We start from the raw sequence: 72,089 nt of genomic DNA, 5'->3' as shown, positions 1-72,089 counted from the left end.
ACGGCAAAGTATCGCCGCCGTTCCTGAAGGACCGAAAAGGCACGTGCAAAGCTACAATCGGTCTTGGACAAGAACAAGGGACGTTCTGTGCTTAAAGTCCTTGCTGGTGAGCACTCTAGGATCCCAGTGTCGGTTAAGCCATCAAATGTTCCCAAATACAACTACGCTCCAATAACATCTGTCGATGTCGAGCGTTCCTTCTCAGCCTACAAGCTCATTCTCAGTGACAAGAGGCACAATTTTGAATCGAAAAATCTGGAGATGGTGGTAGTTTGCTATTGTTTCCACAATTTTCACAGTGATTCTTGGACTACGTTCCGCGTGCTCTCCAAACAGATTTCTTTAAACATGTGCACTTCAAAATGGGCGGAGCTGTTTTTGGTAGTGTTCGGACGTCTTGCCTGTACAATTCGGAGGGTGTCATTGTATATGAGAAAATTACCAGAGTTGTACCTAAACAGTCCTCATGTAAGAGCATCTTAATTGCTTAATAAATCATCGTCTCTCTTGCATTTATTATTTGTCCATTTTGTTGTGTCTTAATTTAATTGTCAGGCAGACATGACGTAGCGCTTTTCTTGATCAGTATTTCCAGCTTTCAATTATTCTTTTTCATGCCTGTTTCACTATATGCAACGCTCGAGTAAGCGACAGTAGCCATTGATCATGAATATGAACAGTGTGCTTGTTAAATTAAGGCAATTGATCGTCATTATACCAGCAATTTTATGGGACAATTGTGCAGCTATGTTCAACTGTTGGTGCCTTTGTGACATCATAAACAATAACAGTTCTTGTTTTCCTGTCGTAGATACAGGCCATGCACGTCTTCATTTGAAATTATTTGCATTTACGTAAAAATTTATTGTGCATAAATTTACGACGTTGAAGGCCTAAAACGTTGTTTTGCCTGCCTATTTCTGACGTCTAAAACGCGCTTTTTTGATGCCTAAAAATCTGGCCTGTACTTATTACGCTTGGAAAAATAGCATCGTCAACATGGCAGCGGCCACATCACTCGCTTCGGAGGGAATTCATCAATGTTAATGGGTTTTAGGCATATTCATAGCCTTTAAATGGTACACGTGATATTTGCTTTGCCTCCTCTCACCGACAGCAGAACCAATGAGGCATAAACTTGCTCTATTTTCGATTCTGTGTAACGATTCTGCCGTTCTTAACCCTAACAAGACACCACCAACTGTGGATTGCCTTGATTAGAATTTTTACGCCAAGGTTAAGTCATAGCCTTGCCAAATGTAGTAATTTCGGCAGTAGGCAGAAAGGTCCAAAAGAAATGAATATAACGTTATTAAAAACTTTGTTCGGTTTAGTTACCTAGAAGAAATTAGGTAAAAAGGCTATCTACGCAATATGACTTGGATAACCTTGGCTAAGTGTGAAAAATGTGTGACAAATTATTTTCACATTTTAACACCAAATGCGCTACTGCGGCCTGCGCTAACGTTGCGTTCAGGTTGGCATACGATAAACTAAATGTTCTCATGCAACTTCCGCTATAACCTCCCACTAAATGCTTGTGCATAACGTACGAAGTGCTCATATGCTATACTAAATGTCTCTGTTAATGTAAGTTAAACTGTACCATCAAAAAGGTAACAAACAAAAAGTCATCAGAAAAGCATGGGGGTGGCTGGATTACAATACACAGACTTTTCATGCAAACTTTCTCTCTAGCTTTTTTCTAATTTTTACCATTCATTAGAAAATGAAAAAAAAATCAACAATAAAAACACAAAACCCTGAGTTTGAAACCACATATAATTGTTACTTCCTCTGTTGCCCATATGAAACAAACACCACTACTTGCACACTAATCCTCAGCAATTTAGCCAATGCACCATCTTCTTTGAAACTTTCAGGCATCATGTGCAGGACTGTGTACATTTCAAATTTGCAGGCTTTTCTGGAAGTGTGCTACACCTATAAGTGATTTATTTTTCTTTTAGCAAATTTAGCACTTTTCATGCTGCAATTGCGGTGCTCATGTTCACTAACAGTTATATTGGCAGCACATTCATTGACATTTACAAGCCCATTTCACTGTCACTAATAATAATATATTTTTCTCCACATCATCAAAAAAAATTTGATCCTGCAATCCCTTCAGCACTCATCTCACAAATACTGGTGTTTCAAACTTACGACTTCCAACCGGTGAGATCAATGCGGAAAGCTGGGCTAGTTGGTATGTCATCATTAATTAAAGCCTGTCACATGCTATGCGTTGGCGTTATATACTGCAAACATGACTAATTTGCTTTCTTGAGGCCCTGCATGGACTATTCGAAAAAAAATAAAATTAAGAGAAATTGGGAGTACAGCAGCTGAAAGAGCTAATGAGCATTGCTTCGCTGAAGAGTGATACTCCAAGGATATTTTACATACACAGTGCGATCCCATAGCTGACAAAATGTAATAACTTTATGAGAGCACGGGCAGAATTTCTAAGTTGAGTTTGCCACCCCCGATCATAACAGAAATGCCAATATAATAACAGCCATGAAATCTAACCTCTGCTTTTGATCTTTAAATTGGCAGCCAAGCATTGTTTTACCACCATATCGCTCTGAGAAAAGAGTTCACCACTCAAGCATACTACCATGTGGAACAGCACACTGACCACTGATATCGATGAATCATGTAATATGAAATTTTTTTTCCTCATTCGTTCATATTAAACTATTCAAGCGAAAAAACCTCGCTGCAATTTGAAAAGTACATTTTTATTACAGATGATCTGCTGCTGCATACCTAACAGCAGTAAAAGTTTCTTTCTCTTGCTCTAATTTGTTCATTGCTACTTGATAGCACATGCACTCTATACTCTGAAGCTGGGGTTACAGTGTGCAAGCTAGAAAAAAAATAAATCATGGATGTTTACATGCATACATCACCATGATCTGGTGTAGCGCATAAGAAGCAGGATTAGCAGGCCGCATGACTCCTTTGATGGACACTAGGGCGTTTTGTCATATTATCAGGATGGTGTCAAATATATCCTACTATATTAGAGATGACGATAATGGCTATTTTAATCCGCATTTATGCACAGACATGTAGATGACATAAATAGATTCAGTAAGGTCAGAGTGCTGCTTAACAGGCCAGTCACAACCAAGAGAAATAAAAAAAAACAACTGTGAACCACATAAGAGAGAAACAATATGCTTTCACTTTTCTGAAGCGAACCGTCATTGGTTGCAGCTGCCATAGCATGAAGAACTTCAATAAACAGCAGAGTTGTTAGAAATACCACAGAGGTGGCTTGCATCAACTGTGACAGCCTTTGAATGCACACCACATATTATGGGCAGTTCAGCACAGCCCCTTGCTCTCATGCCCAACACTTGCATGAAATGTGAATTCCAAAAGAGTATTGCCCAGCCAGAATGTGCAAAAATTCTTTTCAAGACACTAAAGTTCAACGCAATTGCCAATAAAATACCGCCACATAAGCTATGGGGTAACAACAAAATACCGTGTGCCAAGTCATGAGCTGGACCTGAAGTACTTTTCATACTCAAAAGATCTCTCATAGGTTTCCATGTGCTATATAGCCCTCAATGCTAACAACAAACATCTAATAAAAGGCAACCATCACTGCATACACATTGCAAACACTATCCCCACAAGAAAACACTTCTTTTCTGCTATTATATGCTGAATAAAGTGCACCAGTCAGTGGTACTAATTGCAGAGACACAATGTGAAGAGACACAATACCCAACTATTTACCTATTGAAGATACTTTTTTCATACAGGAACTGTCCGACATACTCCCAAATATCTTTGTCATTTATTCACTACATTTAGCCTCTTTCTGTTGATTCCCTCTTGTGGTTAGATGGCAGCACCTTGTTGCTACCATTTTTCTGGCAGCAACAAGGTGCAGCAGCAGCTGCAACAGTTTGCAACTACTCTGTTCAGCTTTCCCTTGTACACACAGTACACAAAATGAAGAGTAGAAAAATTTTGGAAACATACATTTCCCAACATAACATGTTACATTTGTATTCTGATGTTACATCAGCAGCAGCAAGGTTACTGCAGGCAGCTAGTGGAACCAGCTGTGCAATTACTGCCAGCAATTGATCTGCATAGAGAATCTCATTGTTCTCACTATTGTTCCGAGTATTTATCGCAACTGTACCTATGCTGTGCTCTGCTATTTGTTCAACCCTTCCGCCTTTTCACTTGCAGTTTTATTAATATGTAATGTGCCACACTTAAGGGGCAAAGTTGTTAGTGCTTGTCCACACCAATAAGCAAATACAAAAAACTGTCAATACCAACTCAATGCAAAAGTAAATTTCATTCTAAACATGTTTCTAAACATATGAGAACACGTTTACGTAATTCTTCCATAAACAAATGAGACCCAAAAATAATGAGATCTGAAAATAACGAAATGTGAATACTCTTCTGTACTGCTGCTATGTACACATACAATTCTGTGACACCCAAGAGGGCAATCGCCAGACAATAGCCAGTAGGCGTGGCAGCACTACGACCTTAACAGACAGTTTTCATTATGTATCAGCAGTGGTGCGAACATATCAAACTTCAGCAAAACTCCAAAGAGTGTCAGCTGGGTTTCCATTCACATGGCTTCAATGTGCCCAGTTCAGTGGCACTCATGTGCGCAAAGAGCAGCACTCACCGTTCTTTGGCTAATATGACTGAAATGTGCACGAGCGGAGAGAACTGCTCAGCTGATAGGGAACCATGCTCATCAATCTGCAAAAAAAGAAAGTCCCCAAGAGACAGAAACGCCATTTTCCTGCCTCTGACCCAAATAAGAAAACATTCTGCACGGAAGAAAAAAAAGGCGCTAACAGCTGCTAAGGCATTTCCACAAACTGTAAGGAGCAGCGCTGCATTCTTTAACCTGGGGGGAGGGCAAATGTTAAGTATAAAATCAGGTACGGTGATAAGCTCCAAAATGCAGAGGAACCTAGACTACCTTGGAACACTCACTCTTAGTTGCATTAAAGTGAGCAACCACACAGTTCAGTTTTCTCTTGTACACAAGGTACACAAGATGAAGGGTACAAAAATTTTGAAAACATACATTTCCCAACAAAACATGTTACATCTGCACTCCAACACTATATCTAGGTTTCTGGAATCTGACATTATGCTAATCTGCACGTTTGCATTTCTTCTGTTCTTAAAGCCATTATGCCATTTACTGTGCAGTTCTGCCACTTTTTGTAGTTCATTTGTTTGACTTTTTCCCCCAAGTGTCTCTACACTGATATGATCCTTGAGAACATCTAAAATAAATAAATAAATAAAGAAGAGATAAATTGGCATACCAAAGTGTTAAATAGTGAGATTCTTATCATGGCTAAACATTCGCAAACAAAGCATGTCAAATTTATCTGATCAACTACCCAGTAGTACATACAAAAACTATATTTCACATATGGACAACAAAAGGGGCAGCAGAAATTTGTCATTATTATGTCATCTAACACTGCAAATATGGCAACTATTCTGGAGAGGTGCAGTGTCATCTCACTAGAATACCAGATGAGCCTTACTGATTCAAAATGCATCGCCATTAAGAATTACAGGGATTCAGAGGACTTTCAAATAATCACGAAAGTAAGAAAAATGGAAAAAGCAAGAAAGCAAGCACAAAATTTCACTGCACTAGCAACCCGCTTTCATTTACACATAACACAATTAATGAACGCTGTCATCAGTGTGAAATTTGCTAATGTTGTCTTTCTTGGCACTCAAAGAAGTGTCTTCCTTTGCCGAGGTACTGTTTTCCTTTGCGATTAGGCTACAAATTAATAGTTAATTATGTTGTTATTATTACTGCCAAGCAACAATTATAAGGGCAACAAAGATTTATATTCAGTAATACAAAAGACGAGCTCAGGAAATGTTCTCGGCAGAGTTTTAGGCACACAGCGCTGCATGCATATAAAACCCCCAGCTGCCATTACAGCTACAGGTAGCCACACGGTGAAGCAGGTGCTCCACATGTGCTATTTTGGACAACAAGAAGCCTGGCGCCCAACACCGGCTGCTAGTGCAATGTGCTGTGCACACGATCCAAAGTGACCGACCACGACACGCACGTGGCTTGTGCATACAATGCATACATTGCTTTACTATTAGTACAGTGGCCACTCACATGAAATGCTCAGCTGAACTGAGATTGGGCTCCCATTCACAAGCAGCATTACCTTTTTCTTATTGTGTGCATATTTGTATGTGTGTTGTAAAAAGTGTATATAGCTTTCCCTTTGTCCTTTCTCACCGTCGCTTCTCATATTTGCCGTCGCTAATTTCTCCCTGTCCCTTTTAATTCTGCCAGCAGCAGCTTGGGTGCTTAAGACAGTAGATTGCAATTGGCCAACAAGCACCCAACTTTTCTTCCCGTTTTTATTTTTATTTTATTTTGTTATTTCAATAAACCATGACTACTAATACTACTACTGCTGCTGCTTTCAACCATTTTATGTAACAAAGAAAAAAGTGTGCTTCCTGGCAGATGCCAATATGCATCATCTAAGTCCTGCAAAATTGGCCGCATACCAAGAACTAAAAACTTATTTGTGTTCAAATGGATGGGTTTCATCTAGTTTCTTCAAAGCAACAGGGCAAATCTCTGAGGCAGGTTTGAAATGAGCACTTGCCATCTGCCGTGTCTCTGCACTTGTCTTCTCATCATTTTCTGTGGCCAGTTTCAGGACTGTGACTCCACTTGCAAACACATGCAACCTATGGACAGGTAATGACATTTACCACATTGCAAAAAGACAAATGATGAAATAAATAAATGCAGTGACCATTTGTGAGACAGAGCATTCTCAAGTTCCCAAACACAATAAGTTGTACATGTTGCAAACAACAAGTTCAAGCTCTCTTATAGTGGAAAAAGATACTAATAAGAAAGGAGCCAAATTTTTCAACCTGAGAGCCACGCTTACACGTCACTTCGCTTTGCCTACCAAGTGGCAGCACAAGCGGGCTTAGCATGTTCACAACAGGTTGGCTGCCTTGGCTGCCAAAGGCATCACGTGGCTCAAATCAAAGAGCTCACTAAAATATGTAGAGCTGTTAGCCTTAACCCATTCTGAATGAAGAAGACCCAACGCACACGAACACAACAAAGTGACGCAGACAGGAGCTTGTGTTCTTCTGTGCTGGCGCTTCTTTGTTCTGTATCATGCACCAACTAGCCCCACAAAAATTTGTTTAACCCATTCGGTTCCGCCGTTCCGTTAAGAGAAGATAGCGACTCGCAGTCTTCGGAAGCGAATGGGTTAATGGTATGTGCAGCACATAATTTTGTTGAGGATGTGTTACTTACTTCAATGGTAGCTGCAGTGATTCCATAAGCTTGCACGCATTTAAAAGGTCCTCTGGTGATAAAAGCTGAAAGCACATTAAAGGACAGCACACCACAGCATGGTATCTTAAAATCGAACAAAAAAGTGTCTAAAGTGCACAATATGCTATGTTTATTCACCTCCGAAATTCTAGACCTAAAAAATTCACAGGGACACCTAGTTACACTATGTGTCGGCCATGCGATAGCATTAGACGGTCTGGTGACATAATTTCTGGAGTGGTGATGCCACTTCCCTCCAGCCAATCAGTGAATATTATGACCGACAACACATTTTTTCCCCCAATGAGGGTTTTAATGCTATTGCACTGATACATTACACCGCAAACATACAGAGTAACAGTATCATTTAAATTATATGTTGGCAAAGAACACTCAAAAGGAGTAGAGGCTCCAGTAGGCTGCTAGGCTACGCTAGGTTAGGCTAGGCTAGGCTAGGCTATGCTATGCTATGCTAGGCTAGGCAAGATAAGTACACTCTGTTATGAGTATTGTAGCAGGAGTAACAAGTCTCCATTTGGCAAAGTGGTCGGTGTATGTTCAATAGGAGTGTATTTATTAGTTCGAATGCAAGCATAAGTAATCAAAACCATGAATTCCCTGCCACCTGTACTGTAGTAAGGACGATACATTCTTGTTAAAATCGACTGCTCTGAGTGCTGTAGTAAGGACGATACATTCTTGTGAAAATCGACTGCTCTGAGTGAGGACTTTGAGAAGCAATGTCCTCGCCAACCTCACTAAATGTTCCCGCCGGCTTTTCCAGCATGGGGGTCCTTACATGACACATTCCACTTGACAACCGCACACAACTATGGCTTACTTCAGAATGCACAAAAATGGAGCAGCTTCTGTTTGATCAGCAAATAACAAGAGCACGAAAACTCACCTCTAGGCCTCGCGCTCTGTTTATCCTGCAGTAGACGTCTGTCAGGGCAAGTATTCCTCCACTGTCCTTTTTTTTTCCAAAAACGAAAAACAAAAACTAAAATTAATTAGAGGCCAAGTTAATCAGTCACTGAAAATTCTGCAGACTTTTTATTCATGTTTATTTCAGAACGCATTTTTCGTATCATGCGGCAAAAATTATTTCCTATGGATGAATTAGTTGTTTTTTTATGCTTAATCAGATATTTATCCAAAGTCACTTTAAGTTTTATCTTGGCTTTTCTGTCAGCCTGAAGGTTTAGTTTATCAGTAATTAGGGCACACCACCACCACCAGTAAAAAAAAAATAATGAAAGGTAAATGTTGGAACAGTTTGTAAAAAAGGTAAGTGGAATTTGATTTATAAAAGGTGGGTTGCCATGTTATTGCTGGTTTGCTGCACTAGGTTGAGTGACAGTGCTTGGTATCGCATGGCTTGCGTGTTGACGACTGCAATGAAATTGACGCTTGACTGTTGCAGTAGCCAGAAAATGACACTTATTCATGACGCTTATGCATGATTTTGAATGCCCTTAGAAACAATGTAGAAACCTTCTTAACCAAGTAACTGCCATGTGGCGACAAGTTGGAGCCTCCCAGTCTGTAGGGGCATGCAAGGTAGCACAGCAATGTTTAAAAATGCACAACTGCACTATTCATTCCAATGGTACACCCTCTCGGCACGTCCCTGGCTTTAACGCTTTTTTAATTTTCTCCTCTGACCAAGAATAACTCCTGCCCGATAGCCAGCTAGCTGCGGTATTCATATACAGGATACTCACTTTTTAGTTAAAACAGAATTGCGCAAATTGAGTTTGGCGTACTTTTGGCTTTTTTTTTTTCGATTTAAACCGAAAAGTCCAGCCTCTACTTACATCAGAACACACATGTAAAAAGCTTGAGAGCGGACATTAGAGGAAATGCATACCTGAACTGTTTTTTCAAGAACTTCAACTAGCTGCTTGGCAAGCTCTCGGTGGTAGGTGGCCCCTGAGCCATAGGCACTTTTGGTGACAGGGTCGCTGATTCCCAGAGATAACAAATGTGACTTGAACATAATAGTCTGCAAATGCACCAGTAGTTAACAAGAATAAGTGGAAGTACGACAAATTGAAAAAAAAAAAAGTGCTTAGGAGTTTGCGGACATTGTAACAGAGATTAGCAAAGCGTAATTTATAACAATGAGCGACACTACTAAAACAAAATAGTGGCCGAAATAATAAGTTCAAACACATGCAGCCAGCATTTCTATATTTCCTCCCTAGTCATGCTTCTCATTATGCTATTGACCATGGTTAGGTTCATTATAAAACAGTCCATTCTTGTCCTGCCACCATATTTATACATAAGAGGTCATTTACTTGTTTGAATAAAAGCTTTCATTAGAGAAAAGCACCAGAGTAATGATCGAGAGTAAATGCAACTGCTATTACAGCTTTTTCGCATCAGGATTCATCATCGTCCTGTCAATTATTTTCGTAGAAAAAATGGGGTTCAGCATGGCTTTCCTGTGTGAAATTTCTCACCTGGGTGGGGAAGACTACCTCCCCCCACCCCCAAATCCAGCCGTTTATTGGTATATACGTAGATGTGTGCCTCTGTCTTGCAGTAAACTCAACTCGACTGGTGATGACAGTAATAATGAATGAAATGAGTGCAAAGCAACCATGAACATCAGCTGCCTGTACCTACCACCTAATACAAACAAGTCACAAGTAAATTACAAATTTTAAATTGCGGGGTTTAAAACCTCGATGCGAGATATGGGCTATTATAGACGCTTCAGGGGTAGACTTCACATTAATTTAGACCATCTGAGTTTCTTGAAGTGTGCCGACACTGCACAACACATGGCCATTTTTGCATCTTTGCTTCCATCATAATGTGGCCGCAACAGCCTGGGTTCCATCCCTCGACCTTCGGATCAGCAGCTGAACGCCAAAGCCACTGAGCCACCACCACACGTGAGCCAGAAGAGAAGAATGTGGCATGCAAGGGTGAAAAAGTGTGACTGGGCATAAAAGAAGGCCTCTTGCTTGCCTCATCATCAGTCAAGCTGCTGCCTTTCTCCTTCAGCTTTTGTGAGATACTTTTGGACAATGACACCATGTCCTTGGCCTGAAACAAAGTGCAAGTCACACACACTGAACAGTTTCTACTCCAAGAAAGAAAGAACAGTAGGCCATTACCAACAGGTGATGTTAGTTAGCCTTGCAAACAGCACCGCAGATTGCTCTGCCCAAGCATCAGCTGTTTCAAGGAACACATCAAAGCAAGCCAAAAATAATGGTTACTAATAACGAGGTGGAACACTGTTCATAAAATTTATTTATGTACCATGAATAAACTTTTTATTAAATTTGGACGCCTTATATATTCTCTGAAAAAAAAAAAAAGTTGTCATCCATTGAAGCACAGCTTTAATTTTCACATTTACTCGTATCTAAACAAAATTATCGTAACACTTACCACAGTTTTGGCAAGTAACATGCTGCTTTGCAGAATGTACTATGAAAACAACTCAGACTTAACAGTTATTATTTTTCAATTTTCAAGCAAGTGAGGTCACTTCTGAATGCCTAAGCGAATTATATTTGCGCTTGTAATAGGGCAGTAAAGACACGTATCAAATACAAGATTTTGCCACACATAATATATTGTAGAGATGATGATATCCTACGAATACTCAATGTAAACTCGCCATGTTCAGTTAAAACATCAAAAAGCAGAGCACTGAAATAAACAGTCAGATCAGCTCCTACTTCCATACACCAAAGATGCACCCTGTTTATTGATTACTTGCTTTGTATCCAACTGAATTCCGTAATGCACAAGATATGAGCACTTTCTTGCTTCTAGCAGCTTCATGTATTAATTACACCCTATGGCTGCTATTAGTGCGTTTATTATTTGTTATCTGTGAAGTCCACATTACACAACGAGCTACAGCTGTTCTTATGAATACAAGTAACAAGTAATGCACTTGCCATTTCCATCAACTTGCTGAGATCCTCGAATGCCGCAGATATATTCTTGTCCGCTTCGTCATGTCTGGCCTGGATCTGACGTTCAATCCCAACTATTCCGGAGCGAATCTTTTTGCCCTGTCAATTGAGGTGCGTACTCGAACCACACGCTTCCAGTCAAGAAAATTTCGATGTCGTTACCCACGGGGAAGCATGCATGCTGACTCACCCGCGAATCCACTGTCGGCATTTTTAGCCAGTCTTTTCTCTGCAGTGCCGTTTGCATCTCCTGGAAGAACTGACGCCACAGACATACGCGTCATTTGCACCTCGCTTGATCAAGGTCTGGAAATTCACGCCTCACCTCCGATGCGCCTCCACTTCGGAAGGAAAGGCGCACATAGTCGAAGGGGCTACTCTGCACGACGCCGACGTGCTTCTCGTCACTCGGTGGGCTGACATGGGCCACTATCTTGGCGCTGTGGTGCGCCAGGACACTTGTTAGGCCACAAACAGGGGCCACACAGCAATCGTACCTTTTGCTCCAGCTCCCACTCTGCTCTTCGATGAGTACCACCAGGCTCAGATGCAAGCTTATTCGTTGTTTCTGTAGAGCAAATCAACAACCGAATGAATGAACGAATAAATGAATCATCGTGGATGGAGCGACACTGCAAAGATGCCTGAGGGAACATTACCTCAGGACCTGTCCAGTAGACTTGATGCGAAGTCAGCACCAATTCGCCGCCGACAAAAGGAGTCTGGAACGATGGCACGTCAAGCTTTTCTTTAGCAGTGTGATGACAGAAACTGACAACAAGAAATATTCACGCTGTGTTCACGTCACGGCTTGCATGCAATGAGCAGCTCGCCGGCAGCACATCACCTTCCTTTCGCCGTCGTACAGCGCTACACCCGCTTGTCGCCGAATGACCACTTCGCCGTTCGGTAGATTTTCGCTCGACCATACGAACCTATTCATTGTGATCTACCAAAATATGCTGTCCGTATCATCTGAAGTTCGGCACGCAGAATAAATTACAAACTAACATGCACGATCCGCACTCGGCACACCCACTCCACCATAAACCGCGGTGCAAGGCTACCTTGCGCGGTGTCCAAAAAGTAAACAAAGCGATGTTACCGCCCCCTTCAACAAAGCCCGGATATCAGTCATAAACAAAAAACATTAACTAAACAGCAATTAACTCTTCATTAGCGTGTTTTTTCAGTTTTTTTCTATAATCAGTTTCTTGCAAATTATGAGTACAAAATAGCAAGAAAACAAACTAGTTGCGTCACCCGCCCCCAAAAAAAGTAATGCAAACGCATATAAATTTATGGCCTCCGAGATTACCGACATGAGCTCTGTTTTGTGCTACAACTCCTCTTCCTTGTTATATCTAGTTTTTCCCTGAAACATAGCATATTTTATCCCAATGAAGCGTCGCGCGCGCAAAGCGGCGGGTTTTCTCGACGCGAAACACCCTCCGTACAACAATCTCCATAACAGATCTCAGAGGCAATGTCTCCATTAGCTCATTCGCGCCACACTCTACCTTCACCCTCCTTTTTAATGCATTAGCATTAGAATCCCAATGCCAGAAAAATCTGTCCACCCGTCAGAAGCCTTGGTTGTCAGGTGGCGAAGTGGAGAGAGAAAAACTGAGAGGGTGGGGCTTCGGGTAGGGGAGTGGAGAGGAGGTACGTACCAACGTTTATAGATCTATAAACGTTGGTACGTACGACGTGTCACACAGAATGGACCACGATATCAGTGAGAGGCCGTCAGGGGCAGCGGCTGCTCCGTCCGGAGGGAGCACTAATGCGGACGCACACCGCCGCATCAATCGCATCAATCGGTCTTGTATACTTATTTCCCTAGTGTCCCACCACTATGGCGCCCCTTTCTCTTCCTTCTTCCTCTCCATTCATCATTTCCATTACAGATGGGTTGAGTGGCGATGGGTTGAGGCGACCACTGAAGGCGAGAAAGTTGCACCTTTCCTTTTCGCAAAAACCTGTCCCCAAAGGCGCCCACCGAAAAAGTGACACAGTTGCCGCGAATATCCTTTACCCAAAACCGTCTTTCCCTCACAGTGAAGCAGCAGGCCCACCAACCTCTGCATCCTTGTATAATTAAGTTTGTCTCACTCACCTTCCAAGAACTGAGGGTGCTCTTAGAAGCCCTCAGCATTAACCTCAACTACCCGGGTTCGATTCCGACCGCAGAGGCATAGTTTCAAAACGTAAAATGCACCTGTGTGCTGTGCGATGTCAGTGCACGTTAAGATCTGCAGGTGGTCGAAATTTCATTTTTACAGCTGTTCACTTCAACTGAACTGGTTCCTTCTGGTGATACTTTCAGACAGTGACAGAACAGCATAGTTTGATGAGCGGATGATGTATGACATGTTTATTCCTATGTACAAGAACACAAGACGGTCAGAACCACAGGCCCTCTTCGTCTTTTTCTGGTGCATCTTGGAGGTTGAGGAGGTCCCCCCTGTCGTCCTGCTCTTCTTCAGATTCTGAGACAGCCAAGTCAGTGCTGATGACATTGTCCTGGGCAACGGACGAATCAGCACCTTCCATGCGTTCAGCAGTCCCACCATCCATTGGATCATCCTCTTCTTCAGCTGCCATAGCAGGAGGCGCATCATCTTCCATCTGCTGGAAATGGTACTTGCCCTGAAGAAGGAACTCTGATGGGTCATAGTTTTCGTCTATCATCTCCGTGTCTTCCATCACCTGGGGACAAAGGCAGGAAGCACTTATAAAATATATAAAAGAATACAAAAGCAACCTGGCACTGCACAAGACCTTAATATTCAAAATCAACATAAGTCTGCAGTGCTACAAAAGAAAGGCAAATGTTAAGACACGTTAGCACATAAATAATTTATGTCAAACACATAATGCAGCTCTAGCTGCTGAATTATCAACAGTGTGGGAACTGCAAAACACAAAACAGACACACAAAAAGGAACAGCAGCCTTCGGATCTTGGCTCTTGGCAATAAATCCTTGATTTCAATAGCTTGTAGGAAAATACAATGTAAATCCATTACAGTGAAACCTCGTTATAATAGCGAACAAGTAAAAAATCGTAAAATAGTTCACTATAGCCAAAATTCGTAATAAAAATTTCATCCAAAACGCGCACAACAGCTGTGTAATTTAGTAATTTATGAGACAACAAATCTGACGATCCTTACTAGACAAACAAAGATACGTTTTCACAGGTTTTGGCGGCGTTTCGAAGGCGCTCGCGGATATTCCGAACTACGCAAAAAACCGAGCGCCAGTTAGCTTGGCTTCCCCGCACAGCATCGAAAGCGCAGGTTGTGTCGGCGACGATGGCTTCCCCGCATTACAGCCATGTCGCGTGGAAAGCGGCACGTCAGAGTGAAAGCTATCGCCGCTTTCACCACCTCCGCGACAGCAGACATGAGTGCAGGATTGTTACTGCAAGCTTACAGCTACCTGCGCTGCTGATTGCAGGGCACTATCGGCGGATGCCGGAGGCGTGAACGCGTGCTGACTGACGGACTGCAACCCACAGGCTGCCGTTGGCGAGTTAAGAGATAAAGTGCAAACCTTTGGTGCGAACGCTTGCCTCAGTACTACCAGTCAGTCACTTGTGCAGTGCGGCGATGCGTGCCGCCTGCATCCGAACGAGAACAGTTTGGCGCTGGGGAGTTCGATATATTAGTTTTATGGCCAACTGCATTCGATGTATAAAGTAGAAATTTCATGTGTTTGTCAAAAACGTTCGCAAAGAGTTCGATATAGCCAATAATTCGTAATATCAGTGTTCGTTACATCGAGGTTTGACTTATTTTTGCATGGCAAGGTTGCAATAGCAGGTATTCGCGTGACGTCACGGACGCCATTTTGTTGTCCAGCGCGTAGCTTAAGCAGCGCAGGCCGGAGCAGGAGGGGATAATCCCTTTATATACGCCTGCAGCCTTTAGCACTCCACAGACAACAAAACAGCAGCCGATGTGACGTCAGTGAACACTCCTTGTACTGAGTTCATGATGGCTTATGGTTGAATAAATTTTAGGAAACTACTAAATGTTGCAAAGCAAGCACGTCCTGTGTTCATGCCAGATTTTCTACCCTCTTTTCGACCTTGCAATTAATTCGCAGCACTACAGTGAATGTTTCTGGCCCCTGCGCAGTGTTTAGGGTGGGAGTTATGCCAAACAGCCATGTCCTACCTCCGGCTCCTGCACCATGGATGCCCGAGTCATGAGCACATGGGGGTGGTCCTCATCTGAGTCTCCCGTCATGTCCTCCTCCTCGGGCTCGCTGTTTTCGGGCGTGATCTGCAGGTCCTGGTCCAGCACGCTCTTGTCAGGACCAGCTGCCGATGATGGGCACCGCTCCTCAAGCAGGGAGGCCTCACCCTCTTCATCCCCTTCCACATCCACAAACTCGCAATCCTCAGGGGCTCCACTGTCACTGCGCTTCCGTGAGGACGGCTGCAGTGCACACAGAAAACAGAGCATCCAATGAAAAGGGGAATAGTACAAGAGTGAAGGGTACAGTGCTAGGAGAGTTGGCTACTTTCTTGAAGAAAAAGCAAGTGCTTCCCAAGGTTTGGTCTTTTCTTTTTCAAAGAATTAAAAGTGTCTTATCTTGCTAACAAATCAACTTCCATTGTGGAAGACTCCTATCACGAAGAAGCTTTAATATGATGGCTAATCAAAGGAAGAGCACTCTCTTCCAGCGTAAGCAAGGCGTATTTTGAAAAAGTCATGCTTAGCATGTTGCCGTGTTGCAGAACTGATGTATTCTGGCATTAATTCAATCCAAGCATGTCAAACAAGTGCAAATGCTTTTCATGTGACATGGCTGTCTTTTAATCTCTATCTGTTGTGCTTTTTATTATCAAACAGTTTTGTTTGCACAGACAAACCTTACAGCTTGCAGTTCTGTTCTCCTGCCGCCACCAGAAGCTTTTCTTTTTGTTATTTTTACAGCCCTTGATGAGCAGCTTCGGGGGTTTTTTTTAGGTTACCATATGTTAACTAATCTTATACTGCAGATTTTTCTCTCGTTCCTGATTAGTCAAACCATGTTTGGCAGCAATGAGACATTTCAGTCCGGAATAAATCGATTTTGAAGTTTGCCCTTTCGTTAACCTCTATTGGGATGACTTCTATTAGCAGCACTGAAAACGTCATAAACGTTCCCTGCAAGTTAATACCTGGTCACAATATAATTAATACAAATTTTGAGACATGTATTAGGTTGTCCAAAGCATTTTATAAAAGAATGGTTGTTTTCAGTCCCTACTTTAGCCATTCAATGTGCGTACGAGTGTTCATCTAGTAATGCTTGTGACGTCATCACTGATCATGCGAAACATTGTCCCTGGCTATGGCCTGAGTTTAGGTTCCAGTTTGCTTTTTTTGCACAGTTTTAAAATGGTTCCACTAGGTATTTTTAAAAATGATTTGTTGTTGTGGACAGAGGGGACTCTAAGGAATGTGATGCGAGTAACATCTCAAAATATTCGAAAAGCCCCCAAAGTTGTCATTTACATTTGTCCTTTGCATTTCAGTATAAAAAAAAATAAGGATACTGAAAGCAAATGAGAAACAGCTGGAAAGCAAAGGATAGCTAATTATCCCTTCTGTATAATCCAAATGCAATGTCAGCACTGTTCCAACATATTCCGAAGCACGGGTAGAGCTGGTGTGGAGGAGTGAGAGAGTGATATAATCACCCTGGATGTGCTCGCATATGCTTGTGGGTCAAGATCTTCCCGCGCCAGATCACTCTCGGCCAGCGTACTGTCCTCAGCAGGGTATGAGTTCCCTGTAGCCACTGAGTCAGTGTCAGCCGCCTCCAGTGCAGCTTCCTGGGCCACCTTGATAGCTTGCTCCAGGGCGCTTAGCTGACTGTCATGCTGCAAACAAGTGACACATTCATAAATGTGTTCATGTGTTTCATTCATATGTTTCAAGTGTTTCGTTTAGTTCTGGAATAGCAGAAGCCTGCACTGCCACCTGTTTAGACACCAAAGCTGTGCAATAAGGTTACCATAAAGTTTATTCTTTTAAAGCCATGCAAGCTCACATGCCAGAGCAGACCAGCAAGAAAAATCAAAGTTCAAGTTTTGGGACTTTTATGAAAGTCACAAAACATGAACTCCAACTCAAGTTTTCAGTTTGTATTTTGACAATGAGTTCATTTTCAACATGCATTAAAGGTGCCCTATGATGTAAATCAAGCATATGCTCTTTATTCTTTGTATGCAAAGTAAGAGATATTATGACGCCTGAGCACCCGAAGAGAAAGCTGAAATTGTAATATTTAATATTTTAATCTTCTCCACAAGTGCTCGTTTCGAGCCGATGGCGTTGCAACGTAGCGGCCATTTTCAGCAGCGGAAATGAAGCGGCATCCAGATTGGGCTGTGCCTTTCTCGTTGGTTTTGCGTCCAGCTTGAACCTAGTTCTTTTATACCCACAAAATGGACCCAAAATATTATGGCTTTGAGTGGTGTAAGCTTTTCACATGCCACAAAAACTGAAAAGAAGCAGTGAAAGCGAACGCAAACTAATAAGAAAAACGCTAGGGGCGACGTTTTCCATTTCGCTTCAGACTTTTTTCGAGGTGAGCGCTGTTCAAACCACACCAAGAAGGCAGCAAAAAAATAAAAAAAGCCAACACACCTTGCCCAAAAATGTGAAAGGAGAAGTCACACAGGAGACAGGAAGTGAAGTTGGGGGGGGGGGAACACCTTATAATCTTACCAACAAAGAAACACTGGGGAGCTCCCTTTGTAAGGGACGACGCCACCAAAGCGTGCAGCTGTGGGCTGCCCCGATAAAGCAACCATTTCATGCAAGCTTCCGCTGCGTGTGTGCTAGGCGTGTTTTTGATTGGTAGTGCCAAGTCTAAGCACAGGGTGAGTGAAATGGGCAAGTTAAATGCATTTTTGTCTCATCTTTTCATTTTGAAATTTCCAAGTGGAATAACTCTCGTTTTCATGCTCCGATTTCAATAATTCTTATTGCACTGGTCTCTGGAACGCATGACGAATCCATTTAATCGGCACTGAGGAAAACATCGCGGTTCCCCTTTAAGATAATGAACATCTAGCATAAGCCTAGTAGGTATCTATGCGATTAATTTATGTATGTCAAGCATAGCATCTCTGTTTCACCCGACACAATATGCAAGGCACTTTGAAAACTGTCAACTTATGCATGTTTAGAGACAGTCAGTCAGTGCAGCTGAGGCCTCCCTAGCATAGTCTGATAGCGACATTTTGCCTCCATCACTGGCGAAAGGTAATCCAATGCAAGTGACGCCAACAAGGAAGCTGAAAACAGCACAAGCCCTGCAGTTGGAGAAACTGCATGCGCGCTACACATTCTTCACCTATGCACTGAAATACCGCGCCTAACGCAGCAGTTAGGACCCAGCTGGGAGTAGTAGCCAAGAAGCCACCTCGGCAACAGCCATAAATAATTTTTGTGGTCCTATGTGAATTAAACCTTGAGAAAACTACCAAGAACTGACTGTATCTCGGTAAATTTATTAGGTGAAATGGCTGCTTGCTTTTAAGATGAGGAGAGCATGGCAATGACCTTTTCACGTTGCCATCAATGATTTATTGCATGCATACTGCCCCGGAGCATTGAAGCAGAACTGCTCCGAAATAGTAAGGGCTTCCCCAGCACCCTTCATGGTACAAAACAACAGGGCTCCACCCCTACTACATCCCACCCATCACAAGCGGCACCAGATCACATAAATGCATCTTCCATGCATAGCCTTCTTGCTTAAACTCAGTTTCCAATTACAAAGCAGCCCGATCAGATTCACTGTGAACACTGGCTCTCGGAGACTGCACCAACCTCATCGAGTGCTGCACGGCAGGCATCGACGATCTCCTTGGCCTTTTGGGTGAACTGGCTGTCGGCACCATTGAACTGCATGCTGTTGCGGTGTAGCAGCTCCACGTCGGCAAAGAACTCCTCGCGGCTGTGGTACTTGTGTGCCTTGATGTTCTTGATGATCGTGTCCAGATCCATCGGGCTCTTGATGACCGTGTAGTAGTCCTTGACAAACTTCTTGTTGACAGGCTTGTGAAAGGGCCACGACTCAGGGATACTCTTAAGGTGGTCGCTCACAATGCCCTCCAGGATGTAGGACAGGGCCACCTGATCATCATCGTCAAGCAGCGGATTGATGGCCTTCTCCAGGCGCATGAGCTTCTCCTCCTTCTCACCAAAGCGCGTGAGGCACAGCTCAAGCATCTTCTGCGCTGCCTGTGTCAGCGGGCTCTTGGCACCTGGGTGCAGCCATTGATATCAATGTGACAATTACCACAATGAGTAGCACAAAGCAGTGAAAAGACTAGAACCAAAGTGATCTACTTTCTTATCACACCTAGCAACAACAACTTTATGCTGCCATTCTGTCATCACTGTCTGTTCCTACAAAAAAAAAGCTAGTTTTCCTGGTATTTTGTGCTACATGAAATTTCACTAATTTGCACCATGCTTATAACACGTTCACAACAAACTCTTTCCAAAGCCCTGATGCCCACGTGTTGCGACCCAAGAGTAAGCTGGCACCTATAGCCGTTTTCAAATGTATGCTCGCATTTTGAGCAAGCACCTCAGAACTTGGTGAGAAACCCCAGGGCCTGATCACATAATTCACCACAGCCCTGCTACTAAGATAAATACTGAAAAAAGCTTCAAGGCTTTTATATGAAATTTCAAAACTTGTATTTCATTTCTGCAATGGAAAATTAGATGCTGGCACAGTGAAACCCCTCATGTAATGCACTGTGAGCCACCAGTGAGCCACCCCAGTTCTACACAGTGCAGAGGCCTTCCATTAGATTGTACCAACAGCGTTCTGCTATAATATGAACGGCAATGCAATACAGGCTTTCAAGGTTAAAAGATCTTAAAGGGATGCCATAAGATGCAATAATAGTCACAGACACAATTTTGTTTGAGTCTGGAAAATGGCAGACAAAATTCATGATTGGGACAGAGGCTTTGGCTAACACTATTAAAGATCAGGATGACTAAAATACAAGGGATAACTTCAATAACAGCCTCAGTGCTTTTTTGCAAGTGGAAAACTGGGGAGAATCTGTCTGCACCACTTCATGATATCACAGAAAAGCCAGACTTGTTAGATAACTAAACAATCTCACTAAATAACTAAATGTCTGGAAAAGAAAGCTCACTGTATAAAGCAACCAGGAGCCACATTTCAATGACAGGCAATGTTTAAGGGACACTGTCATGCAGGGCTTTGAGCTTTTTTATTTGTATAACTTTTCAACCATAACATTTTTAACACAATGTGTCAATGATTTAATTCACCTCAAGGTAACTGTACTGGATCATTACTTCTCATCCCTGCAATTCTTGTGCCCTCAAAGCCACCACTTTATTGCCTCCCAGTCTACCACATCTGAACCAATGCATAATTTCAGTTTCTAAAACCAACATTAAAGATCCGCTAGACATTTCCTAGACAGTAAAAAATTTCAAGATCCTCACCATTGTAGAGGCTGCTGTTTTCAACTATCTGATTTACATCACCGAGGAACTCCTCGCGGCTCTGGTAACACTTCTCGTGCAGCTTCTCCCGTATCCGCTGCAAGTCCATCGGCCGAATGATGATCTTGTGGTAGTCCGGCACTGCCTTCGCACTGACAGGATGCCAGAAAGGCTGTGTCTGCATGATTGACAGGAAGACTTGCATTTCAGATGGCTTCAAATGCACAAATTCCTTTCTAGCACCGTATTTTTCTATGTATATAAGTCGTCCTTTTTTTATGAATATTTGCCGGTGTGGCTTATGCAACGGTGCAACTCATATGCAGCGAAAAAACGATGCACCGTACCTAGTAACTATCGTATTAACCAGATTCTAATGCGCCCTCAATTGTAACACGCACCTGTTTTTTATGGCAAAAAGAAGTGAACTGTGTTCCATTGTAACGCACACCAGACTTTCATGCTTTTGGCACAAGGAGCGAACAGCATGTGATGAGCAAGCAGTTTCGACATGTTGGAAGAACCAGGCACATAGATGGCAGTGCGAGAAACGCGTAAAGGAGTCAATCAGCGTCCTAAACAGTGCACAGCTATGCTCGGCTGACTGGCTGATGCACGGCCAATAGCTGCCATTGCCAAGGGCTGGCGCAAAGCTCTGGAAACTGAAACTGAAACTAAGCAGTCAAACTGTTTTCAGAGGCGAGGGCAGTCCTTTTTTCATCCCGCCTTCTGTTGAACACACGTCAGATGTGCATGGGCAACTCTGCAGCATGCAATTCAGTTTGAGTAGATACTTTGACGATCACTTGCCATGCCAGCCGTACCTGGACACGGCCTTCCTTCCTGAAGCTGTTCGAATTAACCAGTGCAAGAAACATAGCGTCAGAATTAGCGACCGACCAACATCTGGAAGAACATATGATGCAAACCACAAACCATCTAATTTTGAAAATTTAGCTGTTAAATGGGGGTACAAAAAAACTAAGCAACCCATCCGGTCCGTTTACGGCAGTGGCAAGATTAGCAGTATCTTCCTCATTCAAGGATGCTTTGCCCCCTTGTGCGAATGTGCTATGGGGAAGCCGCCATGTTCTTGCTCCGTGTTCCCCAGACCCTCAGATGCTTCGCCCTCTTGCCCTAAGGCACCCTTAAAAACCCGTCGCATTTCTCCTCTTCCTGTCACATCCTTGCGAGAATGGCCCGCTCGTATGTAAATGCACTTTTATTTTTAGTGCAAAAGCACTACTTCACTAGCAAAGCTGAAAAACTGGAGGTATGTGTGAATGTGAAGCCATAACCTTTGACGGAGCACCAGTGGCAGAGGCTTTGAGCAACTGCTCTGTCAACAACGCCCAGGTTATATGACGGTTTCGCGCGGTCCCCTGAGTCATATAATCATGGCTCTACTGAACGTGTCCATGCGTATGTGACAAGTAGCAAGTGTGATAATTGTGTAAATGCGTCATTTGTCCGCGACTTCCAATTATACAATAGCTGCATTATACGAAGGTCTCACGCGGTCCCATAAAACTCATATAATTGAGGTACCGATATATATATGCACATGTTTCTGTTACCTAGCGTCAGCAGTGCCAATGAATATTCTAAGATTAACACGAAGTTATGTGTTCTTACAAAAAAAATGAAAAAAAAAATAGCCCCATACAGCTTGAAGGAGCCCTAGGTGTCAACACTTATAAACACACTCCCTCCTGGTAATGAAATGACACTATGTAGAATGAAAGACGAAGAACGATGGCAGTTTACAGGGCAACACTGAGTAAATTCCTCGTCCAGTGTGCAAGTGACTGAAGCTAATGTTAGGCCATATAGTTTTGCTTCCGTAGTACCTTAAATTCCCTGAAACTCCAGAGAGAGACTATTCTCGCCAGTCTACAGAGCTTCCTAACACCAACAGAATGCCAATAGAGCCCTACACACCAACCACACACCAGTTCTGGTCATGTATGCAGGGGCTAGTTACTTCTCACAAAGGCTGCACCACTCGGCCAGCAGCATCCAGGAGCCCTACCTCAGGCAGGTCCCGCATCTCATTCAGGATAGCCTCGAGCAGGATGGACAGGGTGACCATGGGGTCAGTACGTCGGCGGTTGGCCGCCTTGTTGGGCTTGCGGAGGTAATCGCAGTGCAGGACGGTGCCCGCACGGCGCCGTTTCTTCAGGGCCATGGCCTCCTTGGGGAACTTGAGCACCAGGGACTTGCGTCGGATCTCATCGGCATGCTTGATCAGCTGCTTCGACAGCACCACTCGCGTCTCGTCCACCTGTGCCCAGTCACAGAGATGACAAAGCAGTGAGCAGCACACCAGGCAGTTAGGAAAGCATCAAGCCACCTGCTCCTATCAAATATGATGAGAGGTTGATAACTTCCCTTCCACACTCACCAATGTTTTCTTTTTTTTTAATGTGCTGTGCTCCCACAGTCATTGCAAACGACGGCACTGTATATGGGCCTTAACATCTCAAAGCTGCACATGGCCATGACAGATGCCGTAGCGGCTTTAGAATAACCATCTGAGATTACAGGACTTATTCGCATAATTTGCACACTTTTTTTCTTTAAATTAAGGTTTCAAATGAAGGTGTATAAATTATGCAGAGAGTTTGTGAACACGTCCTGAAAAACTCTACAATGGTCATAACGCACAATATATACCGTATATTGCCGCCTATACATCGACCACCCCCAACTCGCACCTTTGCGGCCCCCCCAAAAAAGTTGACTCCAAATACAAGTAACCACAGCAAATTATCCCCATCATTCCCTATGTGGCATAAAATTATTGTAATATATACATGCTATCTCTAGCGGCAACTCCATCCTCTAATGCAACAAAACTAATTCTGACACTGCGCAGTCAAGTGGCACACATGCCTTGACAAGGTTGTCGTCTTGAAGTCCACAGCCTTCCTCCTCTTCCTCTTGCTCCTCTGTCATGGCCACTTGCACGGGTGGCAGCGGAGCCATGGGCTGGTACTGTGGGCACGCCTTGTTGGTGCGCATGTGTCCGATGGCGCCACATGCCCCACATTTGAGCTGCACAAGACAAGCCTGAGTTCATGTACGTGCCACGAGCCAGCTGTAACAATAACAAACTAAAGAGGAGAGTCACATGCACATAGTTTCCGCTAAATCAAAGGCATTAAGGAACAATGAAACACATGAAGATACAAGGGTACATCCAGCTGCATAGCTATAACTTTTATGCAAGGTGAGACAGAAAGATGGGGAGGACAGATCTGGGTTGGATGGGTGTTTCAGTCAGCAGGTACTGACCTTCAGCTGTGGTTGCTCCTTCTTTGGTTTCTTCCGCATCGGCAGATGCTTCTCCTTCTCAGCATTGCGCTTGAGTCGCCGCAGTTGCTCTTGAATTCTGTTTCAGTGAGGTTTGCGGTGGACATGTCAAATCCACAGTGAAAACTTACAACAAGGGCAAGAGTGAGCTCACCTTCGACGCTCCTTCCTGATCTCCTCCTTCTGGTGCTCATCCAGAGTCGATGCAAACTGGCGTCTGCAAAGACATGCCCACCACTCGCACCCGTGCACAACTATGCCACCAAGTCATGAACATATTGAGCAAGCCCACAGTCCTTCACTTTGAGCACAAAGCAAGGACAGTTGGATGAATACAGCAGAAACACCACTCTGGCACAGCAAAGCATTGCCACAGGTACTTGTAGCAGCTCATAAGTTAGTTGGTTTATGGGCTTTAATGTCCCGAAACGACTCGGGCTATAAGGGACACTGTAGTCTAGGGCTCTGGATAATTTCAACCAACGGCGGTTCTTTAATAGGTACTTACATCGCACAGTATACGGGGTTCTAGCATTTCGCCTCCACTGAAGTGCAACCACCAAGGCCGGGATCGAACCCACGTCTTTCAGGTTTAGCAACCTAGCACCACAACTGCCCAACTCATAAGTCTCCTTATTTTTTTTTCTGTAGTGTAGTCAACCAGACATATACCTGGTTAACCCCTTTGCCTTCCCCGTCTCCTCTCTCAGGCAGAATAGCATGCTGGTGGCTTCACAAAGATTTTAAGCGTTCAGACACTTTAAAATATGCTCAGCCAGCAAATTTACTACTGCTCCCATAGCAAAGCAAAATGCAAGGAGCATGTACTTCACATTGGATGGGGCCTCTACGGTATGCATCTGTATTTTTTTTTTCACATGACCTTGTAATTCACTCATGCTCATATATAATTTTTCATTAACGTCACCTGCCAAAGTTTACCCTTTTGTATACCCCTACTCAGTAAGCCTTAATCAGAAAAGGATTAGTAAAATGCTTTTATGAGATTTACACAAAAAATACGCAAGAGTTCCATTTATTCAGACTAATGCATGATTACGCAGAAATGCAATCATCAGTATAATAACAGCTACAGCAGGCTAACATTCCTTCAAACTCACTTCCAATTTATTAAACTGGCCCTTTGGTCCCATTTCAAAGAAATTGCAGGTCCCCTTTGAATTCGAAATAATGAAAGCCGACTGCACATAATCCCAGCTGGGGTAGCTTACATGAAGTTTGGATCCTTGGTAGTACGTATTCGGACGTATGTGTCAATGACTGCTGGCTTTCGCACCGTCTCAATGCGGACATATTCCCGTCCTTTGGAATTGCGGAAAGTGCGAAAAATCTTCAAGATCCGACCATTCTGTAAAAAAAAATATATAACTTTTTAGACATGAAAAAAAAACTTACAAATAACCGTAAACAAAATTTCTAAATGGGATCAACCATCACCAACATGTGCAGTAAGCATAGGTACACAGAATTCATCATCGCAGATGATATCATGATATTTGCATTCTAGTAACTGATGGGAAGAAAGCTGTTCAAAAGTCCTGAAAAGTGCCACATACACCTGGACAAAGGACGCATACTGACAGAATTTGCTCAAGCCCTATATATGTTCCCTATCCTGGTCTTTGTAGCACTCCAAAAATCATGAAATCATACCAAACAGCCTAGCATCAAGTTTTTTCAGCTGTTTCTATTAATAGAGACTATTCATAATTTATTTACAGCTTTTTCAATACTTATCTCACAGGTTTTCCTGCATTATAGCGAGGGCTAAATTCATACTGATATATCAGAACAATAATGACACCTTGTGCAATGTCACAAACATTAATCACACTGCCCTAGTACTTTCAATCTTGCAGTGTATCCCTTTAAAGCAAAGAGGTGAAGTCTGGTCAATTTTTAATTTTCAAGCAGATAACAAATCTAGCATTAACTTGGTGGAATTTCACTATGAAAATTTTAAAATCAATGCTCCTAGTTTAAAAGGCCTATTTGTTGCATTTTTAAGAGCTTTTTACATGCAAGCATGCAAAGCCTTGATCGCAAAGTGGCCATAAGAACCAACTACCATGGGCCTCAGATTATTAAGAGCCCCAAGCATGCAATAAATATTTAAGAGGTTAATTAAGAGCTTTGTACATGCAAGCATGCAATACCTTGTTCACAAAGTGGCCATAAGAACCAACTACCACAGCCCTCAGACTATTAAGAGCCCCAAGCATGCAATAAATATTTAAGAGGTTAAAAATGAAGTTGAAAGATGCAACTTACTTTGATCTAAAGAAAAAGAAATGATGAAGTGTGAGAACAAATACTACAATACTGCATGTGACAAAAACAGCACATGGCTTTACAATAATGCATTTATACTGGATGGAAAACATGCATGTGGTGATCCTGCCACAAGCTTGGTTATGCTTGCCACCAATGTAGTATGTGCGTGCTCTCTGCCTAATGCTAAACGTAAATAATATGATGTCTTCAGTTGAGGATTAAATCTAAACAATAACAACCGTTACGGCCTCATCACACTCCAATGTCTTTCTCAGCAGCTTCTAAATATATATGTTTCATTCAGTTCCTGAATAATGCAACTAACAAGATGGTCAGAGAATAACCAGGATAAAACATGTACATAACTGCCACATACATAACATTAGCACATAAAATTACCACGCCATTTTATTAACTAAAAAAATGCGTAATGCTCTACAAGAGACATTTTGCAAACATAGAATAAATTTTATCACAAATTTCATGCCACTGCAGTTCATGAAAACAGGTCATAAACTAGAACACAAAACAGAGGCAGTGCATTTTTGTTTTGACTCTTACAGTTGCTATACAATTACTGGCCTCACTAAGTAGAGGGGTTCATGATAAGTTCAACACAAAAACTGTTTGCCGATTGTAACCTTTTAATTACTAACCATTATGACACTAGTCTGTAATTTGTTAATATGCATGCAAAGCCACATTCATTGAGAATTCAACCAACGAATTGTTTTGAATATTCCTGATTTCCTAGAACTATATCTGGCTAAAACAATCTGCTAGTGACGCAATATGAAATTCTCTGTCACCTTTTGAAGTCCTTACATAATTTTCACCTACATATTTATCTACAACACTGCTTCTCTTATGATCCTTACAAGTAATGCATCCAGATTATGCTTGCCTTCCACAATAAGTCTCAGTATTTATAAATAATCGAATTTGCAGATTAAACCAAGGGTTCCTTTATTTTAAATCTGACCCCGATAAAGCCGTCTAGATGAGTAAATGCACACAGGTTAAGGCTCACCTCATTAGACCGCAAACTTGCCATGGAAGCATTGTCGTCATCCTTGTCAGACTTCTGCTTGCCATCTGGAAGGAAACACTGCGGCTCAGAAAAATAATATATATACAACTACTAGGACGGTACATCAACAACAGTTAGAGTGATGCACACTGTTTTTCTTACCAGCAGAACGTCCAAATAGCTAGATTTTATGTCAAATTAAATTCAGACCAAATATTACTAAGCAGTGCCAACAAGTCAGATTAGAACTACATCAAATGCTGAAAACTGCACTTGGAGAACTTAAACGCAAAGAGAAAAGGCAGAATCCACATTCCAAGAGAGTCACATACTATAATCAGTAACAATGTCCAGATCCACCATTGAAAAAAGCCATGGAATCATTGAGGCGACACATTGTGGCTTAAATACAGAGCACAATTTGATAAGGAGGCAAAAACTGCGTGCTTTAGTCCCTACCTTTTTGCCCCACTGTTCCTCAGCCATAGACAAGATGACGAGTTATTGAGTTACAGCATGGTATCTAGCAAAGCAAGCATAGAGGCATGCGGCAGCAAGCTGCGAGCTACACATCGAGACTTAACCAGCAAAACAATTGCTTGACCTTACATTTGACCAAAGCTGCTACCCACTACAGAGAGAATGTACACCTGTCCAAAGCAGGCGTGGCATGGCAGGTTTGATATGTGGGGTCTAACATCCCGAAGCCGCACTTGGGCTATGACAGATACAAAGTGGAGGGCTCTGGGTTCATTTCAACCACCTGGTACTCTACATTGTGTAGAGACATTGTGCACAAACATTATGCACAACACAAGGGCATTTTGTGCCTTTTATTTCCATTGAAACACAACCCCCACAGCCAAAATTTGACTCTGTGACCTTGGCCTCAGCAGTAGGTTGCCTCAGCCAAAGTGGCAAGCCGCTCAAAACAGGTGCTATTAACATCCTCCTCAAACAATGTTCTATCATCTAAGCTTACGACTTAGCAAGCCAAGCTAATATATATAGAGCTTGAGTTATCTGATTGAATAAACCAATGGCAGCACTATGTGCCAAGATAATGTTAAATATGTACTTTCAGAAAGTGCCATCTATCTGACACTACCTCTGACATTTAAAAAATCTACCCCCCACCCCAACCCAACCTCAATAACCGCCCCATCAGAGCCCCCATGGATTTTCACACTGAGAGCACATGCTCGAGAGTTCCCACGCGGTGCCCCAATTCACCTTGGTAATATAATTACATAAGAAATCAGGTGAGCACAGGTGACCGTAGGAGCTTTGGTTGCAACACACCACAACATTAACACTGAAGGCACCCTTTACCCCACAGAAAGCCCTCAATACAGCCCGAATACAGCTGTCACTTAAACTATACTTCATACCACCATACTACTGCATCTTACCACTGCAGAACAGATCATAGCCACAACAATGAAAAGAATAGTCATTGGCAGTCAGAAAGCAATAACTCAAGAAAAGAAAAGGAGACAGGTAGCAGAGCTTCAACAATTTAGCAGCATGTAATTTATCTTAACTGGATAGAGACTTGACACAGCATACACAAACAGGTCAAAATGCAACCAAGCACATGCTTAACAATGAATAAAAATGTTTACAAAGTCTTTGCAATGCACAAGTTTACCTTTGTCTTTTTTCTTTTTGTCGTCGCCAGCACAAGAATCCTCTCCCATGATCAACTTCTGCAACTCTCGCCTTTCTGCCTCCTCCCTTTCGTGTGACAACTGCAAGGCAAAGTGTCTCTCATGAGAGCCAAATAAGTGTAGTTATAAAGCAAAAGTCGCAGTAGATTCATTTCCAAGAAAACAAGCCACATCTTTTCAATAGCACATGAACAGTATACTGCCGGCCAGTCTTGAACGAGCGCGGTGCCATGACAGGTGGCACAGGAAAGGATACTTCGCCTGAGTGGGTCTACAGTCTTCACCACAATAACAGTCACAAACAGCAATCATTTTCAGAAAGCACAGTAAAAAAAAAGGCATTGCTTCTTGTACCAGCTGTCACACAGTGTAGTGCCATGCAGCACAATGCAAAATACAAAGATAACTGGGCATTCAAGATAACCCACTTTAATTTGAAAGATTTTTTTCACAGAATGTGCATTAAGTGTTGTTGCATCCTTGATTACATGTCACGTAGGGTAGAGTTATGTAGCATACAACGATGTTTACAATACAAAACCAAATGCTGAAATAAAAATCCACTGCTGCTGACACCCAGTACCTGAAAAGCATGCACATCAGGCTTGCAAGAGGACAGTAAATGAATCTGCCATGCTTCTAGTAGCGGCTCCCCACCTGTGAGCTGGTCTTCTTGTTAGAAAGCATGTTCTCAATGTTCTTGCCCATCTCCTCGATGTCTGAGTCGTCCTCTGAGCTAGAGTCTTCATCTGTGGACAGCACCTCATTGGAAGAGAGGACTCTGTTCTGCAGGTCGAAGATGCGCTGGCACTCCTCTTTGTAGCGCTCCTGGTGCTCTGCTATGCTGAACCGGTTGCCCCGTGCAAACTTACTCATGGCTGCAATCGGCAAAAGAAAAAAAAAGGAAAGACAAAAAAAGAACCACAAATGTGAACTGGAGCCTCCAGCACCAATACACAAGCACCTCAGAAGAAATAAAATGTGCACTGGGAAATTCTTCTTGTAAGTTATCAGTGGCGAACACACAGGCAAACATCACCATTGCCCTCCAAGCACTGATGCATGAATTTTAATGGGCTGAAAAAAGCCAGAAATGCACACTTCCTCTATGGATGCATAACTACTGCTTATGCTAGCTCCCACTTGTATGGGCCGCACCCGTATATGGGCCGCACCCTGTTTTCCAGAAGGAAATATTAGAAAAAATATCCCTGTAAGGGCCGCACCTAAACTTTCACACGACCCACGCGGGAATAGCCTTCGAAATGCACGTGCCTGCTGTGGCCTCCGCGATCAGCTCCGGCTGCGAGCAACGATGCGCTTGATCGTGTAATCTAGTAACGTTGATCGCGTAGGCGACGCATGCGCACAGGAGCTTCCAGGTGCCGCCCATGGATGGTGCCAGAGGCCGCGGCTCATAATCATCATCATCAACTTTTTCCTCCACAGCGAGCTCCTGCTATCCATATCGGCTTCAGTATCACCAGCTCCAGCGTTTTGTGGCTGTCAAAGGACCGGGAGTTGTGGTTTTCGCGTGCTGCCGTCGAGCGTTGTAGTTTTAGCAGTTTTAGCACGATGGGCAGCACCTTAATAGCTACACAGCTGGGAGTGTCCTGTCGAACATGGCAAGCGTGCGGCAGGCAGGAAGTTCGATGTGGCCGAGAAGTGCGTCCAACAATGGTGCAACCAAAAGGACGCATTGAGGAACACAAGCTGTAAAAAGCGCGCTTTCCGAGGCAAGCCATGCAAGTTTCCCGAGCTGAAAGAAGAGCTGCTCAACGGCTACGCGTTGACAGCGGACGTGCTACGCGACTTCTTGAGGGATGAGCGTGCACCAGAGCGACGAGAGCACGGCACCAGCTCGGAGTCGGAATACACTGCGAGTGGCGATTGAACATAGAAAAAATGCCGCTGATTTCCTGATTGGTGTGTTTTCACTTCAAAAAAAGTTTTTTTTTCGCAGACCGCGTGTATGGGCCGCACCTCGAAAATTGGCACTCAAATCTGGAAAAAAAAAGTGTGGCCTTTACACGCGTTTATTTGGTAGTTCCCATTCCCCACTAATTCAGAGAAAATTTTCATTTTGCTAGATAGCATCCTACTGCGTACTTTCAAGCTGTAGCTTAATTATAATTACTAAGTATAGATGTAATTTAAAGAGTGGTAAGAAATAAGTTACTATATACCGTATAAACGCGTGTAAGGGCCGCACCCGTGTAAGGGCCGCACCCCGTATTCCCAAAGGAAATATTTGAAAAAAAAAAAAAAAATCTGTGTAAGGGCCGCACTCAAACTTTCCAGGAAACACGCAAGAATAGCCTTCGAAATACATGCGCACAGGAGCTTCGAGGTGCCGCCCATGGATGGCGCCCGAGGCCGCGGGTCATCATCATCATCTTTTCTTCTGCCGCGAGCTTCTGCTACTGTACTTCTGCTATCCGTATCGGCATCGGTATCGCCCGGTCTAACTTTGTTCTGTTCTGGCTGTCAAAGCATCCGTTTTTTGGTGGTTGTGTTAGCGTGGTCGCTCGGCATAGTTGTTGCTCTCATGCGCTGTCGTTCTTCACTTTTTCATGAACTGCCTCCGAGCATTGTCACTGTTGCACGATGGGCAAGCACCTCAACAGCTACACGGCGGGCTTTAAACTGAAAGTAGTGGAGTTCGCTCTCGAACACGGCAAGCGTGCCGCGGGCAGAAAATTTGACGTGGACGAGAAGTGTGTCCGACGGTGGTGCGGACAAAGGGATGCGTTGAAGAATACCAGTTCCAAAAAGTGCGCTTTCCGAGGCAAGCCATGCAAATTTCCTGAGCTAGAAGAAGAGCTGCTATGCTATTCAATGGAAGTGCGAGTCAACGGCAACACGTTGACAACGGACATGCTGCGCGTGAGGGCACAAGCCTTGGCGCGTGCTAAAAGCATACCGCACGTGGACTTCAAGGCTAGTGCCGGCTGGGTACGAAGATTTCTGAAGAGGAAGGGCCTATCATTTCGGCGAAGGACCACGCTGTGCCAGCGGCTGCCCCCCGACTACACCGACAAGGTGCTCAGCTTTCAGAAGTATGTCATCGGTCTGCGTCGTGAGCACAACTATATATTTTCGCAGATAGCGAACGCCGACCAGACCTCCGTGTGGTTCGACTGTTCCGAGAGCTGCACAGTTGAACTGAAAGGAAAGAACAGTGTTTTCGTGCGGACAACCGGCGCGGAGCGCCAACGGTGTACCGTTATGCTGTGCGTCACCGCGGACGGGCGGAAGCTGCCCCCCTATGTCATCCTGAAAAGAAAAACGATTCCTAAAGGCGTTTTCCCCAAGGAAATTGTAGTTCACACCCAAGAAAAGGGCTGGATGGACGATGAGCTTGTGCTCGACTGGGTAAAAAGCGTTTGGGAGAAGCGCCCAGGCGCCATGCTGGCCCGACGATCGCTCCTCGTCTTGGACAGCTTCCGCGGTCACTTGACGGGTAGGGTTAAGGAACGCCTGCGCGGTATCCGCACAGAAATGGCCGTGATACCGGGCGGCCTCACCGGCATGCTGCAACCCCTGGATGTAAGCGTCAATCGGCCTTTTAAGGTTGAATTTCGAAGGCAGTATTCGGAATGGATGGCCAATGGCAATCACGACGAGACGCCGACAGGGCGGCTTAAGAGGGCACCGCTCGCGACTGAGCTTGGATGGATTTTGTCCGCGTGAAATTCCGTGTTCACCGACATTGTAACCCGGAGTTTCAAAGTGACCGGAATTTCAAACAGTTTAGACGGGACCAAAGACGACTTTCTGTGGGCTGAACATTTACCTGAACACAGCACCAGCTCGGAGTCTGAAGACTCCGTGAGTGATGCCTGAACGGTAAATAAATGCCGCGCATTCCAGATTGGTTTGCTTGCACTTGAAAAAAAATTTTTTTTTTCGAAAATCGCGTGTATGGGCCGCACCCCGAAATTTGCCCCCCGAATCTGGGAAAAAAAGTGCGGCCCTTACACGCGTTTATACGGTATAGTATATAAGAGCCACATCCCGTGTAGGGCTTTCACAAGTGCTTTCAAAAATGCTGGGCCTCTTTGCAAACTTTCAAAAAACAACCTTAGCTCATTGAAACATCAGGCAGCTATTGTTTGGCCCTGCCTTAGTGGCCCAGTACACTTGTGTTCAGGTTGGCCTGTGCCACTGTTTTTTAAGCTGCAGAGTGGAAAAAGCACACAAGACTCGCCTTCTTCTCCAGCCTTTGCCTGTTCTGTAGAGAGTGTCCGCACAACATCAATCACCTCCCACCGAGACAGTTTCTTGATCTGGAAAAAACAGATGCAGAGGCAGGGAGAGTGACCAGAACAAGAAATCAGGTAACACTGAATAGTGCTCGTGTGCCAACATGAGCAATAATTACGGAAAAGTTTAACAAGAAGCTTAAAGACAGGCAATCTGCTCAGTTGCATTGTTCACTGCTAATAAATTATTAAATAAGAATCGTGACTGCACAGTTACAAACATAGAAGATTATGCACCATGCGTGATAGCATAGACGACTGTTGTTTGCACTGTTGTTACATAGCACGGCATAGCCCGTGAACTCGAAAATTATTACCCTTCAGACCATACAGCTGAACCCGGATACACCTAGCTCGAAGGAAATAGCGAAATAGTTCAATATATCAATAACTCGACATATAAAAAAATTGCAACAGATAAGCTTATCTGTAACTGAGAAGCAAGGATACATTTCACCCATGCTAAAGACTCGTCTCTTGCAGTGCATCGCTCGCTAGGCACTGCTATGCCTAACCTGCTTTGCATTGAAGCTGCAGCGGACAGTGCTTTGGAACTAGCTACTGCCTATCATAAGATGTATAATCTTCTTACCACCACACTGTAAATAGAATAACCTCATTAAAATCAAGGTACAGTTGGTTTCCACAATACCTTCCGCAGCGAAGCATGCCAGGCGAGAGCCACCGCTAGGCTTTAGTTAGCTAGGCTGGATTCACCGCATGAGAGCGATGTGGCGTGAAAAATGGATATAAGAGACTGAAGGACAAGGACATGTTCAAGCACACCCCCGTTCATATCGGCACGCAGAAAGCGACTGAACAGCGCCATTAGGAGAAGCACCACTTGCAGGGGCGCGACGTCCCGTTTGATATGTATATCGAACGTTACGATGAATGCGAGTTCGATAAATGCGAACAACAATGCTATACTTTTGCACGCGATTTTCAAGAGGATGCTCCGACTTTTTGACGTAAACAATAATTCAATTTATTCGAGTTCAATATATCCGGACTCCACTGTATTTGAAATTGTGGCAGATGCCCAGCAGGGTGAAATTGTGCAAGACACATCTGATGAAAACGCAAGGAAAGATGACACAGTAGAATCACAAACAAAAATAAGTCAAACAAAACACTAGCCTCAGAGGCAATTGGGTTTGTATTAAGTTAGTGCAAAAAAATGTCGTTAATAAGAACCTAATATATAATGCGAAAGCATTTCTTGTCTCATGAGTGGCGTGTACAGGACTTGTCAGCAGAGCGTGTCCGCACGAACTGTAAAGCACCCATTATAGGGGTAATTGATTAATTATGTAGTTAGCATGAATGAATAATTAAGTCACCAGAATTATGCATTAAATGAGTAATTAGTTAACCGGAGAAAGCAATTAATTAGTCAAATTAGTTCATTCCTGCACAAACTAATTGGTAATTTAATCAAACTGAGTAATTAACTCTGAATTAAACAATTAAATTCAACTGTATTCAATCAAGCCACAAACATGGTTAATTAATTGGGGAAGTAATTAATCAGTCAAATTAACTAGTTGAATTAGTGAATTACTCCACATTCATTGTTAATTTAATACAACAGATGATTTACTTATTTCATTAATTAGATAATTATATGGTAGAGTAATTAAATTAATTATTAGTCAATTCATCCACATCCTCATCCATATCAGTCTTCGGATGTGGTCCACATGAGACCACATCCGAAGACGTGGGTCCCATTGCTAGAGTGTCTAGCAACTACACTACAGTACTTAATTAATTCATGATTAATTAATTAGTACTGTGGTGTGCTTGCTATAAACTCTAGCAATGGAACCCATGTCTTTGGATGTGGTAGAACCGAAGTTAGAGCGAAAACGCGATTTAGAAACTGCAAAGGCATAAAGAAACAAACATGCAGCAACATAAAAAAGAAATGCTTCCACTTTACTGCACCTAAGGAGACTTGAGTGCACCCTTGGAATTTTTTCCCACCATTCATTAAATGGAACAAGAAACACAAGTGAAACTACAACTAGTTGGGCAAGCCCAGCACCATTGCAATATGCATCACTGTTCTCTGGTTTCCGTTCCTGGTATTTCTCTAGTTTCCATTTCTGGTTTTCATATCCAGTGAAGGTAAAATCAGCAGTGCAAATGCTGAAGAGCTTCTTTCAGCAAGAGCAATATTCCATACTGTTTGTGCGCAAGCTCTCAAGTATGTGTTATGCCGCTCAGAAAAAAATGGCTGCAAAAGCTGGAGCAAACAAATTTAAAATCTCTTTTCAGTGCTAAATAAGCGGCCATTTCCGCTGTATTTTACAAGTTGAAAGAGTAATTGCACAAATGACAATTTTTTCTTCCTTTCATTTGCATACCTAGTAAAAGACATTCATATCCACTGCTTACTCGTTTTCATTAAAGTTTGTGCTCACAGCGCGCCATTCTGTTTATTTTCTGCGTAAATGGAACTCTTGGTAAATGAAACAAAAAGACAGCCCACTGTAGTTCTTCAGTTCCTGGCACTAAAAGAAAATTGTAGGCAATAAAGAACCCCGATTACAAAAGTTCGGCATAAAAACCTCTATATAAAAAAAAATCCCATTGTTCTAGCACCATATTATTATCAAAAGCATTACACAACCTTTTCAGTGCTTGTGTATGAAAGACAAAAACTAGCTAAGGTTCTTAGATACAGGTGAACACTTTCTACAAGCCACGCACCATTTCTTCTGAGACCAAGGCCTTGCCCCATTTTTATTTTATGTTTCCTTGCACGACAACCCCATGAGAATTAGAAAAGTGACACAAACCTCATCTTCAGGGACACCAAACTTCCTGAGCAGCTGCTTGGCATTGCTCAGTGATAATCGCCGGAGATCCGCGTCAGTCCCCGTCACGGTCTTCTTAACTGGCTGTTGACTTCCACCATCCTCCTGGCAAACAAACAAGAGAAACGCAATGTGGCGCAATGTCATTTCACCACAAAACGCCTGCATGACACTCTCACCGAAATCTGCACATAAGACTCATGGTTAAACACAAACGAGCCCTTTTTTCTTCAGCAGCACTTTCCTCAGACATATGGTCACAAACATAATTTTTTAAATGGGACACGTGCAGTCAAACCCGGATTTATTGAACTTGAAGGGCTTGCAAAATAACTCTATATATAAAAAATGGCAATAAATAAGCATATCTGTAAGCTAGAAGCAAGAATAGATTGCACCCACTCAAGTGACGCACTTCTTGCGGCAACATGACGCCCGCTGGCGTGGTCGCAGTGCCCCACTGACTAGGTGCTGCTAGGTCTAACCTGCTTCTAGCCACTGCAGACCTTTGGAACCAGCCATTACCTAGCATAAGATGTCTAACCCTGTTACCAGTACAGTATAAATGGAATAACTGCTCATTAAAATTAAGGTACAGTTGGCTTCTGCAACGCCTTCGACAGCGCAGCATGCCACGAGAGGGCCGCTGCTAGGCTTTAGTAAGGTCGACTTCATCGCGTGATGGCGATGTGGCATGGAAATTAAGCACAAGAGACCGAAGGACAGCACCACTGGAAGGGGCGCGGCACACAATTCTGTATTTCGAATGACCAGCGAGATTAAAGTTTGCTGGCCTAATTTTTTTTTGCCTTACTTTTACACAGTATTTTCAAGGGGATAATCTGTGTGTTCGATATAGCCAATATTTTAAATATCTAGGTTTGATATTTCTGGGCTAGACAGTACATTTCTGTGACTCTGGCAGGCACCACACTGTAGACAGAGATTAAGCCATTGCATTCAGCCCAACTATGACAAGACATGAATACAATGAAAGTAAGTCTACAATGAGCACAATATCCCACAAGTAGCAGTAGACAGCAGCTGAGTGAGAAAATAAATGCCTTCCATTGCTTCGAGCAAGTTTTGGTGTAACTGGTGACTAAGAGATGAGATCATCAATCTGACCTTGTCCAGCATTGTGCAGGTGTGAAAACTTTTGCTATATCTTTTCTTTTTAAGCATCAATCGATTTCAGCTCCCACTCTCGTCAAATTCAGATGAAGATCATCGCCAACCAATGGCCTCTGCCCGTGAACTTTCGGTCCGAATTTTAAAAACAAGAAAAAATTTTTCAGAGTCCGAGCTGGGCTCGAACCAACGACACCGCAGAATAGCAAGCAGCTTTGGTAACTGACATCTTAGACCACTCAGCCATTGCCAAAATGATATGTAAGCATGTTATAATCAGCATTTCTATGACATCAATGACTAAAATGGGTTACAAATAAATGCATGGCACAACTTGCAAACAGGAGACGATGTAAATTATATGCAAGTACAGCAAAGAATTTTATGCTTACTCCTACTTTCAATAATGGGACAGACTATTTTTTTTTTTTTAATTGATCTCAGGCCCTTTTCCATGAAGCTTTATGGGGGGAAGACTAGTGGTCACAAAAGCCACATCATATCCCTCACAGCATGAAAGGTTAGGTGAAGGGTGGCCTACACACTGAAGACGGCTACGGGCTAAAGAGGTGCGATATAACTGCTCCACAAGAACACAAAAAAATCCAGACTTTTAGCCTTTGTGGCAAAGTGGAAACAATAACCCTTTCTTTCTCCCTTCCCTCCTACATTACCCCTTCCCCCTAATCCCCAAACAATGTGAGGAGGTACTCCTACCTTTGACTGCTGGGGTTTGTTTGGTACGCGCACGTAGGAGAAGCCTTCCCCGCAGCTTGTAGGGTCAGCTACACCGGTCAACTGCAGCAGGCACTTGCCTTTCACCGAGGATATGAAGGCTCGTGTCGTGTTCCACGGTGCTGCCTTCACCTGCACAGCACATCAAGCATACCACCGCTACTGTGGTGCACAGCCAGGGAGCGGAGGTTGCAACCACGGAGTGAAGCCTCACCTCGTCATCCATTTTCACTTGCATTTCCTCATCATTTTCATCTTCGGGCGCAAACAGAGACTTCTCTCCATAGCCGGCGTCCTTCAGGAATGCAGAAGATCAGCATTACCACACAGTTATTGTTTGCATTTTTTTTCCTGCCCATGGCTCATGTTTTACAATCACCAGAACAGACAGCAGCAATTTATCTTGCAGAAGCATCACTTCACTACTGCTATACAGATTTGTAGGTGTGACTGGTTTCTGTGATGTCTACAATTAATCCTTACTTCATTTCAGCAGGGCTTTATAGCTAGTAAAGCCAAATTATAAAGTGAAATTTTCATTTGACAAAGTTTTGCTACACCCCAGAAATTTTTTTTAGCTGTGATTTTCATTAGGTCAAGCTGTCAATAAAAACTGCTTATTCAAACTGTGACACAGTCATGCACAAATTGTACAGCAGTAAAACGCAACAATAGAAGTAAAAAGTCAGGTCCGCTTGCTTTATTCTTTCCCTGTCTGTCTCTTTTAAAAATGGGATGAAGCTTTGAAGACCATATGAATCAGACAGTCATGGCCAACATTATCCCCCAAAAGCTCTTCATAAACACAGGTAGCTAAATAACCCATCCCCACCTTGAGCCTCTGTTCAGCAGAGATCATGCTGTAGTAGGCACAGCACTGCTCTGGGGAAACCATAGCTCGTATCTCATCCTCAGTGGGCAGTCGGAACTCTGGCTTGAGAACCCACCAGTTGGAGTCCATTCCTGAGAGCACAGCACAAAACAAGCAATAGTGAGCTGAAACGTTAGCGGGTCCACTATAAGCTAGAAGACAGCACACGTTACCATGCACAACAGTATGCTGGCAACTCCACTTATGGATACTGCTTGATGCAAACTTTACCAGCGCCATTAAAAAGGTACGGATAAAAGTTTCTATGGAATCAGCAGCTACAGCATACGCTTTCTTTGCTCACAATGACTGCTCAAACCAACTGTAGTAAACAGAAAATGATTTCAGGATACTAGGCTGAAAGTGCCTTACCCAATGAATCAACACTGCAGCAACCTTCTTGGGTATGAAAGAATGCGACATAGCATGTTTACACAACCATTTATAGAGTTGGTATGACTCCACATGCCATATGCGCTCATCTATAGCAAACAGTCTCAAGGTCAAAGGTGGGCACGATTAGGACCAGATTTATGGGGGCAGTTGGAACAACAGTCCTACAGGCACAATGCATTCTTTGTTAAGTGTGCCAGCACTAGATGCCTCGCTAGCGAAAAGCCATCTATCTACGGGTGAAGTCATGCAGTAACTTGGGTAAGCTCAGAGGAGTATCGCATCAGCTGCAGCCAATGAGTGGAAGGAGTCATGCAGCTGCAGCTGAGTGAAGAGAGGGTGCGAAAATCAATATCGAGAAACGTGGTTGCATGCACATGCAGACGCCAAAAAGAAGAGGCAAAGGATGAAGACGTGAAAGAAGCATGTAGCGCAGCAAACCTTAAGCCAAGAATGAAGCCAATCCTATGACAGATTCTGAAGCCAAACAATGTGCACGGCAAGCTGAACAGCAATGCAAAAGAAGAGCGCCAAAATGAGTCGACCGATCCAGTGGACATTGCAAGGCAGCCAGCCGAAACAGAGCGGCGAAGACAGTATAACCTCGCTAACTTTCTAAATGGGATGCAGAAGCAGATGAAAAGTGAAAAAGAAGAGGTGAATGATGAAATTGCCAGAGGAACGTGCAGTCGAGAGACATGTACAAATGGCTTTAGAGACCGCCAAACAGAGGAAACGGCAATTCGAATTGCAACGCTTATCGCAAGAGGAAAGTCGAGGAGGCATGACTGCTAGAGTATTTGGGTGCAACTCGAATTTTCAAGTTTATAAAAAGCCAAGCAAAGATAAACAATGCTAAACAAGGGAAAACGTGCTAGCATACCTAAGTCGTATTCAGCATAACCAGGTAAATCAGGGACCAATTTTTTCATCACTAAATGGGGACCAGTGCTGTTTTTACCAAAAAAAGTCCCCCCCACCCCTAAATCTGTCCCATGACATGAACACAAGCCAAGCAAGTAGCAAAGAGGACACTCACAAAAAAAAGAAAGGAGGCATACAAGAAAAAAAAGGTTATACAACACGAGCACGAACCTGTTCTCTTAAAATCAGCACACAGCTTGAGTCGCTTGCGTATGCTGCTCTCGGAGTGAGAGGGGAATGCTTTCTTGATATCTTCCATTTTTATCCGCCTTGGGCTGTCAGTGCTTTTCCAGAATAACCTGTATATGAATACCTAGCAAAAAGAATGAAACAATGCAGCAGATGCTAGCGAAAGGCACTCACAGCCACCCTATAATAAATACACAATAATCAGCTCATTCCTGGATGACAAGTGGGTACACGCAGAGCCCGAGACCTACAATTCTCTCTGTGGCTGTGAGCACTGGTGGCACCACCAGGAAGCAAATAGTTGTATGAGTACATGCTCTAGTAGAGTCGAATCTCGATGATACAATCACGTGGGTATAAATTTAGGTATGATATGAATTTGCAACATTCCCTGGCCGAAATTTATAGTGTACAATAGGGAGATATTCAATTGTTCTGAACGCTCTCCCATGCTACTACAGATGGTACAAACACAGGAGCCACAACCGCACCCGCGAACTCCCAAGGGCTGCCCTCACATCACAAATGTTGCAATCGCGAGCTGCGCAGTGCGAATAGTGAAGTTCCAAAAATTCTCTCAATTAGACCCAAAAATCTCTTTTCAGGCCCTTTTTCCCTGCAGCCGCCTAAAATTCCAATTTGAAAAAAGTGACTAAACGTTAAGTCCTAAATTTCCCTGAAACTCTGTAAAAATTCCATTTTTGCCTTATTTTACTCCTCAAATTCCCTCAACACAACATCACTGAGCATGCAGCACGAGCACTAAGTGGCAGCGCACAACCTGCACATAACTGACGCTGCAATCGCCACTCATGGGGTACACACCATGAGCACCCCATGGTGGTGCGGCCTGCATATTGCCGACGCAGCAATTGCCAGTTGAGCACTGCACACAGCAAGCACTGTGTGATGGCGCACAGCCCACGCATTGCTGACATTGCATGCAGTCACCAGTCACATAGCAGGCAACGCTAGAGGTGAACAATAGCATTCATGTTTGTTTTTGGCTGAAATGGACATTTTTCTCAGCCCCGTGAGATTCGCATAATCGAGATTCCACTGTATAACCATATACATATATGACGTAGAGAGAACGAATTCGAAGGAGCTCTAAAATGTGTCATATCCACGTTTTCATTATGTCCGCAGATATCCTTGATCACAATTACAACATAATTTAACGGCTTAGTTGCCTATGCGCCATAAAGCCAACACAACCACACAACAATCAACATGACAGCAATTGGTGTCCTTTTGTAGACTCCCACGAGGCATTCTTGAGCAAACAGTACCACTCATTTGTTGTTAAAGTGCTAATACTATAAGCAACATTGGGATTTCGAACAGCACAGAATTCAGGGCTGTTTCAGTAGCGTGATTTGTAGAATTTCTATTCATATATGCTAATGAAAAGAACATGAGGAGGACAGAAAAGAAAGACAACAATGATTTAAATCCTTTGAATCCACAGTGCACAGATGGCAACAAGCCCATCAGGTTGTGGGCAAGCTGCCCACCATGGCAGGTGCAATGAAACTAATTCAAATAAATTTTAAGTCGAGAGATAGGCAGCCTCCCGAAGAACTATCTGTACAAAAATTAGCCTTACGGGAGCTCGGGAAGAGCAACCTAGATCTTATAAGCCCCACTGGAGGGTGTGTTTGAAACAGCCACCTTCCGGGCTAGTGGCACATCGCTGATCTGCTGCCACACTTAATTTTTTTTTTCTCGCCCAAATGGGTAAGGCCTTTCAAAAATTTGCGTATAGGCTCATTAGGACGCCCCTCCACATGCCAATCTTTAGTAAAAGGAGAAAGACTGATGAGATTGAGGACTCTATGCGATATATTAATCTATGAAAGAGAAGGAGTACTTGCACAGAAGGGATCTCTGATGCTATTGCAATGTACTCTTACCCATAGTTAAGTGCCGAGAAACTTTTTTTTTCTTTTCTTTTTTTCTGCATTGTTTGGGCTGCATTAAACACACACCACCTGCACAAAGAGGAGTTCTATGTGCTTTTCTTCTGATTCAGCTGGTCAGCTTGACCCCAACCAGAAATTTACAAGAGGAAAATACCTGCAGGAAGTCCCTGACAAAGTTGTTAGCCCGCTTAGAGTTTGGACCTGGAACTTCAAAAAGCGGTAGCTCCTGGCCAACAGTGTAGATCGTCTCCACCTCTCGTATGTAATAACTGAAAGAAAAAGAAACAGGGAGAATATTGAATATTGAGTAATATTTCCTTATACAGTACCATAACAATAAACCTGTCATGGCATCATGAACTAACTACAGCACTGTAAAAAACCCACGCATAATAGAGACCTATATATAATATGAGTAGTAATTCAGGAATAGCAAGAAGAGAAAGAAAGAAAAAGAAAGAAAGTGGCCTTCTGTTCAAGGCGGCCCTCGCCCGGCTTGCTTTTCCGCTCGCTTCGCTATCTAAAGCATTGAGGAACTCAATCGCACTGTCATTTTAATGTGAAGTTATTGCGCAGTGGTAAGACCTGTTATGATAAGTGGAGGCTAGTTTCAAAGTACGTTTGCTACAGCTTCAATGCAAAGCGTGCTAAGTGTAGCGACGCCGAGTGGCGCGCTACCAGTCTGCCGGCACATTGCACATGGAAGCATGCCACTAGCGTGGGTGCACCTCATTCTGCCTTTTGCACAGCAACGGATTTGTTAATGTATGCACTAGCAGCGCTGAGGCAATGCTGTGCAGTGGAAAGTCTGATGCTACAATGCATCGTCGACACAGCCGTACTAGTCATACTGATCGTACCAAGTGTTGAAGGCAGTAGTCACCATCTCTTTATCTCCCAGAAGAACATGCTGTGCAGGCAAAATACTACACACATGAAACGCAATTCTTTCAGACAGCACAATTTCTTGCTCTTTTCAAATTACTGGCTGCCAAGTTGGGGGGGTGTGACCCTTACAGGGAACCATAAGGTATGTTTCCTTTAGGCAGCTAAAAATATATGAGGCTTTAGAAACCTGGAAAATCACCAAAGTAATTCGCCGAGGAAATAAAATATTTATGCCATCATAACTACACCATGTTCAGATGTGCCACTACTCACTGCTGCCTGGTACGAATGATGAGGAAATCCGTGTCTGGGAGATTGTGCTCATAGATGGGTGCACGGAAGAGGTTGTTCTCAAAGGCCTGCAAGCTCTGGCCAGGTGCCAAGGAACCCAGAAAGGGTGATGTGTGTGCATAGGCTGTCTCGCCATACTTGTACTCGGGTGCTCCACTGTCCTTGCCCGGCCGCTGCGCACAGAGAAAACATGGCTCAATTACCGAGCGTGCGTGCAATTTTAGACAAACATCTGTGCGGAAGTAAAAGCCCCCACAACCAAATTTTGAGGCAATAGTAACCCGGCTTCTGCCATCATGACACCTATCTGTTCACACCTGCATGCTTGGGACCAGCAACTACTATATGTACCAATTTTCACAGCAGGCAAGAAAACTTGGCAGAGTAATCAATCTCAATGCTTAAAAAGTCAAAAAGAAAACGAAAGCGCTCAGTGGTCTCCTTGTTGCTCCACTTCATCCAGTGCAAGTGAGAACTACAAGACTACTGCCAAACACCCTTCATTACCAAGACAACGACTACATAATGCAAATCCTGCAACTACAACCACTAAGATGCACTGCTACCATGGCAAAAATCCACAACGGATCATATGACATGCCATTCATAACGATTAAACAACCATGAGATACAAATGAGGCTTGCTGTCATCACCTGCACAATGTTATTCATTTATGACCGCTGTCACAAGGTAAGTTTCTATCTGCACTCAACATGGACTGCATCAAACATTTTAAGCACGACTGAAGCTAGCTGCTATGAGTAAACATTCATTGGGGTGGGGTATTTCTGGCCCAAAAGGCACTGCTAGATGCATCCAAAGCAGTGTGCTGCAGTTTATGAATGTTGTCGAGTGCACTTTGTAGACACTGCACATGAACTTGCGTTGGTAAGGTAGTAGAGGGATGCCATGCTAAAACTTGCAGTGCTACAATAAAGTATGCAGCACCTGCTACGTACTCAAGTGGTTGCCATACTTACACTCTACTGCAAAAGCGTTTTAAGCATATGTTTTCAACAGTAACAAAAAAAAATTGGAGGAGAAACTTAAGCTCCACCTTAAGGGTATGATGCAATAGCATAGTGGGTTAATTCCCATATATGCTGAAGGTCATTCTCTCCCTTACACTCATAGATCCCTGGGAGTCCTCATACCCCTCCTGGCACAGTTGTGCAGCGGTTAATGAGGGAGCCTGGTCTTGAAAACAAAATTTTATTCATAATTATGAAATCTTCACGGAACGTGTATTTTTGCATGCTGATTCTAAATATGTTATTTAATTTCATGTAAAACAATTTCTTGCACACTTACGTAACCTTTATGCAAGTATTTTGCGAAGAGCTTTGAAAAAAATTTCTTGTGGGAAACTCGCTGAAATGTATGCCATTGGGTTCTCTTGATACCAAGGAATGCAATAAGGGTAAAATTATCATCCTGGCTATCATAGAACTTGAGTTATAGGGTATTGAAGCAGCTACTTCAGAAATGGGAACACACCCTTTTCTTCGCATTTCTGAAGCAACAACTTCAAAACCCTATAACTTAAGTTCTATGATAGTCAGGAAGACAATTCTCAGGAAGCAAGTTTCCTGCAGCAAATTTTTTTCAAAGCTCTTCACGGGCCTCTAGAATTTCACCTCCATTGAAATTCGACCACCGCAGCCAGGATCGAACCCATGTCTTTCAAGCCAGCAGCCAAGCACCATAACCGCTCAGCTACCACGGTGGCTCGGTTGCTCTTCTTGAGCGAAAAATAATTAATATAACTGCCACCTCCCACGGTGGGCAGTTTGCTCACTATCCGGTGGGCAAGTTGTGATGACACTGCAAGGTCACATGACCTAGGTGGGCCACTTGCCTCCTAGGTTGCTTTCTGGGGCAACCTGCCAGATCCTTGCTCGTGATTTTTCGCTCACAACGCCGACGCCGACACCACATTTTCTGGTGAACGGGGCCTTTAACGCTATCACGTTAATATGTCTTAGAGCACTAGCACTAGACACCTCGCTAGCAAAAAAGCCGTCCTGTCTACGGGTGGAACCTCCACCTGCCAACTGTCACCTGCCATGGTCGACAGGTGGGTTGAGCTGCTAGTACTAGTTGGGTCACTAACGAAAAAGCTGTTATGTGTCCTGGTGAAGCCTGGTGGTGCCTTGGTAAAGGAGAACAACCGGTTTTGCAGCCAAGTGGAACAGAATGTGACGCACCTGCTGCAGCCTAGCGGAAAGGAAGTAAACTGGTTTCGTGGCAGCTGCAGCAAAGTAGAAAGGCTGAAACCACGTTGCGCCAACTGCCACTAACATTGTCTGTAACCTATGCGAAGGGTCCATACATAATGTGCTAACGCACCTACGTCACATTTAGTTCGACGAAGTAAATCAGAGGCTCATTTTTTTTACGATATTTATTTGCATAATAAACCCACTTTTTCCTAAGAAAAGTTGACACCAATTCTGAGGTAGCGTTCATTACATGGGAAAGAAAAATTTTAGATTTTTTTGTAACATGCTGAACATGAGCCTTGAGGGTCAGTTTTTTACCTGCCTGCTTGCCCACTCACCCACCCACTTGCTTGTTTGCCTGCTTGCCCGCTTGCCCGCCATCATGCACAGTCAACAAGTTGTGTCCCTGCGTCACTCACGTTCATGTCGCTACTCTTTAGCATAGCTTCAAAAGATCTTTGCTGTATCATGGCGCGATCCGACGATTTTGTAACAATCAACAGCACCGGCCAATCGCTGCGAGATGAAGCGAACAAGAACAAGCTGAACACCAGCCTTAAGGTCAGGCGTATGTATTTTATGCGAGGTTAAAAGAAAAGTAAATTCTTAATGACTAAAGTGGGGGATGGGTTCATTACGCAAGTAAATATGGTATTTTGTTACACTTGGTCGCCTTATTCACTGATGTTGAATTCCAATGGCAGATCCGGATCAAGTTTTTCTGCTCTGTTGGGAGCAATCGTATTCCAATGGCAAAATGGGAGTGCGAGTTGTCTGTTCCAATGGCAGATCAGGATCAGACGTCGATCCCGGATCGCTCCATGGAGCAGCGATATTTGCTCCGCCGAAATCAGCAGATTTGACCCGAACCTCGCGCGACGTTTTACTTGCCCGCGTCTGCTTCCGGTCATGACCGGCTGCATCCGTCCTGTCGCATACGCGAACTTCCTGTCATCGCTACGCGGTGATCCGGGAAACGTACAAGCACTATTTTTTACTTTTTTTTTAATTGAATTCTCACAAATGTAATTACTTTTCGTTTTGTTCGCGTCCGCACAAGTTAAAACAAAAAATTATCTTAACGGGATGTCAATTCCATCGCGGTCAATTCTTTGTGACCGCTGTTTGGACCAAAATCGTTGACTTGTTTGAACCTCCCGCGCTTTCTGACGTCAGACGACGCATACTCTCTAAGCCTAGCAGGTCTGTAAATAAGGAAGCAATCTGAAAATTTGGCGCGTTTCATCGCTAGAATTTTGTGGTGCGGGCATCATCACACAAAGCGAAAGCTTCGTGCGCCTTTTGTTTGCCGTGAACGTGAGAAACAGTGTGGCGGCAAGGACGAATCGCTGGTGAAGCGAGAGGCCGTGCTTCGAAGGGCGCCGCCATGTTGCCTGAACTTGGAGCTATTCTTGCGCTGAAGTGCCCCCGCGGAAGCGCATGCATTCCATTGGCAAAATGGGAGGGAGTGATCTCCGCCTGAACTACGCGCTCCGTTTGTGATCCGGCGGAGTGCTCTCGATCTGCCATTGGAATTCAACATGAGTCTGGGGTAGCCGATGACAGCTTCTAATAGGCACTTACTTGCATAAGCACCAGACAGCCTTTAATTTTCGCTAGGTGGCACATGAGAGGAGTTGGATCACAGAAGTGTGCTCCATTATTCTGGCCACAGCCATACATGGCAGTGCTTGATGTGCATCGAGTTCGATCTGCACTGATTAAAGCATGATAGAGAGCCCGTATGAAAAAGGTACTGCTACGTAATATGATAAACATGCAACACAAGCGCAAGGTATCCAGCACTTTGCCTGCAGCAATTCACTTTACAGCAAAACCAAACACAACAGCTCCAATGCACAATAGCGCTTAGAAGCCAATCAAAACGCAGTGGTAGATTAGGAAAAAGGTGCCAACAGCAGCCTGAAAAATGTCCCACGGTGCACGTACCCTCTTGTAGTAGTTCTTGATTTTAGTCGCCATTCCAACTTGCATGACCAAAGGCGGGTGCTCTTCCGAGTACTCGGACAGGATCACTTCCCCATCGCGGCCGGTCAAGTCCTCAGCCGTCCTCATGAAGAACATTTCACCACCACCAGACGCTTGACGCTCCTGCTCTCGCATCTGCACATTTGAGATGAGGGTGAGATGGTGCCTACAAGGTAAAGATCAGTGCCAACAGCATAACGTGCACTCTGCCACTTGCAGGTAAATGGTTCTGGTCTGAGCTGCCATAACTAGCCTGAACATTGATAAAAGAACTCTCCAAGGCACAAATGCCTAGGCAAGATTAAAAGCACGGCAAAAAAACAACAACATAACTTCTTGAATGCCAATACAGACCATAATGCATCACAAACCATCTCTTTCCTTGACGATGAAACAAACATCGGCAGCAAGCACAAATATTAAGAACAAACATAGTAGGCAATCAGATTCGCTTCAGTGTTGGTATTCTATGACCACCTGGAGTAGCATGCTAGGCTAACAACCAGGCAGACCGCTCCTGTGTTCGTTAGAGTCTCTCCTCTCCTCCTCTATGACCACATGTGAGCATCATTTAAACCATTTTCCCAAATTCGATAAGGTTAGTTGTGCACACAACAAAAAAAAAGAGAGTTAGCAGTCCCTGCTGACAGTTACCATGAGGGATATTTCACACTGCAATGCAAAAGCTACCCGCAGTTCCATATGGTTAGTGTTCAACTAAATAAACTTGTCTCCATCACTCTATCTGACAGCTAAATGCTCTCTGCTTAATTCCAGTACACTCTCTCATGATTTAGTCTCTCAATCACTTCAGTTTCTTTATTTTTGACTTATCTACTCACAAAAAGAGATTTCAGGGCACAACTTGCAATCCAAACTGGGAGCATAGAAGACAGTTACAAGAGCCAAGAATTTGGTACTGCCATGGCACCCAATGCTTTGCTGGTTCTTTTCTTTTACACGCTCAAGCATGGCTACAAGCACTGTGAACATAACATGAAGATATGCCACTCAAAACTAGCGGGTACAGTATAGGCCAGGACCAAACCACCCCAGTGGATCACAAGATCCTGGTGGTGGAGGGCATGTCCTGCTCTCTGAAACCGGACTTTTGTACACCCCAAAACCAGGACACTGTCCACCCAGCGTGCATACCTTGGCCTTCTTCTTGATGTGCTTGAGCAGAGGGATGACCCCGTGCGGCCCGGGCTGTGACAGGGCACCATGTGAGTAACGCTTCAACGTCGGTCGGTGGAAAGAGCGCAGCTTGAGGGGCCCCATGTGGGTGGGGAAGAAGGGGGCCCGCAACTCAATGGCAGGGATTGAGTGCTGGATCAGGTTGCCACCCACATTGGGCTTGAGGGCGGAATCCTGAGTCAGTTTGGGGTTGTAGAACTCATCATTGGAGATGTTGTACGGGTCCTTCTCCATTGTCTGCACCGGAGGCTGTGCAGTGCGCCAGTAAAAGAAGCATTAGGAGTAGAGTTCTTCAAGTATTACTACAGTGCATGTGGCCACAGAGCTGGATGAAATGCAGTTACTACACTGCCATGATTTTATGTAGGCGGAAGTACCTGCCTGTTTCGCCACCAAGAACTAGTGTCAGAGGCTTTGCCATAACTTGGCAAAAAAAAAAAAGGAGGGACACAACAAAGCACAGATTAAATGATCTGTCTGTACCTGAAGATTTCATGTTTAAAATCTGCCCGCTGTCAGCAAGCACCTCACACACTTTTGCAGTTTATTCTCCCAAAGACAGCATTGCCACTGAAACCTGTTTTGATGTAAGTGCATACTATTAAAGATTTTCAAGCTCCCATGCTTTGACCACCTTGATTACTAAAAGAGCAAATTATATATAACGTTATCACCACAAAGCAAAGTAGAAAACTGATCAGCTAACATAAACATGGCTGCCCGAGGCAGTGATTCTCTGCTTATACTAATGACGATGATGATGAATGTTAACTGCAACTTGGTCAAAGAGTGCCATGGCTCTAGGCGTTTCACTCCTAGAGCCATCCTTCTCTGTTTATACTATCCAGTTTACAGTAAAACAAGGTCATATGTCACATTTATCCTGAGCCCTTTTGTGTTAAATTTTTATTGTTGCAAGCTGACAAAAATGTTTTTAACAAATCACCAAACATTAGTTCTTTGGCTGATATGCAGCAGAAAAGATTATTTTAAGTGGATTTTTGACTATTGAAAGCTAATAATATAGAAGTTAAACCAAATTTTTTCCTGACCAGTTGATGTGGTGCATGGCAGTCAAGAACAAAGAGTTTTGCATGCAAAGTATTGGATAATAATTAATGTATCATCATTTTCTTAGTGCCTTTAATAATTGTGCCAGTGGGAATTCAACACAGGATAGGAAATCTAAAACATAATGAAAATGCTGAAAGCAAGGTGTTTCGTAGGTAAATATATGATGTTCTATATAGTCTGAAGTGTGCTCCGACTAAGGTAGTTCGCTCAATGGAATTCATTGAGCGATTCATGACAAGTGAACCCACACCAGAGTTCCAGAGCACTACAAAGAAAGTGACTGAAAGTTCCAATAAAAATATGATAAAGAAAACAACAAATGTACAAAGAGAGATGAAGAGGAAAGGCAGAAAGGTTAACCAGAAAGGTGTTCTGATTGGCTACCCTGCACTGGGAAAGAGAGATGAAGGGATTGAGAGGGGAAAGAAAGAAAGGGCAAGGGGCCCCACAGATCACAACTAGTCCCTCAAGCCAGTCACTCTCAAGAAGCAAAACAGCACCTTGTAGGCCTTGAGGGCAGTTGAATGTACACAAAGTATACACGAAAACGCACTAAGTTCTAAGTTCCCCAATCTCCTGCCACAAAGGCGGCGGTAAGGATGCGGAGAATGCCTACCGGGCTTGGAGGTTCAGGCTCAGCGATGACGCCCGCCTTTCCCAGCAGGATCCGAGACTTGCGCACCATGTCCTTGCGAATGGAATTGAACAGCTGCACCGCCAGTCTTATTAACTACTAGTCACAACAGCATGCAAACCCCCCCTTCACACAATACCTAATGTTCCCCATGGTGCCAAACATAAGTAAGGCAACATGCACTGCTTATTAGTGAGGCTAAACATACACACAAAGGACAGTACACACCCAATACTAAGGCAGTACCTTGCGACGGTACAGGTAAGTACTCTAAAAACTTTAAAAAAGAGGTTACACCAGGCATACCCTTCCTCTCAATCGCTTTAGTGGACCGATCTGCAGATTACGTAGTTCTGCAACACAAACATATCAAGCTAGGTCTAAAAGCTCCCAATAAATATTCACAGACCCTTCAGACCGAAACTCAAACACACGAAAAAAAAACATCCAACAGTGTAGCTGCACAGTACCACTAACAAGTGAAACATCAGCATATCTGTGAGCTACAAGCAAGCAGGCAGGCCATGCAAAATGCAATGGAAGAGACAGAGTCCGCAACAAGAGCCAGAAGGTAAACACTTGTTATATTTTTAGAGGTAGAATGCAAAAAATTGTCTTGACAATGCTCAATATACTTTTATCATGTCTGATGGAGGTGCGCCATTGATTTTCAATTGCCTGGGTTCCACTGCCACAGCTTACCAACTCACTCATCACTATCTCATCATCTGATCAAAACTTCTGGTAGATAAGTGCCTCCCTGAACTTTGAAAAGATAAAAAAACAAACTCCAGTGTGAAGCCTGGAAGTACCCAATCCATTCCGAGTGCAGGCCTACATAAGTAGACGACAGTTTGGTGCTACAAGTGAGATTCAGCAGTGGTTATACTAACTATAATTGGCCACTCAAATGGCACTTTGTGCACTCCGACACTGCTCGAATGAGAAAAGTTCTCAGAAAACTGACCCAAGACAAGCGGCTATTTTTCATGCAGCTGACGATGCTATGTTTTCTAATGGGCTAATACATGTGTAGGCTCCACATATTGAATGAGCGAGCACACTAATGCCATTTTCTGACTCTGCTACATGGCTGCTTATCAGCTTACTGCACATATACTGAAGAACTTCAGGCAATCATATTGGTATTAATGCCATTAAAAACGATAGGAAGTGAAGCACAAAGCCCATGAAGGCAGTAAAAAACATAGGCAAGCATGCCTCTAAGCAACCAATATTGCCCGCATATACATAAAAAAACAACAGAAAATGCCTGCAGAAAAAGTATGCAGTTTTACAATGCTGCCCACTGCAAAACTGTGCTAAAAAAAAAATGCCTCATAGAGTGACTCTAGACATTATTTTAAAGCAAGTACAAATAAACTCAAGTACAAATAAACTCAAAGATGAACCACAAGACGGGAAGTATGCTGCGTTATTTCCAAATGTACATTCAGCTTGTGATAAAATAAAAAAACACCAATAAATTCCAACTAAGCCAGCAGCGTGTCCCCACTGACAGGTAGCTTTGTTGGACCCGCACAAACAGAGCAAAAAAAAATGAAGGTAAGCATGCACATGCATAATTATTGCACTGCAAGCTTAAGAGAGTGAGCAACCAAAAAGGCTACAATGCATAGGAAAGCTGCCAAAATGCAATTCATAAGTGTTAATTCACTGCAAGTTTCGCAACTGTTCAGCTGCAAATTAAGAATGCAGCACCGCTTCGGCTATTCTCAAGGTAAAGGTCAAGCAAAGGATTAGCAGAAAAAGGAAAGTACCAAGAACCACAGTCAGTTCACAAGCCATGCAATTTGGTTTGCCCAGTGACCTCGCTAATGTGCACCAGAAAATCACACCGGTTTCATACTGCTTCTGAGCTGTTCCTTTGCAAACATTTAACAATCCAGTGGATTGCTCCAGTGGCTGGGCTTGTATCATAATTACCTAGGCACATCAGGACCAGCAAAAGGGATGATTGTGGCTTGCCATAGGCAGCTGTTGCTCGTTCCTCAAGAATAAAGGCGGTTTGTGATCGCTTCACAAACCTGAATGGGGCTTACAAATTCAGACAGCACAGAAGTAAAACGTCACGCTTCATTAACTTTTTCTGAAAGTTCTTTAGTTTCCCTTTGCCTGTGCTGGCAAGACACCCCTCAATGGAAGAGCCTTTAATATCATTAAGTCCATTTTTGTGGCAGTATGATCTCGCAAAGAAATCTGACATTCTCGGTGAACACTAAGTTTACAAAAAGACAAGTCTTTAACCAGGCACAATGCAAAGACCTCCGGGCACGCAGCCACACCTCAGAAAGTACCAGCTTAATCCAGCCTAGTTCTCTACACATACACACATGCGCACACAAACGACACAGTGATGGCTATTGTGCTAATCCTGAAAAAAAAAAAATTAAGCACATCTAAGCTTTCCTCTGTGATGGTTAAGTGCGAGTCTACCTACCTTCCTTCCAACACCCTTTACCGTGCTCCTGTGCACACTTCTGCAACTGGACACAAGCTCAAGAGCTACACAGGGGAAGGACATGCGCATCCCATACATCAAGAAGCAGGGCCCACCACCGACAGCATGCAGGGCTCACGTTTTCCTCAACATAGCAGTGGCCAATAAGCACGAAAGAAGGAGGAGGAGGAGGAGGGGCACAAGCACGAGCAAAGGAGGTTGTGCCAGCGCCAGGAACCATGCCAGCAGCAGCTACAGGTGCCTGCAGCCGGACAGGCATGCGACCACAGGCGGAAGAGAGTGCCGGACGGGGTGCAAAAGGAACAGACGCCCGAGTAACACCTGACGTCACAGAGGCACTACCGGTGCCCAGCGCCTGGATAAGAATGACGCGGTCCTCGTTAGCATTTCTCCACATAAATTTTTTAACACACTGAACATCAATTATTTAGCTGAAGCATTAATGCAAACCAATGCCCAGTATTTCAACTTCATGAACATCAGGAATATTGAAGCATCGAGAATTAAACAAGATGTGCGCCTCCCTCTAAAAAGAAAAAAAAAGAAAAGGCGTTGCAGCAGAACCCCGCTGTTAAGTTCCTGAATGCTACATTTCATCAGCAGCTACATTTGCACGAGCCAGTCCTGCTGTAGCTCACATGCAATGTAAACTCTGCTGTTAAATCGCAATTGCGGCAGCGTCGCCGCACGGCGAGTTGCAAGTATCATCTCGTAATAGTGCATTCCCTCGAGCCGGCATTTTGACAGCCTACGTTTACAGCGCGCGGAATAGCATGCCTGCCAGAGCAGGACCTTACACTGCACCGGCACATGCCATCGTGCTCGGTGGCTTCCGGCACGCTGCACCCACATCGACGTCATGCATGCTTATGGGCGGCATGAATTCTGTTACAACTGTTGGTGCAGTTCCATCACCGCTGCGATGCGGGCGCGAGCGAAGGACGATGCAAAAACAAAACTAAGCCACAGCAAAAGGACAACAGGTAGCGCTGTATGAGACACAGTTGCATGGATTGGCTTTAAGGGTCTTGTTTCCATCATCTGCGTTTTTTATCGCCACCTGCAGCTCGAAAAGTCGCAATTTCTATGTTCCAATAGACAAGGATAGGCTTGTGTAGGACTAAAAACGTTTCCCGCAATAACAGCGAAAAAGAGAACATGTGCTGCAACATCTGCTGCGCGCGCTTCCTCCTTGCTGCTGCCTCCCTTCCACTGACAGCTGCTCAGGCAAACAAAGGGCCATCACGGGGCATTTAAGATGTTGTGGAGTATGATCACGAGATCCACAAGGGCCCTGTAAATTTTAAAGATAAGCTGAGCTCGCAATAAATAAAAATAAAGCAGTAGACAACGATGCACAATTTCCTGGCAAGCTGCATTCGGCTATTAAGTATATGTTTCCAAGCTGGTATGTTTTTCCACCCTGTCCTGTGAGAAACGTAACAGCGGGGCTCTACTGTATACTGTTTACGCTTTACTACTTACAATACACTCTGTTCACGATGTTACACTTTAAAAGGACGCTGAGAGAAAATTGAAGTTTACCTGCATTTATAGACTACCGCGTTCTAATGACAAAGACGCTACTTTCACAGAAAACAGAGCTTTTATAACCAAGAAAAGCCAAAAAAACGTGTCTCCACCACCAGCAAGGCTACGATTTGGTGTGAGGCATGCACTTTGTGATGACAGAGAAACATGGTAACAGTGCACATATGTGCAGAGCTGAAAAACCAAGGAAGTCTAAGGTGCGTGGCAACATGCAGTTTGCAAAGAATAGAGAGATATATGCATTCACCTTCTTCTCTTTCACTGGTTCGGTGTTAGCAAGAGAATTAGGGTCGGGATCGTCGGGCACTCCCAGGATGATATTCTCATCGTTGGGATCTAAGGTGAGGATCTGAGGCTCCGGCTTCTTCACCATGGCCTGCAATCAGGACAAAAATTAAACAGCAGGTAAATGACTTCAGAGTGCATGCACTTCCTAGTTTTCAGTTTGCACGGCCTCAAGAAGCTTGATGCACAACACCAGACCTGTGCATCCCAGATGACTTCGTCTTCCCAGCAGCCATAAACAAGTTCTTCGTTTTCAACAGGAAAGATGGAGTACCACGTGTCATCTCTGTCGTCCCCTGCTTCTGGCTCTGCACGGAAAAAGTAAGCATATTAACAACTGTACTCTGAAAAACAATACAGATGCACGTAAAAACTCACAAGGCAGTCATGACTATGTAATGTGAGATTTAGTTATAGCTGGTGTAGTGGTCAAGTGATGCACCCCTGCGCTGGCAGGCGGCTGTTCGAAACAGAGCCGCTCATAAGCTTATGCGACCCAGGTTGACCATAATATAAGATGAGTGCGTTAATGGCCGGTGGGTGCGTAAATGATGTCAATAATGCACCCACCGGTTACGCCGATGGCAACGCGCAAGCCAGGAACGGGTGCCTAACAGTTATCGCTGTAAAAAAAGAAGAGAAGAGATTCTGGAACAAGCAGAAACTACCCATCCAATAGCATAATAGCTGCAAGAAATCTGCACGGTTAACCCAGGAATACAAGTGAATTAGATGCAGAGTGCCTGCACCCCGGCTCTGTTGCAGAAGTGCATCAGATTGTCAGAAGTGACACGGCCGTCAGAAGGCTGCTCCGAGAAGTATGGAAAATATGGGCACTCACTTGCGAGCCCAGCTTTGGCTCCTGCTTTGGCCAGCATGCCCGCAGACATGCCCTTCTGAGAAGCACCCAGAAGTCCAGCTCCAGAAACACTCTTGGCTGAAACACGAGGTTTGCAATAGTAAGCACACCCTCCCTTTTGACATACACCGAACACTGTTTCAGAGAAAATGAGGATAGCTGTGGATCAGCCATCATAAGAATGCAGCCTCTACACCAGTGCGGCCCTTAAACATGGCATTCGTTAGACTGGTGCATATGATAAACGAGAACGTCACAGCCAACGAGGCCACAGCTTGGGGTGAGTATAGCACAAAGAGAATACCTTAATTTTAACATTTTCGTTTAAATATGGTTCATCTACAGATTAAAAAAGAATGACAAGAAGCAAACTTTAAAAAGCTTCTATACATTTTTTACCAGTACTAAAAGAAATTTCATAGTGCCTCAAGTGAAACTGTGTTAAAATCAATCCTCAACTGCTGCAGACCCAAACAGCACCCACAAGTGCACCTCTAAGTTGAGGCAAATTCATAAATGTCTTTAATTCTTGAACAGAGTGGCAATTCTTTGACAAAATAGAACTGCGCAAAATAAAAGTGAAATAATCCTGTTCAATTATAAGAAACACACCTAAATAGTTTATTACATGTCCTATAAAAACACAACGGGTGGTCAGTCATCTTGTTTTCATGGGAGCCCCAAGACCAGCAGCATCTGTATATGACTGGTCCACACGGTAAACAACGAGAAAAAAGAGAAGTGGGCACTTCTATAACGTTTTCCTAACACTTCAAACACAATCTTTGGGTTTTTTGTCCAGATAATGTGGTTTTGCCATGGTCGGATTTATGAAAGTTGGTGGTATTCGGTCACTGCTGAATGTTTGAAATTTTTCGAATAGCTATTTCTCGATTAGAATATGAACCAAAATCACAAACAAAATACTGCAACCATAGATGTGCTCTAGCCAATCATACTGTCAGGCTAGGCAGCGCAGAAATGATTTTTTTTGTATTCCATTCTATGGAGAAATGGGTCAGCAATTCAAGAAATAACTTAAGAAAACAGTCAAGAAATGTTGCAACCTTGCACAGATAATTATGCATTGTTCCCCCTGTGCTCCTTTTATGAAATTTTATTAAAAATATGCAACACCACCTCTCCAGACTTCCCGAAACATTTAAGCACTGCAGATCACGCTGCCACATACCTTGCTGACTGAACGCTGACGCCGTTCGGTTCAGGATGGAAGGAACCCAGCCAGCTGCATTGTTCTTATTGTTCAGCTTGGCTAAAACCTGTTAATAAAATGTGCATGAAGACGGCAAGTTAACTAGGTACATTTGAACAGCCACAGGTCATAATGACTACCGTATTTGAGACTAATGTTAATTTAAAAAAAAACAGTCAAAAGTAACAGCCGCAGATCCTACACTGGCCACACAACAGACTGTTTCACCATTACAGAATCACAGCAGACAAAAAAGCTACAAGAAAAGCAAAACATGAAATGCCCTTGTTGGTCAAATGTTTAGAGGAATCCCCTGAACCAGAATCCGGGGTTAACGAAGTTTCAGAGAAAGCTGTACAGCTTTCCTTTGTAGCCGTATGGCTGCGCTCAGGTCGATGTCAATGAGTAATTACTCCCTTATTATGAAGTGTCCCTAGTGTATGTTTGCAATTTTTTTCTATTAATTATGCCAATATCAGTTTGGTTCAAAAGCCACACAAGCATTGAAAAGCGGCGCAAGAAATATTTTTTTATCTTGCCACAGTGAATTATTCATGCGAGCGGAACACTTAATGCTTTCATATCATTAAACGAGCCTAACCCTCTACCCCTGCTAACCCCCCAATTGGTCAAGCATGCGAACCACGACTGGTGCTAAAATCAAGACAATCCATATACAGTGAAATCTCGTTATAGCGAGCAAGCAAAAAGTCGTAAAATAGTTTGCTATAGCCGAAATTCGTAAAATAAAATTTCATCAAAAACGTGCGCAATAACGCCACAATTTAGTCATTGAATGGACAGAAATTCTGGCGATCCTTACTAGAGAAACGGAGAGGCGTTTTCTGAGGTTTTGGCGGCGTTTCGAAGGCTTGGCGACTATTCCGAAGAGCACAAAAAAATCCCCCCGCATCACAGTCATGTCGCGTGGAAAGCGGTACGTCAGAGCAAAAGCTATCGCTGTTTTCACAACTTCCGCGACAGTCAGCATGGGCGCAGGATTGCTGCTGCAAGCTTGCAACCACTTGCGCTGCTGCTTCCATGGCGCTGTCAACGGGTTCCAGAGGAGTGAACGCGTGCTGACTGCCGGATTGCAACCCTACGCGGCCCTGTTGGCGAGTGCAAGATAAAAGTGCAAACCTTGGCGCGAACCCTTGCCTCATCAACACGTCACTTGTGCAGTGCGGCGAAGCCTGCCGCCTGCCATCCGAACGGGCACGGTTTGGCGCTGAGGAGTTCCGATATACCGTGCAAACCTTGGCGCGAACCCTTGCCTCATCAACACGTCACTTGTGCAGTGCGGCGAAGCCTGCCGCCTGCCATCCGAACGGGCACGGTTTGGCGCTGAGGAGTTCCGATATACCCGTTTCATGGCCAACCGTGTTCGATATATAGTAGAAATTGCATGCATTTGTCAAAACATTTGCGAAGAGTTCGATATCGACAACAATTAGTAATATTCGTGTTCGTTATATCGCGGTTTGACTAGAGCCTCTGCTACTACTAAAGATGAAGTAAATAAAAAATAATACTATGAAGAAATGCTGCTGTGTCACCTCCCACAGGGGAAAGGGCAGTTGCCAAAAAATGCTGCCAGCATATTCATATATGCTCCAGAGGAAATATAGAAATTAGATTTTGTGCTCACAGTACGCTTCAGAATTGACAGAAAAAAAAATTAAATATTTCTGCTAACTTAACAACTACAAAGGATAACGCAGAAGCGCTCTGATGTGAACCAAACTCTTGTGCTGATTTCACTTGCTTGAAAAAACTGTTTGCTGCACTTGCAAGAGCAGAATTTTTTTTTAAATTGTCCAAAATTCTCCAAATAAAATTGTGCATTTGCAGGTTAAGTGGCACATTGCAGCACCCGAAACTAGAAGAAGAATCGACGATTGTGTAAAGTACGTTCAGTGCAGATGCATAATAAGACTAAACATCAGAGAAAAGGCCATCTTAGTGGCTATGTCTTTATTCACCTCAGGAACAGTTCACAAAATTGCCAGACTTCACTTTGCAGAGTAAAACTAACATAATCGGTCTCTTTAAGCATAGCCCGTGTCAACTTTGCACTCAAGGAGAAAAGTAAGAGCAGGTCGGAAAACGTGCACTGTCCCCCACCTTGTGTTTGATATCCTCTGCATTCCAGATCACATCATCTTCCCATGGCAGCTGAGACACCATAAGGTATGCATCATCAGGAAAGTCTTCAACATCCTTCAACTCCATGGTATGTGGATACTGGTCCCTATCTTCATTTTCCTGAAAGCAGGCAACGAGGACACCCAACTGACGCCACCATGGTGCAGGTTCGCCATTTAACACCACACAATGAAGTCCCAGTATTGCTCGACAGTGGATGACCAACTATGCGAGTTGCATATAATCGACAACTTCAACACAAACAAAAATATATGCCACTAACATATATTAGTATTTTTTACCCAGCAGCCATCAAGTGAAGCCCATTCCTACTTGAGACTTCAGTACAACATTTGCAATGTACTAGCAGCACTTTCTAGCAATGCGCTTTATTTCTTAATCTGGTCTCTGTGGACCTCAATAACATAAGAACTAATACCTTAAGCTCAAATCTAGCATCTGTAACATAAAAAAAGGGGTGTGTGCACATCATTTGAATCTGAATTCAAGAGTAACTTGTGTTTCGAATTTGAACAGAGTACCATAAGTACTCCCGTAATGAGCCCACTTTTCTGCAGAAAAGTTGACATTAAGCCCGCCTGCTTTTCTGAGTCTCACGCTAGCCCACAGCGAGGGCGGCTAGGCTAGCCAGCGTCAGCCAGCCAACCAAACCCAGCTGAGCACCGTTTCGAACGCTGATTGGTGCACTGCTAATTTTCCTCATCTTTTTTTTTTCTCATTGCTTTGGTTTTGTTGAACCATTTCTTTCGGTTCCGCTCACGTAGTTCCGTTTTCCAGTGAGCCAAAACTGCACTCTCGCACTCGTCACGTACCGTTCACCATTTGTGCAGTGAAGCCTCCTCACATGCGACGGGTGCGACGCGGCAGTGGGGGAGCTCCACCGCGTTGCACCATGAAGGATGACCGTTATGATTTTGGAGCGGTTCACAGTATGCATGCAATAAACACTGATGGGGACATAAAAAATGGTCATTGCCACGCTATCTCAGAATCAGGCAACCATTGCCCAGTATTTCACCAAATCAGTTTACTGGGTTGCAAGAAGTTCTTGACAGTTTTTTTTCAGGGTCATTCGGTAATTCGAACATTTTTCCCGGTACCTCAAAGTTGAAATTAACAAGCTTTTAATGCATATGAACAATATTTCAGACCCTGTGGAGTCCAATTTTTTGCACTAAAATAGACACCAGCAAGACTCTGTGGAGTCTGAAACGGTGATTTCTTTTCGGCCTAAAATAGACGTGAGTGAGCATCGCTGCCACAACTAGCCGACTTTTCGCTGCCGTGGAAGGCGCACTCTTGGATTCAAACAAATTTAATCAGACAGAATGGCATGGATAGGCTTGGCATTTTTGTTCCTCATTGTTGTCACTCAAATTAATGGCACACTCTTCATTCCCATCAAGGTGGGCCCGCCACGGTGGCTCAGTGGTTATGTTGCCCAGAACCCGAAAGACACGGGCTCAATCCCGGCCGCTGCGGCCGCATTTTGATGACAGCGAACTGTTAGCTGCCTGTGTACTGTGCGATGTCAGTGTACATAAAAGAACCCCAGGTGATTGAAATTACCAGGAGCTCTCCACTACGCCATCCCTCATAGCCCGAGTCTCTATGGGACGTTAAACCCCACAAAACCAAAACATAAACCAAACCATCACAGTGGCCAACAAAGTGATCATGCGAGCCTGGATGCATGGTCACTTTGAAAACGCAGCAGTACAAGTGTCTACTGTGGCTAAGAAGATGTGGTACTTGGTGGGTGAAGGATGAGGGAAGGTGTGGGGGTGGAAGGGCAGTTGGAGGTACTCGCTTCCGTTCGCTTCTTACCATGAATTCTCTCCCACTCCCTCTGTTTTTGCACCCATCATTTCCCTAAAAAGTAACCCTGTCCTCATCCTGTACGACATGCATCAGGCAGCAAGAAACCAGCACATCAGAGTGCTAGAGCAGAATTGCTTCGTCGCATGGTTTGCAACATGACCGGCAGCTGCGTCGCACATTTTGTAACGGCGATGTGAGGGGTGGTCCAGACAAGTGCGGTGCAGATATGATAAAACTACGACTCTGGCTTAAATGCAAACTAATATTGTCTGCAAGTGGAACACAAAAAAATAACGAAATTCACTATTTTTCAAGCCTGTTTTTCTCAGCAAAGAAATTCGTTTTAAGTTCATAGATTTTATTGGACTGTTTGGTTATTCAAAACTTTTTGGGTCCCACCAAGAGTGAGAAACCAGTTGGCAACTATCCATACCATGACTACAGTAAAAGTCATGCCCAATTTTCTCGAGTTTCACCTGAGCTATGTTTTATGACCTCAATGATTTCGGCTCATTAACATTACTGATTACAGTGGCTGATCTAACAAATTCACAGCTAAGAAGGTACTGCGGCAGCTCAGTGGCTATGGCGCTAGATCTCTAACTGGCATGACACCACATCGCGAAATGCATGCCAGAGCACCAAGACCTCCATGCACATTAACGAGCACCTGATCCGACGAGCACCAATCCCTGCACTACGCACTCCTTTGTAGCCCCGATGCATCAATAAGCTCTGAACTGAACATGCAAATCAATTTGATCTCACAAGTTGCACTCCACTGTGACACTCACTAAGCCTGCCACACGGGAAAACTAGCACAGCATTTCTTCACAGTTGACACTCACTGGTTTTAAAGTATGCTGAAGATCAATGAGTCACGATATGGCGTATGTGTTTAATTATTCATTAGGTCCTCAAAGGCCTTCTAGGGACACTACATGAGGCGTGGTCTTTCATGTCCCAAAGCTGCACGTGGGCTACAGGAGACTCCGTAGTGAAGAGCTCTGGGTTAATTGCGACTACCTGGAGTTCTCTGACATACACTGACATTACACAGCACAGAGGAGTTTTAGCATTTTGCTTTATTGAAATGTAGCTTTCTGAGATTAAATCACATGTGACAGGGCTTAGCAACCAAGCAGCATAGCCACTATGCCACTGCGGTGAGTCAGGCAGCAATTTCAGTTTCCTTTTACAACTCCATGGTTAAAAAAGAAATCTGGGCATCTCATACTGGACCAATCTAGGATAAAAAAAGGAGGAGATGGTCCAGTATCTCAAACTCACTGTGATGCATTGGAAGCCATAGTCAAAAGTGTCCCCTGTTTCTGGAATCCCGTACATGTCATACCACAGCTGGGCTGGCCCATACCGCCAGTCTGCCACTTGTGGTGAGACATCAGAGGAACGCGATGCTTCATTCTTGTTTCCCGACGCTTGCTCCTCCTCGGGCCGCAGTAACCGTATCTGCAGGGCAATCAATACTCATTGGGGCCACGCATCATGTGGGTGGGCAACAGGACACAAACGAGACAGAAAGACAAAACAGAAGTGACAACGATATTTCCACAAACCGTGCACTTGACCGAAGTAAGCTTCATCAAAATAAGAGAGTAAATATTATTGACAGTCTGGGAGATTAACACAGTCAAGCCTTCAATTAAAAGGTATAATTCCAGCCAGAAACATTGCTGAATGTCTTGGGAATGCAAAATGTTTTATGGCCTCCCACAGCCCTTCAAACTTGGTAGCGTTTTGCACGCGAACATTTCCACGTGACAGTAGAAATTCTAGAAATATATTTATAGAATATTCTGGGTGTCATTCAATATAGCTACAAACATAAGCAATGCCTTGGAACAAAAGGGTATGCTTGTATCGAAGCCAGAAGAAATAATTCCATATGTATTTCCCAACATATTTCTCAAAGAAAATTGAAGGCATGATTTAAAATCAATCACTCTAAAAAGCTAACCTTCTTGGTAAAAAAAAAATCTTTTCACAGATGTACTGCAACATCACCAGGTGGCCAAATAATGCAGAATTTCTCTATCGATGTAATACACATTCCCAAGTACTATCGCACACAATATGACCTAAAATGCACCTGAAGTCGACCAACTGGGGTTCCCTCTTTGTAGTAAAACAATGCATCTTGATACAGAGCACCACACATGCACAAATACCCAGGGTACTTTTGTTCTTATTAGCAGTCACCAGGCGCATAACTTTCGAACTCCGCTAGACTTTCATTGTTTCATACACCGAGCTCCTAACATATTCTGTGTGTTGCAGCTCATACTGAGTGCGATAGTATATGCATCCAGTTTTACTGTTTTAGGATGTTAAGAAGTAAGACCTGATTTGCTCAATTCTTCAATTATGCAGCAAGGTTAGTTCTCTCAACAACAGCAAGGAACAAGAAAATGTTCTAAGTTCAAAATTGCCTAGGTAGGGCTAATCAATGCTTTACTGCAAGTACAGCTTTAATGAACATTTAAAACTGATAAAAGAAAGTATTGCTAGGTAGGATAAAAACCGCGTGCAAATTGTAACAGCTAGTTGCGAAACAGCTAAAATGAGTGAAGCATGTGTTGGTTACAAATAACGAAGTGCATATCAGCTGGCACATTTGTTTCCAGTGGACACTGTAGAAATAAGTACCAACTATTAAATGAAGACAAAGGCAAATAGTGCAAAACACTACTGTCAAACGGCACATTGTAATAGCTGCTTGTGAAACAGCTAAAGTGAGTGAAGCATGTGGTGGTTGCAAATAAGGAAGTGCATATCAGCTGGCACAGTTGTTTCCGGTGGACACTGTAGAAATAAGCCCCAACTATTAAATGAAGACAAAGGCAAATAGTGAAAAACACTACTGTAAAACGGCATGTGTACAAGTTTGCTGACCTCGTCATCTGGCTCACACATTTCTGGAGGTGGAGGCGAGGCCACATCCAAGCGCCACTCAAACTCCTCTGCGCGGCCACCACCCACGTCCTGGGAGGCTCCGTCAATGTCTGCAGGTGGGCCCTGCTTCTTCCTCTTGCGCTTGCGGACTCCACGCCAGATTTGTGGCAAGCTCGATGGCTTTCCCGGGCCAAAGAGTCGCGAGAAGCGCAGCACCTGCAATGGTAGGCAGTGGCTGATTGTATCAACAGAAATTAGGCTCCCCTAAATTTTAAGCATACCTTCCAACTGTCAACAATCATCTTTCAAAAAAAGATGAAAAGAAAGCAGCACACTGTCTATGCATGATGTACCAAGGTGTGCACAGGCCTCAGCAATGCAAGACCCTGGTTTGGAAAAGGAAAAAGGGGAGAAGCACAGTCGCAGACCTTCTGACCTTCCCTAGGGGAAAAGAAGTGCCAGCAACAGCTATATCACATCCTTGCCCCTGTAAACGCAACCACTACCACTTCCAGGCACAACTGGACCCTATGATCAAAGATGGCACTTTCTCTTGAACTTCCACTCACCACTCTGCAAACTATCCTTTATGGCTACTTCTTGGATAGGGGGTAAGTTTTTGGACATTTTGAGACACAAAATGGCGTTTATTCCAGAAACAGTCCCTCACAAAGAGCGCAGTTGGATTCACCTCAGTACTGTACTTGCAGCAGATAAAAATGCAGAAGTGCAGTTACTAGCACTGAAGCTACATGCCTTTTTTAGGAAGTAACCAATGATGCCAAGTGAAGCGATGCCCATGCAGCAGCACCACTCCCTTTCGAGCTGCACATAGGGCAGGTTTTATGTGGTAGTATTGCAGCACTGTGTAGAACGAAATAGTTTACAGGTCATGAATACCTTCTTCCACAAACGGGAGAACCAGATTTGGACTTGGAAGAGCCCAAACGAATTGGACTTGGAAGAGCCCAAACGGCGAGACTAAAAATAAAATAGAATTCACATTGTGCATGCATCGCAGGATTTGGAGGTGTTGGGCAAAGCAAGATGTATTGACCATAGGAGGGTGAGGTCTCAAATTACCCTATATTTGTACAGAGAACAGAAGAAACTGATAAGGAAGGAGCACATCAGCGAGTAAGTGTTAAGAGGGAGAATAGAGGAATTCAGGATCCCACTGGAGAACAAATATTCTGCTTTAATGGAGGATGATGACCTTAGTGTTCAGGAGATGAATGATAATCTCCCAAATATCATTATGGAGTGCGCAATAAAAGTACGGTACCTAGACAAGATACTGGCATGCTCTTAAAGGAGACAAAAGAACAGTTTAAGAAAGACCGAGGTATGAAAGCCTTTAACCCTTAAGATAGGATAAAGCTGAAAGAACTGTCCAAGCTAATCAACAAGCATAAGGTAATCAACATAAGGAAGTATAAACAGAGAGGATCAAGCAGGTGCTAAAGATAAGAGATAGCTTAAAAGCAGTCGAGAGGAAATTAGTGATTGGAAAAAATCAGATATGTGCCCAAAGAGAGACAAGGAGGGCAATGTCATTGCCAATATGAATAAAAAGCAGAAGAATGATTCTACACAGACCTTTATAGCAGACAAAATAATCAAAATGCTAATGATGAAGCCGGTAATGTGGACGATCTGGCCATCCGCTCCTACACTCACCCACCCAAGGCAAGTCCAAACACCCTCACCATCCCTCTCCCATGGAGCACCCAGCACTACCTCTCCACGGTCTCCCTCCTCGCAGCAGCAGCCAGCAATCCAGTACGCTGAGCAAGTGCTGCACACCTGTGCCATCTCACAGAACCCCCAACAGAGTTCAGGGACACGTGGACAGTGGAGGAGACGCACTGACATGACACCGAGGCAAGCGAATGGGCAGAAACCAAGCCGAGAACCGGGAGCACCACTACCAGGTGACCACCCTCTTCTCGTACAGTGCGCCTGCCTGCCTGTATGCCCGAGCTACCAAGAGAGGCCACCAAATGGGTGATCCCAGTGAACCCTTTGGACTGCTGGCTATCCCTTGATGCTACGTGTGTTGTCCCAAGGCCACAGGTGCGGTCAAAGCCAGAAGAGCAGTCCTGGCCCTGAGTGCTTCCGAAGTTGCAGCCATGGTTAGAAACCCATAATTCTAATGAGCTTCTCGTTCCCTATAGATCCAGATTCATTGCAACAATATTCCATTCCAATTACCTCCTTCGAGTACCATGGCTAGGAACTGCTGCTAGCACTATTATGCAAGCACACAGCCTCTCTCAAAAATATACAGCCCAAAGGGTTTTCTTCCGAGCCCTGCAGCTTTTTGTTTTGCCAACGTCCCCAATTCCCCGAAGGCGGGAGGAACTCACGCCCTCTACCCTAGCAAGCTTAGGACTGCCAAATGTGCGAGAGAGCCCAACTACACATCTTGGAAACAAATCTCTTGGGCTACATATTCTTGACAAAGGCTGTACACTGGCGTAAATTGCAAATTGTAAACCAGCTCCAAAAACAAGGATACTAAATTTCAGCAAACGAGTCAAAAAAGAGCTTGCCTGACCAGGTCGAAACTCTGGGAAGAGTTCGGTGACATCCAAGTCTGCATACTTGGAAGGCAACATGGCTGCCAGAGGGGTGTCGAGGTTGCGCTTTGGCGCTGAGGACGAGTCATCATCTTCATTTTCTTTGGCCTCTTCAGTTCCCTTGCTGGCATCTTTCTCAGCCATTGCAGAGTCTGGCAGAGGTGCCGGAACTGGTGGTGGTGGCATCAGCTGCGAGTCTTCAGACGCATCCTTGGTGGCCTCTTCCTGATCTTTGATTTTGGTGCCATCCTCACTTCTCGGCTCTGTGTGTAACAAGAGCTGCCCTTCAGTGTCACTGTTACTGGCCTATCCACAAGTCGCATACTAGCAAAATGAAGGTACAAAAATGAAGAAGTGCTCACAACAACCTCAGTGAAATAAACACCACGAGAAACAAATGTGCACCACAAAAACAAACAAAAAAGGGAAGGAGGTGTTTTAGGCTGGAGGATAGTGAACGATGAAGAATGGCACCCACATACCTTAAGTGCACAAAACTGCATATTTTAATTCAACACACTCGTCTTTTTCTACGCCTGTGTACAACCTCACCCTTTACAGAGCCCCTACGTGCTTATCAAACTGGGAGGCTGTAGTAGGCGCAAAGGCACTGCTGAAATAACCCTTTCTCATGAGAGTTTCTTGCAAGCACCTTCAAGGGAGCTTTATGTGAATAAACACTTTCTCTCAATATATGACATTCCTTTTCAACTCAGCTGCCAGAAACTAGGCTCAGGGATTCAATGTAAAAAGATGTTTATAAGAATCATGTTTAGTCCAATGTGTTCAAGAGAATCCCCCAAAGTGGAGTAAATTTATAACAAGGGAACAATTACTCATTACATTCACAAAGTGCAGCCATACAGCTGCACTTGGGTGCAAGCTAATGAGTAATGCTTAGAGCTGTTAATCAATTCGGCCTTGCCCTACCATGTGCTAGCATTACTCATTAGTTCAGTTGGTAGAGAAACTGCCCTGAATTGGCGATGGTCCTAGGTTTGAACCCCGGAGCAGGACAAATTTGTCAACTGCAGAGCTTCTGTGAAAGCTGCGTAGCTTTCCTTTGTAGCCATGTGGCTGCTAATGAGTAAATGCTCCCTAATTAGAAATCATACTAGCTACAACCTAGAATGTGTTGGAATTTATAATGACTGAAAGATTAATTCAGCAGCAGTGGTGCAGAAAAAATACTGAGCCAGGTGGCACCTGTCACCACCGTTTCAAAGGAGGCGCTGTTGGAACTCATCCACACATCCAACACTTCACAGCAATGCCCAGTCTTGACAATAAGACATCTAGCATTCCATCCTTTTCTCTCATTTTTGTTCACTTTCCTCCAGATGCATTCTCCCGAGACAAGCATCCACAAGCTCAGCCCAGCCTCATGCGTCAGGGGCACCAGACACAGAGAAACCCACACGCAGTGCAGTGCATCAAGGCCACAGAGGTCATTTCACATCCGAGTGCAAGAGCCACACAGTGCAATTAGGTGCGAAACCACAGGGTTATTTATAATACCTTGACTACGACAAGCATACAGCATTCGCTGGAATGCACCCTCGAAAGTGTCAGTTTCTTCAGCCAGATCGGAGCCTAAAGAAAGATGCCACAGCAGAAGGCACGTTTACACACAAAATATACTGGATCTAAATGAGAGAGAAAGAGAAAAAAGATCTGCCCTTCATGTCTCTCATTTCAAATAGCAAGTTTTGCCATGACAGCACACTTCATAGCATTGCATGCAAGTAGTGCTGGTCTCAGAACTAAAGTTCAGGCATTAAAACTGAGGAAAGTTTAAGGGGTTTCTACATGTGTACAACCATTCGAATAAAGACACAAATACGACAGCCTCACAGACTGTGGGACAGTTGACACACGTTTAAAAAATCCTAGGCAGTCTACACCTGGAGCTAAATACAAGAGACGCAGTGAGTGATCTCAAACAGAACCTGTGTCATTTGCGCACGCTAGTCTTGATAACAAGCTGTAAAAAGCGATGGTGCCTCATAGTGGCTCTAAAATATTTTAAAGGCCTGCATTGCATCCCATGAAAGGAATGTTTATGTGTGGACAGCGTGACTTACATTGCCAATACCAGCATGTACACTCAATAACCTGCATTTGTGAAAGTCGTGCAGCCTCTTACCAAGCACTGATGTGTCAACAGCGGTTTCTTTCTTTTCATCACCATCATCATCTGCGAGTTCTTCAAAATCGAAGTAGTCCACTGACGATGGCAACTTCTTCGAATATTCTGCAAGGGGTGAAGCAAACAAAGCGTTACACAGAAACTCTTACCCAGTCAAACTTGCCCGCGCAGAAAGAGTGGCAGTACAAGTCGGAGCCATACAGTGGTTGCTAAATGGTTCCACCCGGCTCCAGCTGTACTTTTCAAGACTTGACGGGCATGCCCCGTTAATTATTACATCACCTTCGTCACTCTGCGACGACTCCTCGCGATCTCCGTCACGGGGGCTATGTCCATCGTGAGAACTTTCAGCTTCCACATCCTCGGTGATCTCTTTCCACATGCTACCGATGCCCAAGTGGCTGATCTGGTGCAGGCTCCGCTTTGACTCCTGAAGCAGGGTGCATGTTTCAGTAAGAGTTGCGCTAAAGTTTCAGAGCACTAGCAGCAGACGAAACGATACGATTCCACACGGTGCATGCAATTATTCGCGATGGACTTCGGCAACCAGCTATATCAGATCATCCGAACTGTTTTGACTAATATACTCAAAAACTCCCCTCACCGCATCAAGGAAGTCATCTTCGAGCCTTCCGTGTTCATCGATGTTTCCAAATAGGAATCCCGTAAGGACCATGTCCGGCTCTCCATCCTCGTCACTGTCCATGGCTTTCGGCCGACTAAAGGAAATACCACAGGTAAAATCGGATGCCTTAAATTACGGCGTTTTAGTATATCAGCGTTTCAAGCGACAGAACGGCGTCGATTACTGCAGTGAATACAATACAGTAAAGAGAACGCGTTAGTTTAGTTCTAAAGCGGTGAAAAGTTACTCTACGGCAGTTTGTTTACATGTGTATTCTTATTGTTTACACATCCATTAATGATGATACTGTGCTGATTGCAAATATTTTTGGCGGACACTCACGCTACCATAAGTGGTTTTATAAATGAATGACATTAATAATTACAGGGCATTACTAAAGCTTTCAGCGCGATCGGCGTGATGTGAGCCGATCACCTGTTCACCCAGCTGATTTCTTTTTCTTTGCCTGCAAAACAAAAACCCAGCACAAGAGGTGTACCTAAGTCATTTCCAAAACAAAGACTATCTCACTTTTCACGACATTTCGTTGCATATACTACGTAAACAGTGCCAATTCTCTGATACTGCACTGAGCACGAAGACACCAACCGCTTGTCACCATTTTTAGGGTTAACGACTCGCCGCTGTCGCCCTCTGACGGATTTTAAACTAAGCGCGGCGAGGCGGTCTGCGCCGCTGTGAGCGCTGCCTGCATGCCGCCAACAAAAGGGTCCCTCGTTTGTCTTCTGCAGCGTCCGCTTCATTATTTTTTTACACAGCGCAGTGTTCGAAGTATGGTTAGGTACCGCTAAGGTCTAATGGCACAGCGTTTCTCAAAGGTCTGTGGTGTTACCTTGTGAAGCTAGCGTTTCGCCCTGATCCTCAAAAAATAGCTGAGATCGACGCGAAAAGCGTCAAGCAGAAATGCATTCCGTCGACGGACCCACTTTACCAGGAGGTCTTCGGGAAATTTAGTAATGATTTCTTGTTGTGCATTGATTGCGCAATACAAGTCAACGTACGCAGAACATTTAACTTGCAAAGTTGTTGTAGGGCTAGTTGGCTTGATACTTGAAATGCCATCAAAGGTTATGCGCATAACCTTTGATAAGCTGCAATTACTTGTGCTCTCTCGCTATAAGAGAACCTATGACGATATTTTCATGCCGTTACAAAACAGCTTGTGAAGTAATCGTCTTTCAAAGCTAGTGTGCTACGATAACGCATTTGCGTGCGGTTTTTTTACACAATTAAGACAGTTTCTAAAAATTTGCTCGTTTGTCGCATCAATAATTTAATAGTGGCCGCGAGCTGAGGATCCACCACAGCATAATTACATACAGCTGCGTTTGATTAATTGTATACATATGTGGAACGACAATATTACTCTTAACACATTTACTGACACAAATACATGTGCCTGACTGCTGCATGTGTTGCATTACTCGGCATATTTCACTAGAATAAATAATATTGGTCAAATGTCAGGATGAAGTAGCATCCACCCAAGCGCAGCCATACGGCTACAAATGAAAGCTATGCAGCAATAAGCGATGGACTAAATTTGATTGTCAACTTTCAACTACTACCGATAGGCACCTGATTGCAATTAGATATTCGAAGCCAGCCGTTAGTAATATCCATATCAGTTTTTAGAATTTTGAAAACGCGAAAGGCCAGGGCCAGAACCTTACACCACACTCTCAGAAAAAGAACAGGTGTGATATAAGTAGATGCAACTAAAGACTCAGAAACAGGGAGTTTCTCCGTCAACGGCATTGAAATCAATAAAGAGGAGAAAGACAGCCTTATAATGGATGGAAACATCACAACCAGTGGCACTCCAGTGGCAGAAGAAACGGCTATAGCAGCTGTAATTGGGATGACTAACGCCACTACTGTGGCCAGCAACGCCAAGCTCGCAATAAAGAATTTTTCTAGAGGCAGGTTCCCTAGAGAAACGGCGTAACTCTTGACAGCACACAGATAGAATCTTCGACAAAGAGGTAAAAATAATTTGGATTCTGGCTCATGAGGGGAACCCAGGGAATGAGGCAGCACACCAGCACGCTCCAGTACTCGTCGGCCAAGCAGGTGCACCCATCAAAACCAGGATACCCAAGAAGAGCCACTCACAACCTACAATGATCACAACAAGAAGCAAACTAACCAGAACTCTCCCACCACCACATAAATTACTGAACAGACACCAACACGTAGCCTGGAAACAAATACAGACATTTACCCTAATTCGAACTATTTTGCTAAATTTATTGACTGAATAAATCCTCTCTGCTGAATTTGCGGGGAGAACAACAACTTCAGCCATATAATGTGGGCATATAGACACCATAGACCTCCTGAGGACATCCTGCCAGATGCCTCACAGGAAGCCTGGGACCTGCTAAGGACCAGCGAGGACCAGGACACGCAAGTAAAGGTCATCGAGTGGGCCGGCCCAGCCAGAAGACTACACGGCATTTGAACAGCCAGCAGTCCCCACACCTCCCTCTTTCTCCTGAATAAAGTTTATTCCACTCCACAGGCAGAGCTGCTGACATTGTCGCGTGGTATGTGCGTCTCGGAGTCGCGATTTGAGTGACATCGCTTTACGCCCTTCCGCTAGCACGCAGTTTTTGAATGGCATGAAAAATGGCCCAAGTTATTATATAAGCCACAACGGCAAGGGGAATCGAGTTTTAGAAATTTTTAATACTGATATGGCCATAACTAACGG

At 43.9% G+C, this 72,089-nt stretch overlaps 2 protein-coding genes across 5 annotated transcripts in view; both read right to left on the bottom strand.

The window, feature by feature from the left end:
• Vps36 (vacuolar protein sorting 36) overlaps nt 1-12,420 on the bottom strand; it is a 15,667-nt gene extending 3,247 nt beyond the window's left edge. The window contains exons 1-12 of the mRNA XM_077662914.1: nt 12,176-12,420; nt 11,988-12,050; nt 11,826-11,896; nt 11,654-11,768; nt 11,519-11,587; nt 11,311-11,427; nt 10,364-10,441; nt 9,252-9,386; nt 8,286-8,351; nt 7,358-7,422; nt 6,681-6,765; nt 4,685-4,761 (exon numbers count right to left, since the gene is read on the bottom strand). Coding sequence (XP_077519040.1) covers nt 4,685-4,761; nt 6,681-6,765; nt 7,358-7,422; nt 8,286-8,351; nt 9,252-9,386; nt 10,364-10,441; nt 11,311-11,427; nt 11,519-11,587; nt 11,654-11,768; nt 11,826-11,896; nt 11,988-12,050; nt 12,176-12,271 — 1,037 coding nt within the window. The 5' untranslated portion in view covers nt 12,272-12,420. The remainder of the gene's footprint in view (nt 1-4,684; nt 4,762-6,680; nt 6,766-7,357; nt 7,423-8,285; nt 8,352-9,251; nt 9,387-10,363; nt 10,442-11,310; nt 11,428-11,518; nt 11,588-11,653; nt 11,769-11,825; nt 11,897-11,987; nt 12,051-12,175) is intronic.
• A 1,257-nt stretch (nt 12,421-13,677) lies between these two features.
• Taf1 (TATA-box binding protein associated factor 1) lies at nt 13,678-70,006 on the bottom strand. Of its 4 annotated transcripts, none has more exons than XM_077662913.1 (37): nt 69,884-70,006; nt 69,332-69,446; nt 69,010-69,157; nt 68,725-68,832; nt 68,097-68,171; nt 66,552-66,841; nt 63,997-64,212; nt 62,374-62,553; nt 59,221-59,361; nt 57,076-57,163; nt 55,866-55,961; nt 55,223-55,332; nt 54,987-55,115; nt 50,689-50,781; nt 48,957-49,247; nt 47,763-47,936; nt 43,572-43,762; nt 42,565-42,679; nt 40,468-40,609; nt 38,941-39,071; nt 38,323-38,403; nt 38,091-38,240; nt 36,225-36,347; nt 33,363-33,441; nt 29,810-30,030; nt 29,134-29,233; nt 27,483-27,547; nt 25,390-25,526; nt 24,312-24,374; nt 24,140-24,236; nt 23,738-23,899; nt 22,875-23,126; nt 20,843-21,020; nt 19,172-19,608; nt 17,029-17,211; nt 15,515-15,778; nt 13,678-14,040 (listed from the first exon to the last, which is right to left on the bottom strand). In XM_077662913.1, the coding sequence occupies exons 2-37, from the start codon at nt 69,431-69,433 to the stop codon at nt 13,735-13,737; spliced, it is 5,718 nt and encodes a 1,905-aa protein (XP_077519039.1). In that variant the 5' UTR covers nt 69,434-69,446; nt 69,884-70,006; the 3' UTR covers nt 13,678-13,734. The 4 variants fall into 4 exon arrangements, with proteins under 4 accessions (XP_077519039.1, XP_077519036.1, XP_077519038.1 ...); XM_077662910.1 differs by having other exon boundaries at nt 69,852-69,998; XM_077662912.1 differs by lacking the exon at nt 68,097-68,171 and having other exon boundaries at nt 69,852-69,992.
• Between the last annotated feature and the right edge of the window lie 2,083 nt (nt 70,007-72,089).

Source organism: Amblyomma americanum, chromosome 4, assembly GCF_052857255.1.
Source record: "Amblyomma americanum isolate KBUSLIRL-KWMA chromosome 4, ASM5285725v1, whole genome shotgun sequence".
In the NCBI taxonomy this organism is placed as follows: Eukaryota; Metazoa; Arthropoda; class Arachnida; order Ixodida; family Ixodidae; genus Amblyomma; species Amblyomma americanum.
The sequence above is the reverse complement of the archived record's forward strand: the minus strand, read 5'-3'. Positions and strand labels throughout refer to the sequence as shown.

Excerpts from the sequence above, each read along its gene's own strand:
- Taf1 (XM_077662913.1), bottom strand. The coding sequence starts at position 69,433 with ATGGACAGTGACGAGGATGGAGAGCCGGACATGGTCCTTACGGGATTC. Across the intron at positions 23,127-23,737 it reads AAGACGACAACCTTGTCAAG|GTGGACGAGACGCGAGTGGT; the intron begins GCATGTGTGCCA and ends GACTGGGCACAG. Across the intron at positions 19,609-20,842 it reads AAACAGCAGCCTCTACAATG|GTGCCAAGAGCCCGCTGACA; the intron begins GTGAGGATCTTG and ends GGCTGCACCCAG.